The sequence below is a fragment of the Eumetopias jubatus genome, unplaced genomic scaffold (assembly GCF_037043125.1).
Source record: "Eumetopias jubatus isolate StellerSeaLion01/CBP00866 unplaced genomic scaffold, mEumJub1_p1.0 scaffold_12, whole genome shotgun sequence".
NCBI lineage: Eukaryota > Metazoa > Chordata > Mammalia > Carnivora > Otariidae > Eumetopias > Eumetopias jubatus.
Window position 1 is genome coordinate 18,199,651 of NW_028274818.1, and position 72,089 is coordinate 18,271,739.

Here is a 72,089-nt window from a genome sequence, read left to right on the forward strand (position 1 = left end):
TGAAAACAGCCTTGGAAGTCATTAGAAAAGGAACTCCAAATCTCCCTTATTTCATTACCCTTGTCAATATTTTCATTAAATATCATTACATACTTATTTTTCTAGATGAGTATGTTTCTCTGCATTTACTAGACAGAATTATTCATTTAGTTTTTAATTTTAAAAAGTTAATAAAAATAGATAATAGCTTCACAGAGTAACATCTGTATACATAGATATATTTGTGTGTGTGTGTATAAATATGTGTATGTATTGAATCTACTGTGAAAAATTCATTTCCTACCTCTTTTTTCACCTTTCTATTTCCTGTTCCCTCCCACATAGGTAACCACTGTTACTACCTTTTCTTTTCTGCATACCTTTCTCTCTAGAGTTTCTTCATACATGTAAAAGTAACTATAATACAATATAATATAATACATATGTGTACATGGTTCCCACACCCCCACAAACATCATCATTAAAAAGTAGCATATAATGTGGATTATTTTGTACTTTTACTGGTTAGCTTTATACCATAGAGATCTTCCCATTTCAGTGCCTGAGGTACTGTCCCATTCTCTTTTGGAGTTGGCTTGTATATACCAAGATTTATCTAACCTGTTTTCAACTGATGGCATTTAGGAGGATTCAAACATTTATAATCCAAACAATGTTTAATGGATAATGGAATATATCCAAATATTGTACACCCATATAATATAACTTCTCATAAGTGAATATGAGTATATAATAATCTATCTCTGTTAAATAGATTTCCAGAAGTGGAATTACTAACTGAAAGTATGTATGCTTACTCTTGGTAGACATTGCAAAATAAATTACACCACCAACATATCAAAGGTTCATTTCCCCAAAGTCTTTTTTTTTTTTTTCCCCCATTTCCCCACAGTCTTGACACAGGGTACGTGATTACATTTTTTGCTTTGTAATTCTGATTTAAAAAAAAATAATATTTATATAATTTACTTTGTATTTTAAAATATTACAGAAACGAAGAAACTTTGCACATATTTAAGAAAAGTGTTTATATTATTTGCTGCAAAGTATTTTTTGTATCACTTGCAAATAATTTCATTGATATTTTTATTTTATTTGTGTCTAATTTAGGTAATCTTTATACAAGGGGATTATCACTTTATGAGGTACAGATACTCTTCCTAGTTTATCACTTGTCTGTGGTTTTATATATGATTATTATTGCCTTGAAGAAGATTGCAGTTAAGTAGTTGAATTTTTTTAATTGTATGAACTCTAGGTTTTGAATCATAGTTAACAGGTAAACGGTAAAATTTCCTTTCCAATTTTCTGATTATTTGTACAATTTATTTTATATTTCTGAAGCACTTTTTCCCAGCTGATCCCAAAATGTGTTTCAATAAGCTGACATTTCCTCATGAATAGAACTGTTCTTGATTGTTTTGCTTAATTGTAAATGCTTTTTTTTAAATATACATTTTAGGAGATAGTTTGAAAAGGATCGACCTTCTCTGGCTTGCTGACAATGAAACCTAAAAATCAAATTGTTTTCCTAGTGTACACTTTATAACTTTTACTTATTAGCTTTGTATACAGAAAAACTTTTTGGTATACACAAGTGTAGCCATATAAGCAAATGTACTTTGACTTGATGCATATTCTGGATAATTACCTTTAAAATCTTTCAGAAAAAAATCTGTATACTTATAATACATTTTACTTGATTCATTCTTATTACTTTTTCAAAGTTCATTGTATCTATTAGAAATTTGATTCTTATCATAACATTAAGTAATAATGACAAGTATATTTAACATCCAATTGACAGATAAATAAACAGGTAAAAATATTTATATGACCTGCTTAAACTAACTTGGATTATTGTTAAATATTATTCAAGTGTTTCTTCCTCTAAGTTCCAAAGTCTCTTTAATAAATCATAGCATTAAGTCTATTGCATATAAACAAGTTGCATCTTTCTTTTTTTTATTATGTTTAATTAGCCAACATACAGTACATCATTAGTTTTTGATGTAGTGTTCAACGATTCATTAGTTGTGTATAACACCCAGTGCTCATCACAACACATGTCCTCCTTAATACCCATCACCCAGTTACCCCATTCCCCCACCCTCCTCCCTTCTGTAACCCTCAGTTTGTTTCCCAGAGTCCAGAGTCTCTCATGGTTTGTCTCACTCTCTGATTTCTTCCCATTTTGTTTTCCCTCACTTCCTCTATCGTCCTCTGCGCTCTTTCTTACATTCCATACATGAGTGAAACCATATGATAATTGTCTTTCTCTGTTTGACTTATTTCACTCAGCATAATCCCCTCTAGTTCCATCCATGTTGATGCAAACGGTAGGTATTCATCCTTTCTGTTGGCTGAGTAATATTCCATCATATATATGAGCCACATCTTCTTTCTTATTCCTTACCAAAGATCATAGTTATTTTCTTCTAAGTTTATTATTAAGCCAAAGAAATAGTCTCTTACTATACATGTATTCATACATGTGGCTTTTAGTTTTCTTCTTTCAGTACAAGGTCAAGAGCACTGGTATTTTCCTTGGTTTTCTTACAAAAAGCATGCCATGTTGTTTCCCTCATGGGAAAAGCTTGCATTTTCATATTTCTTTAACATGGCAAATGCTTTTTATTTTACTTTCTATTAAATATAATTGGAATTTCTGTACTTACTATATCACAGGACCTTCACTGGATCCTTATAGCTTTATACTGAATCTTATAATTTTTTATAATTTCAATGGACAGTTTAAAATTATAATTTTAGCTATTTTTAATAAAGAATAAGACATAAAGCACATAAGAAGTTTATAGTGTATATACTATAGTGTGTATATTATAGTGTGTATACATTTATTCCACAGCATGAACTCTTCTTTGAAATCTGATGGAACAAGGGTAGTCACCTCAAAGGTATTGATGCTCTTATGGAAAATCTAGAGAATCTCCTTGTTTATTTTATACGATCTGATTTTAAAAGGAATTCAAACTACATCTTGATGTTAAAAGTGAATGGGATTCTATTTTTAAATTGAGTTTACTTTTGTTCTGGTTTAGATCTTGAATAAAGTGATAAAGTAAATAATTGTATTATCTTTCATATCAGCAAATAATGTAAAAAGCCACTTTTATTGACTTCTTTTGATAGTGGTAAGCTTTTTTTAAGTGCTTTACATATTGAAATTTATTTATGCTTTATATTGACCCCTTAAATTAAATCCTATAATTATCAGTTTTCTTCAGAATACTGAAGCACTTACAAGTACTTGCTCAAAGCCAACAAATTCAGAGCTGAGATATAGGCCATTGCACTCTGTCCCACTGGAACTGGTGGATAGGAGGCATTCTATGACCCTACAAGTTAGAGTTGGTGGGCAGTTGATCACAAATTAACATCATCAGTGTCACAAACTCACCTTGCAGGGTGCTTTCAGCAATCTTTTCTCTGTTTGCAACATAGTTTACACTGTTAACTGGCTATTCTATTTATCTGATAAAATTGCAGTGACTGAAGGTAAAACATGTACTTCATGTGCTTTCCTAGGATTGGGAATTAATTTTTATTGATCTTACTTTTTAGGTGATTGATGTTTGGTGACAGATTCATAACTTTGGAATGGGACTTAATGTCATGTTTAGCATACCGTTGCTTGCCAAAAGTCAATCTGCCCTATGTACAAACTAATAAAAAAATTTTTTAAGCCTGATGTTTAAATATTGAATAGAAGGAAATGTATTAGGGTTGTTAAAAACAAGTTCTAATGATAGTTCTAATCTTTACAGATACAGTGTTGTAGGTTCCAAAGGGCAGTTTTGCTGAAACTGCTTCTGTCTGTCTTGATACAAAGTACTCAACATAATAAGTTTTACTCTACTACATGGAAAATGATAGGATGTAAATTTTACAGTTATTTTTTATTTGATGCTTACAGAACATTTTAGCATTGACAAGTTGAAGTTTATTTCAAATAAATTTGGAATTAGAGCTGATTTACTAGTGCTGTATATTGTGAATTACATAGGCAATATATTTCAAGATATAGATATATATTGCAATTGCAATATAAAAAGAGATTGCTTATTTTACTATGGCAGGATTATTTTGCTTTAGGGAAGGAATATTAAATTCCACAAGTATTTGTTGAGCCTATTTCTCTGCATTGAAGAAAGTGCTTCCCCCAAGTGTTTTAAACTGAAATGATATAAAATTTGGTACTTCCTTGTGTGAGGTGCCACCCCTACCTCAGAATCTCCTCTAACTTTGACTCACACTTCGGGCGGAATGATCTGCGAACTCTATCATGTGGCTCTATTCTGGGTTTTTACCTATGTATGTGGATTATATATGGAGGGACCAAGGGTTGTAGCATAAAAACAGATCATTCCTCAAAATAACACAGGGGTTCTTTCAAGTTGTCTCTGGGTGATATCAGGCATTTCTTGCTTTCGTGACTCCTGTAACTCACTAGAGGTACTTGACTACATTAATTCAAATTTAATTCTGTCAACAACCTAATGAGATAAATATTATTTATCTTCATGTTACAAATGAGGAAACGGGACAGTTTGAGGGTATGTAGAGTTAGTAAATGATTATAACCTCTACCTTCTTCATGTTTTCATGACAGTTTGCCTGAGAATAATTATAGCAAGGATTTGTTTTCATTCATTTTATTGAAATAAATAATGTAACAATAAAAAATGCAATTGGAAATTCTTACTCTTCTCAGAATTATTGGCTATAATCCACTACTTTTTTTGATAGTAACTGTTATAAGCAAAAATCAAAGCAGCTTTTTCAGAGCATATATATGTGTGTGTGTGTGTATATATATATATATGTATATATATATATATATATTTAAAGATTTATTTATTTGAGAGAGAGAGAGAGAGTATAAGTGATTGGGGTAAGGGGCACAGGGAAAGAATCCCAAGCAGACTACCACTGAGTGTGGAGCCTGGCTGGGAATCAGTCCCAGGATCCGAAGATCATTACCTGAGTTAAAACCAAGAGTTGGATGCTCAACTGCCTGAGCCACCCAGGCGCCCCTTATATGTATATTTTTAAAAATGGTGTAAGTAACTGGGGATGTATTAGAACCAGCTTATACTGGCTCATTAAAGTACACTGTTAAATTTTCGGAGATTTTACAAGTCTGTTTTAAAATGCAACCATTATTTAAAATTAAATTATATGAACACACAATATATAATTATAAGCAAAGATGATAAATACTCAAAACTCATTCACCAGTTTTGTGTAAGTTTACTACATTAACTATGATGTATGTTATTGAAGTTATTTATGTGTATTGTAGCTCTATGGTGAAATACTAAGCAATAGGATTGTGCAATGTTATTGAATATTTCTTTCCAACTTTATGTTAAGTGACATCATGTTAATTGATTGACATTGGCCATGATGGTAAAACTTATACCATGGAATTTGATGAACACTGGAAATAAGGACTTAAGTCACTGTTTTGTTGGTTGCCTAAAGAAAATGATGACAAAATGTTAATAATGAATATTAAACTTAAAACACTGTCTTGTCTGTAGTCATTACATGCTGACTGGTGTACACACACATGAGCACACACAGACAAAAATGAGAAAATATTCTTCTAGAAATCAAGCACTATCATCTTATTCAGCAAAGACAACATTCATATCTTTGACAAATGAGGGAATTACCAAAACATGTTTTTATTATTTTGCTTTCATCTTGCTTGCTAAGTAAGAAAAATTATTAACTAATATTATGTCAAAAATATACTCACTTATCAGTGATATGAGTGAAGTTCTTTGCATCATTTGTAGTCTATTTTTGTCAAATGATGGTTAAATTGCAAACATAAGTTTGTTACAGATACAAGAGGTCAGCAAAAGTCAATAAAAAGCATTCTGTGAAAATCAATTGGCTATATGGGATTACAATAGGGTATAGTATTTTTATTATTATTTGTAAATTGTGTCCTATATATCTTTTATATCAGTACAAAAATACAACAAACTCATACATTATTTTCGGTTTATTTTTAAACATTTAGCAGCACACTACTGCACATAACTCACTCAGTAAAGGCTGCAATGTTGAAAGAAATATAAAGTGTAGGAAATCTTAATAAAAAATACTGACAGGGCATAAATATAGAAACATTGAAAGCCATAATCATTAACCAGTAATAAGTTAATGAAAAAAAAAAAAGACTGACAAAATAAAGAAGTTTAAAATTTACCAGAACAGATTTTTTCTTTGCATTCAGTTTTGTGATAGGCAGCTTTCTAAGTTGGCTTCCAGTGAGTCTGGCTTCCTGATATTCAAGCCCTAGTGCAATCCCCTCTTACTGAATGTGGCCTGGACCTACAGACTTACTTCTAATTAATAGAATATTGCAGAAATGATGGCATGCCACCTCTGAGATTAGATTGTAAAAGGCTGACATCCATCTCGCTTGTACCCTGTATCTCTGGCTCTTCTTGTGTACTTGCCCTGTAGTGAGTAGCTCCACTTAGAAGCTATCTTGGCAAGGAACTGAGGGCAGGGATATTAGTTCAAATTCCATATCATTTTAAGGGAAAATAGCCAAAATAACATTTATCTCACTAGTTTGTTGATGCCTCCACAAGTCACCCATTTCTTTGTTAATTACAAATATCTCGGATGAACACATTAATCCTTATTATAAATATATTAATGATATGCTTTCTAAAAGAATATTTTTCTGAGTTAGAAGTTTGAGAGCATAAAATAACGAGAAACTGCAGTCATGGTTTTAACTGGACATATTTTTCATATTTTCCATTTTTTTCTTAAATTTGTATATGTACATGGTTTTAATTTGAAAGGCTGTTCCTAGTGATCAGAGTGGTGCATGTCAAAATCTACTCAGTACTCTCCCTCTACTGTGGTTATCCAGCCTCAAATATTATTTCTAATTTAAAAATAATTTCACTGCAAATATCTCAGAAGGGAAGCAAGGAACATATATGGTCCTTGATATACATTTGATAGCTCTGAAATTCAGTAAGAAATTTAAGAAAACTTTGAAGATTATAATCTGAGATGTGTTTTCTAAAACAATTTCTATACATATTTGGATACTTACTATACATATTTATTTAAAGCTATTTGTTTACTTTTTATTTCCTATAGATATTTGTAATTTATCTTCCAGGTTTTACCCATAATCTTTTCTATTGGCTTACTCTGGCATTGAATTTCTGTTTTTTTTTCTGCTTAATAATTATGTATGATGGTTTTCCACTTCCATTTTGGAAAGAATAATGTTCTAAAAACAAATCAAATGTAACTCTGCTGTGTTCATATTCTTACTTGCCATGATATAATATCTTACTATGTTAATAAATTTAATTGGATAGCAAGAGAGGTGGCTGTAATATAATTATTTATGAAGGATAGACATGTTACAATAAACATACAGTGTTTATTAACAAAATTGATGATCTAATGAACTCAATCAGCTTGATTAAGTAGGAAACAAGAAAACTTCTAATACAATTACTTTTCTGTATGTCAAGTATATATGTTTTCTTAGGATAGATCTTCTAATAAACCTTTAAGTCTTATTAGATGTCCACAGTAATAGCTAAATGCTTTTACAGCAATATTTAAATATCTCTAAATGATGTTTTCTAACCTATGAAATTCATTACTCTGAAAACAATGTGCTTGTTATAGTCATAAATATTTCTAGAAAGCCTTGTATTTGAAGAATAATGACTTTGCTAAATTGATTTCTAACACTCTCCATTATATCTCCACTGCAATGTTAATGAAAGCTAAAATGAGCTGATCTTTAACAAGCTTTCTATTCTAGAAACTTTTGTTATTTGCATTTATTCATATGACAGAGGCTGTTTTCAAAAAGAGTATTGATATATTATAATATAAAATATTTTTAAGAATATTTCGATCCACCAAAGACCACAAGCAGAATATAATAAACAGAAATAATTTTAAGTGTTCTAATGAAAAATAAAATTAAAACAATTAAATAGCATTTCAACACATGGAATTAAGAAAGTATATATTCAGGGGCACCTGGGTGGCTCTGTTGGTTAAGCATCTGACTCTTGATTTCAGCTCAGATCATGATCTCAGGGTCCTGAGATCAAGCCTTCCACCAGGCTTTGCCCTGGGCTTGGAGACTGCTTAAGATTCTCTCTCTCACTTGCCCTCTGCCCCTCCCCTGCCACCTCATGCAAGCATGATCTCTCTCTCTCTTAAAAAAAAAAAAAAAAGAATTTTCTGGCCAATAATAAAACAGAAGATTTGCATCCATAGAGAATAATTTGTTATAAGCATTGGGTTATAAACTGGATATAATGACATATCCATTCAAGGGCTGTTTAGCATAAGTTTTAATTTCAGATATCAAGCTATAATTATTCTGGCATTCTTCTTTTATATAACAATTAAAATAAACTATCTTATGAGGAACAATGATTTCTGTTGAAATATTTTCATGATAGAATGAGGACAAATGATAGATTTGTTAATTCTGAAAATTGCTCTGCTTGAAGTTCAATGTGTGTAGTGTTTCCATATGAATTTGCATTACCAATGGTGGTTTTGCTCCATTTAGTAGTAATAAGTAGAGACTGAATTCAATCAATATTAATCATAATCAATTGTCAATTATAGTTATATTAAGGTCAGTGATATTTTTTCTTAACCAACATTTGTTGACACTATTGTGAGTTTTGCATATAAGTAATGACATAAAGTACATTAAATATTTAAATATTTTATTATAAATGCATGGAGCATCTTTATTTTATGACTCACAAAAAAAGGCAAAATGCTGTTATTAACAATCATTGTTCTCTTAGGAAATGTTTACATCCCAGTGATTGTTTTTTATTCTCATATCTCAATATTTTGCAGAACTTTGTGGTTATAATATGAAAATCCATGGCATAAAGCAACTGGATTTTGTCTTTTGGATTATTTAGCTCAATGTTTTTATATTCATATATTTCTCCAAGTGTAATTTTTCTAACTAACTTAAAGTGTTTGAAACTCATAATTGAAGTTTGATTTCCTTAAACTAATTGATCCGCTTTCTATGCATTTATTCATATCAAAACACAATTATAATTATTATAGTAGTTAAACAATACATAGTTTGATAATAACTGCATACTGGTAGTAGGTTATAGATGTAAAAAAAGTTTGAATATCTTACTTTAAATTTGAAGAGCAAAATAAATAATAAAGGCTAATAATAGTATTTTTGAATGCTTATTTTTTCCATGTGTGTTTTTAAGTGCGTTAAGTGCTTTAACTCATTTAAATCAAAATGGCACTATGAAATGGTATTAAGAAGAAAGTGATGAATAGGGAAGCTATATACTTTGCCACAAAAGCAGCACATATTAACCATTAAAAGTAGGAATTGGATTCCAGGTCCAAAGCTAGACACTTGGTCACACTGTCTATGGGGAATATTGCAGATATAAAATATACTTATAAAAAAATAAGAATTTAATGTACTACTCTATTGAAATTCCCTAAAGATATATTCTTAAGAAACAAAATTTTGGCATATTAAAACTACTTGGGAAAATTAGATCCTTGTAATAATAATGATGCTAAATTCGATTCATGAAATTCTATGAAATATGGTTATATTCTCTTACCAGATACAGTGTAGCACATATTCTATAGGATAAGCTTGTCAGAGACATTAAATGCAGCAAAGGAAGAAATCAACTGAAAAAAAAGCCAAAAAAATCATTTTTTATGTCTTTCTAGTTTGTTTCCTGGTAGTTTTAAGGTTTTTCACTGTTTCCATGGCATGTTCTCACTCTCGAAATAACTAGGCCACTTAGAATATTCGTGCTTAAATTTTAGTTTCAATAAGTTGATTTTTTGTTTTAGTGTCCTTGTAAATTTACAAAGTACTTGCCTATTAGAGGGTTTTTAAAAATATTTTTAATTGCATGATAGCCATAAATATGGTTTAGCTTTATTTAATCTTTATATGAATTAATCTTATTAATTTTCAGATAATTATTCATCCTTTTAGAAACTATCACTGAGACTCTACTCTGTGAAAACCACCAGACTGGTTGATCAAGATGAATTAAATGATATACTAAATCCTTGTTTTCAAGTAACTCAGATGAATAAATAGAAATATATTAAAAATTAAATGATAATATACTAATATGAAAATAATAAAAATAATTTAAAACATTTATATGTATAAAATGTCTTGGCACTTTGGTTTATTAAGAATTTAGCTAAAGGAATGTACTTTGAATTCATATAGCTCTGGCCCCCAGTCCTAGCTCTCTAACTTTGACCAAAAAATTGTCTTTTCTTCTCTGATCCTGCATATCTTCATCTGTAAAATGGGGATAATAATGCTTGCCAATAGGTGTGTTGCTTATAAAAAGCTGAGTACACTACCTATCAGTTAAGAAGTACTTGCAGCTTTTAGTTCTCATAATTATTTCTATTTTAACTATAAGTAATTAATTGCTAGTAATAAAAACCAACTTGACATTTCTTATTGTTCTGGCAATAGCTGTTTAATATAAAGACTAATGCCATAAAAAATGCAATGTTATATTATCTCCTTATTACTCAATTCAGCCATTTACTGTGTTAGAAATTTTAGGGTCTGCTTGGGAAAGATAAATTTGGTCCTGAGGCAGGAAATAAATTGACAATGCATTGGGATTAAAGAACCTTGCAGTGTTTCAATTCTCCATATAAACCCTGATTATAATTTGACATTTTTAAGGCCTATTCATGCTGCACAAAATTTCACTGCATTAGTAAATCATATCATATTAATAAAAAGGAGAATTGTGCTCTAAATTCAAGTTTCAAGTTCACTAAAGGAAAAAAAAATGTGGTGGTTTTAGTACCACCCCATAAAATTGTAGTTCTGTGTAATAAGAAGAGAACCTTATTTTAAATTTAACATTATTAAATATGAGGAAAAAACAGAAAGTCTGTAGTCAATGAGATGAATCATTTTATTTATATACTATTTCTTCTAGTCTCTTGTTTATTACTTCCTTAGCAATGGTTCATGTCCATTTAAGACCATGAGCTAGAAAGGCAAAATTAATTTTATATTACATTAGCAACATACTTTCATCTCTATGACTGCTTCATTTTCTTCAAAATGTTCCCTCTAAATAAATAAATATCAACATATTCTTTATTTATGAAGGAAAATTTTTTGAAAATCATGAAGATATTAATTAAAATTTTACTAAGTTCGTGAAAACTGTCTTCACCCCCCCAAGGTCAGGGTATGTGTACGTGTGTTTGTGTGTGAGTTTTATTTTTGTCTTTTACATAATACTTTTTTTTTTCTATGCCTTGGCTCCTATTCATCAAATCATATTAAGTAAGAAATACTACATAGTAGTTGCTTTTATGAGTAAGTCTGTTTCTAGGCTAAGTCTTTTCTTGGGTGGGGATTCTGTGAAATGATATAGTCAGGACTTTGCTTTAGTTTGCGTGACTTAATCAGGCTATTTCCCTCGTATAATCTAAAGGAAAGAAATAAAGGGTATAGGTTGAGTTCTAACTTACACAAAATTTTTGTTCATTGACTTAGAAAAGAGTTCTTGGAAACAAGGCTACTAATGTCCATGGACCATGGCTGTTCTTCTATATAAAGGACTGAAAATTCACCAAAGGGAAAATGAAATCTAGTAAATAACACCATGGGTCAGACAGCAGAGTCCTTATCTGTAAAACAGAAACTAGAACACAACAAAACGATAGTCAACATTATAAGAAAGAAATACTGTAAAACTAGAATTCAGGATTCAGTAAATATGCCTATTGTTAAAATAATCAGCCCAAAATGGAGTTGCTTATGCTAAGCCCTATGTCAACAATGTGAGACTTAATTAGTTTTGACTCTTCCAGAAATAAGGAATTCAAATAGGGAATTGCCTGATCAGCACTATTTAGGTAATCTATCTGATAAACTCCTTTTATCCCCTAAAGAAAGGTATCCTTGCAATAACCAACCCACTTTTTTCCCTAATATAGCTTCCTTGTTCCTGCTTCCTTCTGCTTGTAAAAGGTCTTTCATTTTGTATAGCTCCTGGGAGCTCCTTTCTGTCTTCTAGATTGGACACTCAAGGCAAATTGACTTTTGCTCAAATAAACTTTTAAAAATATTCAATATGCTTCAGTTTATCTTGTAACACTATTAAGAATGGATCTCAAATAAAAATTTCAGATCTAAAATTGAAGAAGTTTATATCAAGATTAACTAATGAAATTCTAAAATACATAATTCAAAAATATAGTTTGATATGTGAAAAGAGATAATTTTAAAAATACAAATCTGGTAAACATATAACTTAACATGTGGGTTGAGTGAATAAAATGGCAACAGTAATAAGGTTTACTACATGGAATTTTAAAAATATGACATAAATTTAAAATATGGACAAAAATGACTATTAAGCCAAATGGAGAAGTGATTATAATCAGAAAGTTCTTACTCGTATTATTCGTGGTTTCCTTAGGAGGGTAAAATTATTAAATTTAATTTTTATTGTGTTAAATATACATGTAAAAAATTCAAAACACTTAAATAAAAATAAAGCATTAATTTCTTCAAAAACAATGCCGAAAATTTTAAAGATTAAAGATCAGTTCAAGACAAGACAATGAAATATTAAAAAAATAAATAGAAGCCAAAAAGAGCATAACAAATAGAAAGCATATTAACAGAAAACAAAGTAAATATAACACATTAAATATATTTAAAAGGCTTGCACTTACTATTTAAAAGATAGATGTATTTTAAGTAAATGTTATTAAAAGAAACATTTAAAATTTAATTCAGAGAAAGTCTATGGCTAAAAGGATGGGAGAAATTTACCAAGCAAATTCTGATAAAAAAAACAGATAGATAGGGGTGGAGCAAGATCGCGGAGGAGTAGGAGACCTGGATTTCATTTGGTCTCAGGAATTCAGCTGGATAGGGATCAAACCATTCTGAACACCTATGAACTCAACAGGAGATCAGAGAAAAGAATAGCAACAACTGTCTGAAGAGAAAAGCGACCACTTTCTGGAAGGTAGGACATGTGCAGAAGTGAATCCGAGGCGAGATTCGGGAGGATAGACAGTGGGGGAGGGGACCTCCGTCGGCCGCTTCTGGGAAGTGATAGAGCAGTGGAGCACAAAATCGGAAATTTTAGAAGTCAGCTCCGCTGAGGGACTCGCTCCAGTGGTTAAGCGGGGGGTGGAACCCTCGCAGGACAGTGTGGTCTCAGGGCCCTCAGGGTCACAGAAAGACCGGGGGTGCCTGAGTGCAGCCGATCTCCCGTGTATCGGAGAGGGGAAGCCAGCTGCAGAGACAGAGCTGAGGCGTGGGCTCTCAGTGCAGGGTTGCCATAAACTGTGATCCGTGGCCCAGTCGGGCGACTGCTCCTCCAGCAGGGACCCAACAAGCGGCAGAGCCGGGAAGACACCCCTTCTTCCACTGGGAGGCACGGCGCGGGAGCGCACTGCAGGGATCTGCTGGGTTTGGAGACTCCACACGGGGTCGGGTGCCGGAGATAGAAACGTTTGATCACAGGCCAAGTGAGCACAGAGTGAGTGTGGCCAGACACAGAGGAGACGGGAGTGACTGACTCCTTTTCTCTGGGGGTGCACTGAGGAGTGGGGGCCCAAGTTCTCGGCTCCTCTGGGCAGAGACTGGGAGGCCACCATTTTCACTCTCGTCCTCCAAAGCTGTGCCAAAAGCTTGCAGGGAACAAAAGCTCCCAAGAGCAAACCTGAGCAGATTGCTTAGCCCGGACGGCAAGGGCGGGGCAATTCCACCTCTGGCAAAGACATGTGGGAAACATGGCAACAGGCCCCTAGCCCAGAAGATCAAAAGAACAGCCAGCCAAGACCAAGTTTACTGATCAAGGAGAACGGAGAACTCCAGCGCTAGGGGAATATTGCACATAGAATTCATGCGTTTTTACCATGATTCATGAGTTTTTCAAAGTTAATTTTTTATTAACTATTTTTTTTGAATTTTTCTTTTTCCCTTTTTCAACCAACATCTTATCAATCCCTTTATTAAAAAAAATATTTTTCATTTTTAGAGTCATATTCTATCCCTTCATAGTAGTTACCCTTATTTTTGGCATATATATATAAGTTGTTCTCTCTTTAAAATTTTGAGATACAGATTCTCCTAACAGATCAAAATATACCCTAAATCACTAGTATATGGCTTTGTTCTAGTCTCATCCCTGATCACATTCTCTCCCTTTTTTTTTTAAACTTCTTCTTTCTTTTTTCAAACAACTTATCAATTCGTTTTATAAAATCTTTTATAATTTTCATCTTTACAGTTATATTCCATCCCTTCATTGTATCAACCCTTATCTTGTACATATATAAGTCTTTCTTTAAAATTTTGGGAGGCACTTTCTTCTAACAGACTAAAACACACACAAAATCTAGTGTGTGGCACTAATCTATGCACTAGCCTGATCATATTTGATCATATTTTGTTTTTTTTTGTTTTGTTCTGTTTTTGTTTGTTTTTATTTTTTGCCTTTTCTTTTTTCTCTTTCTTTTTTCTGTCTTTCCCTTTCTTTTCCCCTGGTTTCAGGACTTTCCTGATTTGTTTAGAGTATATATGCTGGGGACATTGTTAACCTGTTAGCATTTTGTTCTCTCATTCATCTATTCTCCTCTGGACAAAATGAGAAGACGAAAAAGACCACCTCAGCAAAAAGAACAAGAGGTAGTACCGTCTGCCACGGACCTACTCAATAGGACATTAGTATGATGTCAGACCTAGAGTTCAGAATCATGTTTTTAAAGATACTAGCTGGGTTTGAAAAAACATGGAAGTTATTAGAGACACCCTTCCTGGAGAAATAAAAGAAATAAAATCTAACCAAATCGAAATCAAAAAGGCTATTAATGAGATGCAATCAAAAAATGGGGGCACTAACTGCTAGGATAAATGAGGCAGAAGAGAGAATTAGCGATATAGAAGACCAAATGATGGAAAATAAAGAAGCTGAGAAAAAGAGAGATAAACAACTACTGGATCACGAGGGCAGAATTCGAGAGATAAGCGATACGATAAGACGAAACAACATTAGAATAATTGGGATCCGAGAAGAAGAAGAAAGAGAGAGAGGGGCAGAAGGTATATTGGAGCAAATTATAGCAGAGAACTTCCCTAATGTGGGGAAGGAAACAGGGATCAAAATCCAGGAGGCACAGAGAACCCCTCTCAAAATCAATAAAAATAGGCCAACAGCCCGACATCTAACAGTAAAACTTATAAGCAGCTCGGGAGAAGAGATGTGTAACTTATAATGGTAGAAACATTAGATTGGCAACATACCTATCCACAGAGACCTGGCAGGCCAGAAAGGACTAGCATGATATATTCAGAGCATTAAAAGAGAAAAATATGCAGCCAAGAATACTCTAACCAGCTAGGCTGTCATTGAAAATAAATGGAGAGATAAAAATCTTCCAGGACAAGGGCGCCTGGGTGGCTCAGTTGGTTAAGCGACTGCCTTCAGCTCTGGTCATGATCCCAGGGTCCTGGGATCGAGCCCCGCATCGGGCTCCCTGCTCGGCGGGAAGCCTGCTTCTCTCTCTCCCACTCCCCCTACTTGTGTTCCCTCTCTCTCTGTCTCTCTGTCTCTCTCTGTCAATTAAATAAATAAAATCTTTAAAAAAAAAAATCTTCCAGGACAAACAAAAACTAAAGGAATTTGCAAACATGAAACCAGCCCTCCAAGAAATACTGAAAGGAGTCCTATAAGCAAAGAGAGAGACTAAAAGCAGCATAAACCAGAAAGGAATACAGACAATATGTAGTAATAGTCACCTTACAGGCAATACAGTGGCACTAAATTCATTACTTTCAATAGTTATCCTGAATGTAAATGGGCTCAATGTCCTAATCAAAAGACACAGGCTATCAGATTGGATTAAAAAACAAGACCCATCAATATGCTGTCTGCAAGACACTAATTTTACACCCAAAGACACCCCCAGATTGAAAGTGAGGGGGTGGAAAACAATTAACCATGGTAATGGACACCAAAAGAAAGCTGGGGTGGCAATCCTTCTATCAGACAAGTTAGATTTTAAAACAAAGTCTGTAATAAGAGTTGAGGAAGGACACTATATCCTACTTAAAGGGTCTATCCAACAACATCTAACAATTGTAAATATCTATTCCCCTAACATGGGAGCAGCCAAATATATAAGACAATTAATAACAAAAGTGAAGAAACACATTGACAATAATACAATAATACTGGGGGACTTTAATAACCCCCTGACTGAAATGGACAGATTATCTAAGCAAAATGTCAACAAGGAAATAAAGACTTTAAATGACACACTGGACCAAATGGACTTCACAGACATATTCAGAACATTCCATCCCAAAGCAATGGAATACACATTCTTCTCTAGTGCCCATGGAACATTCTCTAGAATAGATCACATCCTAGGTCACAAATTAGATCTCAACCAGTACCAAAAGTTTGGAATTATTCCCTGCATATTTTCAGACCACAATGCTTTGAAACTAGAACTCAATCACAAGAGGAAAGTCGGAAAGAACTCAAATACATGGAGGCTAAAGAGCGTCTTACTAAAGAATGAATGGGTCAACCTGGAAATTAAAGAAGAAATAAAAAAAATTCATGGAAACCAATGAAAATGAAAACATAACTATTCAAAATTTTTGGGATATACCAAAGGCAGTCCTGAGAGGAAAGTATATAGCAATACAAGCCTTTCTCAAGAAACAAAAAGGTCTCAAATACACACCCTAACCCTACACCTAAAGGAGCTAGAGAAAAAACAGCAAACAAAGCCTAAACCCAGCAGGAGAAGAGAAATAATAAAGATCAGAGCAGAAATCAATGAAATACAAACCAAAAGAACAGTTAATTCTTTGAAAGAATTAACAAGATTGATAAATCCCTGTCCAGACTTATCAAAAAGAAAAGAGAAATGACCCAAATCAACATAATCATGAATGAAAGAGGAGAGATCACAACCAACACCAAAGAAATACAAACAATTATAAGAACATATTGTAAGCAACTCTATGCCAGCAAATTAGATAACCTGGAAGAAATGGGTGCATTCCTAGAGGTGTATCAACTACCAAAATTGAACCAGGAAGAAATAGCAAACCTGAGCAGACCTTTAACCCGTAAGGAAATTGAATCAGTCCTCAAAAATCTCCCAACAAACAAAAGCCCAGGGCCAGATGGCTTCCCAGGGAAATTTTAGCAAACATTTCAAGAAGAATTAATACCTATTCTCCTGAAACTGTTCCAAAAAATAGAAATAGAAGGAAAAGTTCCAAACTCATTTTATGAGGCCACCATTACCTTGATCTCCAAACCAGACAAAGACCCCATCCAAAAGGAGAACTACAGACCAATATCCTTGATGAACATGGATGCAAAAATTCTCACCAAAATACTGGCCAATAGGATCCAACAGTACATTAAAAGGATTATTCACCATGACAAAGTGGGATTTATCCTTGGGCTGCAAGGTTGGTTCAACATCGGCAAATCAATCAACGTGATACAATACATTAACAAAAGAAAGATCAAGAATCATATAATCCTCCAATAGATGCAGAAAAAGTATTTGACAAAGTCCAGCATCCTTTCTTGATCAAAACTCTTCAGAGTATAGGGATAAAGGGACCTAACTCAATATCATAAAAGCAATCTATGAAAACCTACAGCGAATATCATTCTCAGGGGGAAAAGCTGAGAGCTTTCCCTGTAAGGTCAGGAACGCGGCAGGGATGTCCACTATCACCACTGCTATTCAACATAGTATTAGAAGGACTAGCCACAGCAATCAGACAACAAAAAAAAAATCAAAGGCATCCAAATCAGCAAAGAGGAAGTCAAACGCTCACTCTTTGCAGATGATATGATACTTTATGTGGAAAACCCAAAGACTCCACCCCTAAAATGCTAGAACTCATACAGGAATACAGGAAAGTGGCAGGATATAAAATCAATGCACAGAAATCAGTGGCATTCCTATACACCAACAACAAGACAGAAGAGAGAGAAATTAAGGAGTTGATCCCATTTACAACTGCACCCAGAACCGTAAGATACCTAGGAATAAATTTAACCAAAGAGGCAAAGGATTTGTACTCAGAAAACTATAAAATACTCATGAAAGAAATTGAGGAAGACACAAAAAAATGGAAAAATATTCCATGCTCATGGATTGGAAGAACAAACATTGTGAAGATGTCAATACTACCTAGAGCAATCTATACATTCAAAGCAATCCCCATCAAAATACCATCCACTTTTTTCAAGGAAATGGGATAAATAATCCTAAAATGTGTATGGAACCAGAAGAGACCCTGAATAGCCAGAGAAATGTTGAAAAAGAAAAGCAAAGCTGGCGGCATCACAATTCCGGATTTCCAGCTCTATTACAAAGCTGTCATCATCAAGACAGTATGGTACTGGCACAAAAACAGACACATAGATCAAAGGAACAGAATAGAGAGCCCAGAAATGGACCCTCAACTCTATGATCAACTCATCTTTGACAAAGAAGGAAAGCATGTCCAATGGAAAAAAGACAGTCTCTTCAACAAATGGTGTTGGGAAAATTGGACAACCACGTGCAGAAGAATGAAACTAGTCCATTTCCTTACACCACACACAAAAATAGACTCCAAATGGTTGAAAGACCTAAACGTGAGACAGGAGTCCATCAAAGTTCTAAAGGACAACACAGACAGCAACCTCTTCGACCTCAGCCACAGCAACTTATTCCTAGAAACATTGTCAAAGGCAAGAGAATCAAGGGCAAATATGAATGATTGGGACTTCATCAAGATAAAAAGCTTTTGCCCAGCAAAAGAAACAGTCAACAAAACCAAAAGACAACCGACAGAATGGGAGAAGATATAATTTAAATGACATATCAGATAAAGGGCTAGTATCCAAAATCTATAAAGAACTTATCAAATTCAACACCCAAAGAACAAATAATCCAATCATGAAATGGGCAGAAGACATGAACAGATATTTTTCCAAAGAAGACATCCAAATGGCCAACAGACACATGAAAGGGTGCTGAACATTGCTCGGCATCAGGGTAATCCAAATCAAAACCTCAATGAGATACCACCTCACACCAGTCAGAATGGCTAAAATTAACAAGTCGGGAAATGACAGATGTTGGCAGGGATGCGGCGAAAGGAGAACCCTCCCACAGTGTTGGTGGGAATGCAAGCTGGTGCAACCACTCTGGAAAACAGTATGGAGGTTCCTCAAACAGTTGAAAATAGAGCTACCATACAATCCAGCAATTGCACTACTGGGTATTTACCCCAAAAATACAAATGTAGGGATCCAAAGGGTTACGTGCACGCCGATGTTTATAGCAGCAATGTCCACAATAGCCAAACTGTGGAAAGAGCGAAGATGTCCATCGACAGATGAATGGATAAAGAGGAGGTGGTATATATATACAATGGAATATTATGCAGCCATCAAAAGGAATGAGATCTTGCCATTTGCAACGTCGTGGTTGAAACTGGAGGGTGTTATGATGTGTGAAATAAGTCAATCAAAGAAAGACATGTGTCATATGACCTCAGTGATATGAGTAATTCTTTATCTCAGGAAACAAACTGAGGGTTGCTGGAGTGGTGGGGGGGTGGGAGGGATGGGGTGGCTGGGTGATAGACATTGGGGAGGGTATGTGTAATGGTGAGACGTGTGAATTTGCAAGACTGTTGAATCATAGATCTGTACCTCTGAAACAAATAATGCAATATATGTTAAGAAAAAAAAAAAAGGAGAAGAAGATAGCAGGAGGGGAAGATTGAAGGGGGGTAAATTGGAGGGGGAGACGAACCATGAGAGACGATGGACTCTGAAAAACAAACTGAGGGTTCTAGAGGGGAGAGGGGTCGGGTGATGTGTTAGCCTGGTGATGGGTATTAAAGAGGGCACTTTCTGCGTGGAGCACTGGGTGGTATGCAAAAACAATGAATCATGGAACACTACATCAAAAACTAATGATGTCATAATGGTGATTAACATAACAATAAAAATAAAAAAACAGATAGATAGCTGCATTAAATTCAGATAAATGTTCTTTAAAATAAAAGGTAACAAAAATCTTAAAGATAAAGAGTCATTATGTAATGATACGTATTTCTTTTTGTTAAAACATTGACGTTCTAAATTTCAATGCACTCAAATCACAGCTACACATATATCATATTTTTGCATGATTTTGCAGAATTTGAATCCAACATCATTGGTATATTCCAATATATCATCCTCAAGGTTTGATAAAACAGAAATATATATATATATATATATATATATAACACTTTAGTATATAAAAATACACTGAATTTAGATGATATCTGTTTATGTATCTATTACATCCAAAATTAGAGAATATAAATTCTTTATAATGTCCATAAAGTTGATGAATAATGAGAACTCCAAAGATCATAGAAAAATTCTCTAAAGTCAGAAATAATTATCTTACAAGGTACTTTCTATGTTTACAAGGCAACATAGCATAATGATAATAATATAAAACATATTCATGAAATTTTATAAAACATACTAGTAAATATTAGTCAAAGGAAAAATTTGAAAAAAATAAAATTTAAAATAAATTATAATGAGAATAAGAAAAGGAAAGCTTATAGTGTTCAGTCAAAATTGTACTTTAAGGGAAATTTAGTGTTTATATTTCTAATAGAAGAAAAGATTACTATATAACAAGTAAATTCAACAAAAGAAGGTAAAGCACAATACAACAAAGAAAAATTGAGGTATTAACTTTAAAATGTAGGTATTGGGGCGCCTGGGTGGCTCATTTGTTTAAGCGACTGCCTTAGGCTCAGGTCATGATCCTGGAGTCCTGGGATCGAGTCCCACATCGGGCTCCCTGCTCAGCAGGGAGTCTTCTTCTCCCTCTGACCCTCTTCCCTCTCGTGCTTTCTATCTCTCATTCTCTCTCTCAAATAAACAAATAAAATCTTTAAAAAAAATGCAGGTATTGCTTCAGTAGAAAAGAAACTTAAAGTTGAGAGGATCCAAAAAAACACAAAACATGACCTATTCTAGGAACTAATTTAAAAAGGGTTCAAAAACTAGAGTTCAAAGAAAAATAAGTGAAGGCAAAGTTAACAATGTTAGAAATCAAAAAGAGACTGTACCTATGGAATTTACAGAGAGTTTAAAGTTAATAGTGCTGACAGGACCAGCCTTAAACAATGGATTTTAAACAATTATATCATATGAATAAATTTCTTTAAAACTACAACTTATCAAAACTAATTCAAGAAAAATATTCAAAAAAGCATATCCTATTAACTTATATCAGTACATAAAAATATCCCTAGAGAACTTCTGGTTTCAGTCCAACTTAGAAAAAGTTTAGAAATTATCACTCCCATTTCCACAAGAACAAAAAAGCTAAACTCAGAGTGAAGAAGAGTGTCCTAGTCAAGGCACCTTCATGAGGAGGAGGCCTTGCCATAATTGACTGGGAAGTACTAGTAGAGGATCCAATAAGGAAACCTTCAGAAGGAGGCACCCCAGCTGAGAAAAATACAGATATTTAATATGCATATGAACAAGGGTTGGCCAGTATAGGGGAAGGGTTGAAATCAAGGCTAGGGGGTGGGGAGTTGAGTAACTACAGCTTCTTCTAGAAAACTATTCTCTCACTGGCTCTGAACAAGTTCAGTATGGGGAAGGCAGCTAGCCACCCCATGATACTTATCACAGAAACCTTTAATTGCTTATGGTCAGTCTTGAAAAAGTACACATCAGATTTTGGCTTGGAGCCAGACTCATTAATCATTACTTCTCCCATGACCTTTAAGGATAATAAAGGAATACTATGAACAACTCTGTGCCGACAAATTTGATGACACAGATGAAATTAAAAACCAATTCCTTAAAACACACAAATTACCAAAATCACATAATAAAGCCTTATTTCTATTTGAATTTGAAATTTACTTAATATTCATAACCTTTCCCTAAAAACATCAGCTCCAGATAGTATTTCTACTGGTGAATTCTATAAAACATTAAACAAATAATACCTATTCTCCATAAGCTCTTCTAAAAATTTGAAACAGAACACTTCTCAATTAATTTTATGAGGTCAGAATTACCCAAGTGCCAAAATCAGATATAGACATTGAGAAAGAAGAAATCCTCAGACTAGTAATTCTCATGAACACGGAAACACAAATCCAAAACAAAATACTAGCACATTGAATCCAATAATGAATTATCCAAAATGACCTAGTGGAATTTATTAAAGTATACAAGGTTGGATCCACACTCAAAAATTATCCAATGTAAGTCAGTACATCAACAACATATTAGAAATAGAGAGAACATTCTCAACTTTATCAAGAGCATCTACAAAAAACCTACAGCAAGGTGAAAAATATCATTTTCTTCCTAAAATCATGCATAAAGCAAAAGTATCTTCTCTCCCTATTCCCTTTCAATATTGTACTGCAAGACTGCCTGGGTGGCTCAGTCATTAAGCAACTGCCTTCCGTTCAGGTAATGGTCCCAGGGTCCTGTGATCGAGTCCCACATCGGGCTCCCTGCTCAGTGGGGAGCCTGCTTCTCCCTCTCCCACTCCCCCCTGCTTGTGTTCCCTTTTTCACTGTGTCTCTCTCTGTCAAATAAATAAATAAAATCTTTAAAAAATATATATATTGTACTGCAAGTCTGAGCTAGTAAATTAAGATGGGTAGAGGAAATTGATGTCTACAGGCTGAGAAGGAAGAAATAAAACTATCTTTGGTCAGGTCATATGTGACATGATTGCCTATGTAGAAAATTCCAAAGAATCATCAACAAAAACAGCAAAAAACTCCTAGAATTGATAAGCAAGTATAGCAAGGTTACAGCACACAAGCTTAATATTCAGAAGTCAATTGCCTTCCTTTATGTGGACAATATACAATTGGAATTTGAAATCAAAACATGTTTTAAGGGGTGCCTGGGTGGCTCAGTCAGTTAAACATCTGCCTTCTGCTTAGGTCATAATCCTGGAGTCCTGGAATCAAGCCCCAAGTCGCTTTCCCTGATCAGAGAGGTGTCTGCTTCTCCTTCTCCCTCTTTGTGCTCACTCCCTCTCACTCCCTCTCTCAAATGAATGAATAAATATATAAAAATAAATAAATCTTTTAAAAAAGATACTTTAAAATAGTAAGCAAAAAGTGAAATACATAGGTATAAGTCTAACAAAATATGTACAGAGTCCACATGCAGAGAACTATAAAGCTCTGATGAAAGGTATCAAAAGAAGGTCTAAATAAATGGTGTGATATTTCATGTTCATGGATTGGAAGATTCAATATTGTTCAGATGTGAATTTTTCCTAAATTTTCTATAGATTCAACCCCATTTCAATCAAAATATCAGCAAACTATTTTGTAGATATTGACAAACTGATTCTAAAGTTTATATAGAAAAGCAATTGATCTAGAATAGCCAACATGATCTTGTAGAAAAACACCAATCAAAACTAAACAGTGTATTGTTAAGGCATACAAATTTGGATAGATAGGTAGACAGATAGTGTTAAATACAAAACGACAGGTCTAAAATGGAGATGCTTATGCTAAGCCCCATATCATAAAATTGAGATGTAACTTAATTAGTTTGGCTCTCCCAAAAATGGAATCTTAAACTACCCAATCAGGAATCACCTGATTAGCATTAGGTGATCTGCCTAATAAATCCCTACCATGCCTCTAGGGAAAGTAACCTTGCAATAACCAAAACATTTTTTGGCCTAGTACAACTTCCTTGTTCCCACTTCCTTTCGTCAACAACTCTTTCATTTTGTACGGCTCTTTCGAGCTTTTTTCTAACTGCTATGTTGGATGCTGCCTGATTCATGAATCGCTGGATAAAGCCAATAGGTTCTTTAAATTTTACTCAGTTAAATCTTGCTTTAAAAAAAAAAAATCGATAAAAATCTTGAATTGGGCGGTGTATTGTTAATTTTATTATCATTTAAATGACTTTTTAAAAAATCCATATATATTGAGTAAGGGACAGGCGTGGCTAAGTAGGGAGAGATAGATAGGGGGTTATGTGATTAGACTCACAGAAATCCCAAAAATACGGAGGTGTGGGGAAACCAGAGATAAGGGAAGAAACCGAAACCGGACCACCCTGCCCTAGGCATGTGGGGTGGGTGTCTTTTTTATGATAATCACCTGTGACCAACAAGGAATAACCAGACCCTAAAAAGGAAATAAGCCATTGAAGGTGTTATCACCAGTCCTTGCTCAATGGTGATTTTCAGTAGAAATGTTAAAAGGATTTAAGTTCCCTGGTTAGCTTTCTATAAAAGACCAACCCTAAAGGCCCTCATTGCCAATCCTGTCGGGACCCTCTCACTCTTGAGAGATTTTTCTGTATCTTAATAACTTCAAATCTTTACTCACTCTCCTTTGTCCACGAGATTAATTCTTCTACTCCTTGAGTCAAGAACCTAGCTCTCCTGCTTCAATATGACCTAGAAAAAACATAGTTAAATATTCATCTAATATCTCTGTTTTAAAAGGTATTCTAAAAATAACTATAAAAATGAAATTAGAAACTATAATGGAAAATAAGTTTTCTGAATGGCAAAAAGTAAGTTGTGCACCAAAATTATAAACTGTGAAAATATTTGCAACATATAGACACAGAATTAATACCCTTAAATATAAATTATAATATAGAACATATATTTGTGAAAAAGCAAAATTGTACCAATAAAAATATTTGACAACTCTCATGAAATATTTTATGAAATAAATTTATAATCAGAACAGATATATAAAAATTATGTACAGTCCTTGCATCAAATAACTATAGGGCTATATGACAATTAATTGTATTATTTTAATTAAATTGAAATTGAGATTTCTAATTATAATACCTACAACTATATAAATAGTAGGAAATGGGTATTAATATACCCATTATCAGCAGTGAGATATATGAAATACATAACATTTCTCTAGAAGCTTATACCAACTAAAGTCTAAAAATTCTAAAAACTCTTTGACATAGTAGTTCCCTTTCTATACAGTTTCCTAAATTTTATGCATTTTACCAGAAGGTTATATTAATATATAAATTTTAGTTTCTGGCTGGTTGTTCCACATATTTCTAATATTACTTAAAAAGGGAAACCAACCCAAATGCCTGAATATGAGTTATTGAAGTATATTAGAACTCTTCCATATATTAGAATAAAAAAATACATCAAATAAATATAGTTTTAAATATATACATATTTAAACAACATACATATTATGTGAAGGTTATTGACAAAAATAGGTTATATACAGAGTGCTTTAAATATATTTAAATTTAAAAACTAGAACAAAGACAAGAATGAATCTTATCTAGAGAACAGTAAGATGAGATTTCAGATGATTTAAAAATATTCTAGTTTAGGGACGCCTGGGTGGCTCAGTTGGTTAAGCGACTGCCTTCGGCTCAGGTCATGATCCTGGAGTCCCAGGATCGAGTCCCGCATCGGGCTCCCTGCGCGGTGGGGAGTCTGCTTCTCCCTCCGACCCTCCCCCCTCTCATGTGCTCTCTCTCTCTCTCATTCTCTCCCTCAAAATAAATAAATAAAATCTTTAAAAATAAATAAATAAATAAAAATAAAAATATTCTAGTTTATACTTTTCTGTTCCTCCAGGCATCCATGGTTGATATATTACTGTTTATATTTGTAAAGTAATATCTTTTTGTGTTGTTACCTTGAACTAGCCACAATTTCTCCTCTATGACTCATGCACATACACAGTCAACATGAATGATTCAATCACATATGGTAGCATTCCGGGTACTGGGCCTCCTAAATGAGATGCATAGTACAAGGAAAGCAATGAAAATTTCTGGAGACCTCAAAGATTGGAGAAGAGTACTGAATCAAGAGAGGAAGGTCATGATCAAGGGGTCTGAGAAGAAGTCTGAGTTTGGGAATGGAGGACATATTGTAGATCTGATAACCAGAGCCAGGAGGGCTGAAGACATCACCCTAGTACAACCAACACCATGCAGTCTAACTACATAACGGGGCAAAAAAAGGCAAAGAAAGGGACAAAGGCTTTCCCATGTTAACATGATACATATGACCTTTGGGAAATCATATATCACTCTCAAATCAAAGGAAATAGAAAGGGAAAAGTGGGTATCTTGAATATATTGAATTGACCAAGAATAATAGCCAGTATGATAGAACTATCTAAATCTGACCATTTAAATTTTCAAAATAGAAAGTTGAATCTAATGTTCCAAGATCATTTAAAATGAAGCAAACACACTCATATTTATTCACTTAGGTGTTTTATTCTTTCCACACTCTTTCCTTTGCTTCTCAAATGCATATCTGTTCATGCTTACTTTTCGGTTTCTGTGCATCTAAAGTGTTCTCTTTGAATTAGGATTTGCCTTTTTTTACATTAGGAACTATATTGTTATTTGAGGAAAAGTTCTTAGCTTATGCAAGTCTTCCATACCCATCATAGTTATGTTTATTACTGTCTGAAGGTGAAAAGGACTATTTATTTCCAATACAATTTGAAAAATCATGGATGACCGCTTATTTGTTTTCCAAAGTTGTCTCTGCCTTGTTCAGGGTGCATGGCTGCTCTCTATTCTGGGTATTTTGGTATTTACGTAACAAGAGTTATGTTGTTTTACCTTTTTAAAATGTGGTGAAAAGAGAAATATTTCATTTTTAAAATTTATTTATTTTTTAAAGATTTTATTTATTTATTTGACAGAGAGAGAACTCACAAGCTGGGGGAGCAGCAGAGGGAGAGGAAGAAGCAAACTCCCCATGGAGCAGGGAGCCCAAAGCAGGGCTCATCCCAGGACCCTGGGCATGATCTGAGCCAAAGGCAGACAAGCAGACACTTAACTGCCTGAGCCACCCAGGCGCCCGAGAGAGAAATATTTTAAAAATAATTTTGGTGAGAAAAATAATTTCTTGGTTGAAATCCTCACCAAGGGGTGCCTGGGTGGCTCAGTTGGTTAAGTGACTGCCTTCGGCTCAGGTCATGATCCCGGAGTTCCGGAATCAAGTCCCAGATCAGGCTCCCTGCTCAGCAAGGAGCTTGCTTCTCCCTCTGACCCTCCCCCCTCTCATGTACTCTCTCTCATTCTCTCTCTCTCAAATAAATAAATAAATAAATCTTTAAAAAAAAAATGAAATCCTCACCAAGAAAAAAATTTTCCTTTGCATAGATAGACAGAAGATTGCAATGTCATATCCTTAAAAAGATACCACTACTTTTTAGAAGCTTAAAAAGTCATATTCATTTATAGACTACAAAGAAAGAATTAGTAAATCATTTATTCTTTATTCACAACTATTTTATTGCTGTCTCTGTAATTATCTAATCAATACTTTATGTGAATTAAAGCATAATTTTATATGCATTTAGAGATCAATATGTTGCAAGATATTGGGTATTATAATTTTGTTAACCAAATAATATTGGCTCTTAACAACAAGGATTAATAAGGGAATATAAATTATAAGAGCGTTTATTCTAATGTAGCAGGATTTCATGATTCAGTCCAAATTGAAATTGGATGTATGTCCTTGGTCACCATTTTCTATATCTTCAACACTGTTTTGCTTCATCTTATTTGCATGTAGTCTGAGAAAACTCGGAGAAATGACTAAAATTGTATCAGTGCAGTAAACCAAGAAGTAATTATTGCAAGATGAAAAGGACTAGTTTCACTTTAAAAGCAATTACCCTAGAAGAATATGGCATGATGACCTGGTCTCGGCCACAACATTTGGGGACAAGAGGGTAGTTGTGCTTTAAAATACATCGTGACTATTGTTGCTTAAACCAGTTCCAAACTTGTTATCTTCATATGTTGTGTCTCAGTTTAAGTTAAGAATGGGAAGTGTGTTGGGGAGGGTATGTGTTGTGGTGAGTACTATGTATTGTGTAAGACTGATGAATCACAGACCTGTACTCCTGAAACAAATAATACATTATATGTTAATAATAATAATAAAAAAGAATGGGAAGTATGGCTATCAGTGAGGGAAAGAGAGAGCCATGTACAAGGATATCTAAAATGCCTCTGACTCCCTGTTATGTGTCATTGCCAATGTTCACAAAGGAAGGAGGATCCATTTCTCTTCCTGTCTGATGTATGGGGTGTACCGCAGAAACCCTGAGTGGAACAATAGTGGCAGTGATGTTAAGAATGTGCCAACAGACACAGAGAAGCCCTAAGATTTGCCAGTCCATGTGCTATGTTAGGAGCAGCAATGCCACAGACCATTTTGGTGGAAGAATATGGGTTTTCTTAATGAATGGGGTAAAGACTTATCAGAATATAAAAAGCCCAGTTCAGCTGAGTAGCTAGAAGCTTCATGGTAATAATACACCCAGGACCAGGCGAGAGGAGATAAGAGAGGAGAGATAAGAGAGAAAGAGACAGAGAGGGAGACAGATGGAGAGATAGACAGAGACAGAGATATCCTTATTTGTGCAAAAGGCAGGAGAGATTATTTTATTAGTGCTATGTAATCCCTTGAGAAACTCCACATTTCAGGGGAATGGCAAATTTGAAAATTGTTGAGTTAAGGAATTGCAATTCTGCATTAAGGATCTATAAAGAAAAGTCTATCAGACATACATATTGATTTTTTCTATGTGTCCCCTATGGTATAGTGAAGTTGGCACTTGTTTAAACACAAGTATTAAGTAGTGGGTAAAATAATGTTATAAACAGTGTGCAAAGTGTGACCAGCAGTTCCTATGAAGCAAGAACAAGAATGTCTCAAGATAGGTAGCAAAGCAAAAAACAAGTGTATTAAATCAGTGAAGATTAAAGAGATTTTAGGAGGAAGCAATCTGTGTAGAGGCAGGTAGGGAGGGATCAGGGTTATTTTCCTGGAGTGCAGAGGTGACAATTAGACCTGACAAAGAGACACTAATTTAAAATTGAGATTGACCCATGGAAACAGTTTGTTTAGCAATAATCTTGATTTATTGAGCTTTACCAATATACATATTCACTCCTGTACAATGTACATATTTGTTCATATTTAGAAAGTTATATATTCAATTTATTATCATATAATGCCTTGCTAAAACTTATGGAGGAGATCTGCCCTGAGAAAATCATGTACTAAAGAGTAGCCATACACTGTATTGGGGAATTTTAATGCTACTAGTCATATCAATTTTCATAATTTGTGAAAAAGTAAGTCATTTTGAGAAAAAAATAAATGACACAATCCTCTGCTTAAAGACTTTATAATTTAAGTTAAATTGATTTCACTTAATTTTTAGAAAATCAAAATTCCATTACCTAAAATTGAATCACATTGTCTGTCTAAATGCCTTAATCACTACTCAATAGGTGGAAATGAGAAGAAATGATAATCTCTTTTAATAAGTATTTATAAAAGTATTTAAAAGGTATTAATCTAAACTAAGTTGGATAAAAACACAATTAAAGAAAATTGTATGTAGTATGTACCTTAAAAGTGCTTACATTTCAAGGTAAAATATTTGAATTATGTAGCAGGGCTTTAAAATAATAGCTGATCATTATTAATTTCCTCTGGTATTTATTGTCACAATATTAATCATGATGAACTCATTTGGTATTAATGTGAATGTCATAACTAGTTCTTTGGGATTTCAACAGTGATTTCAGCAGTGATTAATTGCACAATTATTTTAAAGGGTTACCAATTTTCTTAATGCCTCCTACCTGACAAGAGAGTTCGAGCTGCATTTTTGCAGGTATAGAGTATAACAGGTACATTTCTCTTCTATCCATGGAGCCAAAATTAATACCTGTGTTTAAATCTCATATGGCTACTCGAGCTCATTTCTTTCTATTTTCATTCATAATCTCAATGTGCCAACCTGATTAAAATACCATCTTTTAAAGATTAATCATCTAATACAGGCGACTGTATTTTAAATATGAATGGGAGTTGGGACGTGAGGAAATAGATCATTTAAAAAAAAAGGCAACAAAAAATAAAATTAGGTTCTCAACTAAAAAGTGAGAGCAAGCTGGGAAACTGTAAGAATGGTGGCTGAACAAAAAAACAGAAGGAAAAACTGTTACCAGTTGGAAACAAATCCTCTCAGAATTCAAAAAGCCTTAATAAGGTCTTTTGACTCTCAGAGGGCATGAGATGGATGCCATGAGACATTCATCTCTAGATTACTAGGACATAAGAGAATATGAATGAGAAGCTTATTTATGGAACTTCAGACCACAGAAATGTAAAATATTTAAATTACATGGGAAACTTAAGTAGATCCACATTGTTACTTTAAAGTAACATAAACTTATTTTCTTACATATTATGTTGTTATGCTTTTTCTGTTTATTTTTTCTCTAAAAAATGTAAAACTGTTTCAGCAAGTTCTAATTCCAAAGGAAAATAAGTGAAAATAGGGTATATGTAAATCACTCCATATCTCTTCCTTATGCTTTTATCTTTCTTTTCCCACTGACCCTAACCCAAGCAATTACACACATGAAGAAACAACCTATTACACACATGAGGACACTGTTTCTCCCTATTTAAGTATCTTTCCTCAACTCTTGGTTATCTAAGTTCCAAACTAAGCTTTACGATATATTCCGATTCTTCCAGGGTGACAGCTCCTGTATTTATAAATTATGAATTTTTATTTTCTTTACATTCTAATAAATGATATTTTAATCTACCATCATATGTTAGGCAATGTTAGATGATTTGGGGGTCAATGGATAGCCACTATTATATCAGTAGATCATTTCAGCAGAACATATAGTGGCAGTATACAAATAGCTTTTTTAGTTAATATTTCCATGTTTTATTTATTTTCAAAACTAACTTTCAAAAATGTAATTAAATTTTCAGCATTTAAAATAAATACTCTGTAAATTAATTACACTTAAAATTAAAGATGTGAGAGTCAATGTAGTAGAAAAATCATGGGAGAGAGAAAGAGAGAGACTTGGCAAAATTATGACAGAATAATATAGGATGGGCCCTCTTCCCTTCTAATCACATAAAAATAGAAAAAAAGAAACATAAATAGCAGCCACCACATCAAAACACATTATCTTAGAAAACATATTAGCTTTAAAGAAAAATTAAATTATTAAATAAAGAAAAAATAAAGCACTGGAAATATTGAGAAATCTCTATGAAGTGTCAGTTATTAGAATAATTAGCAATTCTAGCTAAAGTAGTAGAAAATCTGAAAGATATGAAAAATTATTTCTTAAATAATCAAATAAAGTAAGAATAGACTAAAAAATAACAGTAAATAACAGGATAATATGGAAACAGTTTAGCAAAACTTGTCAAAGAATTATTAGAGCTATGAAACCAATGATAGGTGATGAAATTAAAAAATAACATGATATAAATCTGAAGATAGAATAAATGAAGTGGAAGAAAAAGTCATATAACTTGCTCCATAATGGGCACGTAAAAACAGGAAAATAATATTAAAGTAAAAGTAAGGGCGGCTTGGTGGCTCAGTTGGTTAGGCAACCAACTCTTGATTTCGGCTCAGGTCATGATCTCAGGGTGGTGAGATCAAGCCCCACATCAGGCTCCATGCTGGGTGTGGAACCTGCTTAAGATTCTCTCTCTCCCTCCGCAGCCCCTCTTAAAAAAATAATAAAGGAAAAAAACAGAATTAAAAAGTTTCAATAATCATCCGATTTATCAATAATAAAGCATTACTGAAAGAAACACTAAAGGAGAAATTTTAATAGGATAATATTAGTTCCAGAAGGAACGTCTGGAAACCAAGATATAATGATTAGCAAATATCAGCAAATAGGTTGGTATATCACATAGTATATTGGGTTTTAAATAGTTTAAAACAAATTGGACCTAAAGTCCTAAATAAGAACAACAAGGCAGACTCAAAGAAATCTTTGGTTTTACCACATATGAGAGAAATATATTTATTAACTTCAGACTTTGTAAAGCATTTATGCATGCCAAAATTTTAAGAGCAGTTCCTACAATGAACAAAGAAAATATGTAAACTATCATAAAAATGAAGGAAATAGAATTCAAAAAAAAGGGAGCAAAGAGAAATCACAGTAAATAAAACTAGAAGTTATGAAATAAATATTTTAGTAACCATAATAGTTACAAGTAGCCAACACAAACCAATTATTGGTAGATTCCCAGATTGGTTAAAAAACTAATATCTGGCTGCATCTGTTTATGAGCCCCAAAAAGTAAAAAAAAAAAAAATAGGAGAATTATACCTTTTCACTTTTGAATAAAATGGAGTAACAGTAACCAAGTTTACTTCATACCTTAAAAACTAGAAAATTGTATGAAAATAGTTATTACAGACGTTGTAGAGAGGACTGTGTAGAACTGTAATCTAGGAGATAAGGAAAATGAGAAAGGCGAGTGTAATAAAACTACTGATTTACTCCCTGGAAACAGTTTCCAGGCTGTGGAACAGGGCATGGCAATTCAAACAGTCCAAAGCAGCACAGACCAGCCGTGGGCTTGGAAAGCCCGTGATGAGGAAAGACAAGGAAGCTGGAATAAGAGGAAAGGTACTACAGAGGAGGAACCTGCAGTAAAGGGAAAACAATTTAATATTCCAGTAACAATGAATACTACTTCCAGTTAAAGTTAGGAGTTATAAAAGCATTCCTTGGTTAACCTCATCAAAGAATGTCTTTATACCCAGAGCATTCCTGGATTTACAAAACTCATAAGCAAGTTGTTTCTATGCACTCAGTTTCAGTGTTAGTTTTGTCTGAATACACACACATACACATGTATTTTAAAAAGAGATGTAATTTCAAAGTACACATATGTGTAGGTATTGAATTTAAAAAATTACCTCTGGATTTTTTTATGCATTACCAATTATTTTCAGAGGTTCATCCATACGTCTCTTGCAGGTGAAACTTTCTACTAAGCCCCTCTCTATACCCTAATCTAAACTTTTTTTAAAATTATTCTTGGATAAGTAAAGAGTAATATAATCTTAGACTTCCTTTTTTAAGGTTGCTTTAAAAAAGTGGAATAGTTTCAAGTTCCAATGGCAAAATTGTTAGCTCAAATCTGCTTTACATTTTCATTCCTTTAAAACCATAGATTAGATTACTCAGGGGGGCCCAGGTGGTCCAGTCACATAAGTGTCTGCCTTTGGCTCAGGTCATGATCCAGGGTTCTGGGAGCAAGCCCCATTCTGGCTCCCTGCTCAGCAGGGGAGCCTGCTTTTCCCTCTCCTTCTGCCCCAGCTCCTGTGCTCTTTCTTGTGCACTCTGTCTCTCAAATAAATAAATAAAATCTTAAAAAAAAGACATAGATTTTAAAAATAAATCACACCCTCGATTACTCTCCAAAGAGAGCTTGAAGATACACATTTCTGTGTATCATTAATATTTATATTGCCAGCTAATCCCCATAGATACAAACAACATACCTCCCTATATTTGAGCTCTGAAATGCATTTATCCCTAGAACAAATTTTCAGAGTTAGAATCTGCAGAGATCTAAGATCAGATATAAAAATAATAAATATTTTATTTTAAGAGTATGTCAGAATAGTTTTGGTGAAAAGACTATAATTCGGGTAATTTGGTAAATTGGTTGCAAAATGTTTATTAACAAAATAATCACAGTGATTAAAGTTTTATTACAGGTCTGACAATACTTTCAGTGTGTTACATGTATTGGCTCATTTTAAACTCACAAGAAGCCATAAGATGTTAATATTCTTCCCATTTTTGAGTTAAACACATGGACACAGGAAGATTAGAGAATCTGCCCAAACTCACACGATGAGTTGGAATTTGGGAAGAAACTCAGTTAGTGACACTCCAGAGGCCATGATAACAAATATGACTTACAAACAGAAGGACTGAATAGCCTGATACCTGTTTCTACCAACGGTGATCGTTTAAATTGTTAGTAACACTTTTGGAATCTCTGTCACTATGAGAATAATCAGGCTTATGTCTATAATGTATTTTAAAGGTGAATGTTTTGTTTAGAGTGGTTATTAATGAAGTTGAGAAATGGACATTAAGCATAGGATTGGCAGAAAACAAAATGAACTATCTTATCTAGAGATGCATTGATGCATTGAAATGTAATCTGCACAAGGAAAAATATTTCAATTTGAGTAGACAAGCTTATCTGTGTTCTTAGGGTAAAGCCAATTGAAACTTGGCAGGGTTTCTGCCTTCCTTTGTTTTGTGTTATTTTTAAATGAATGGAAAACTGCCAATGTTACTCACTTGGCTAAAATTATTAGAGGAAGAGTGTTGCTTTTGAATTTTAAAGCAAAATTTATTCTTTATTTATCGGATTGAGGTAGTTAAAATAATACCAAATTTCTATAACTTCAAATACATTCTTTTATATTTAATTATTCTCTATGAAAAATGCTTATCCCCAAAGCATTATTCATTCAATATACATGTTTTAATTTCATTTCCTAAATATTTTTCTGGTGATAATGGCAAAATTTATAAGATATGAAATTAAAATCATACCTAGCATCTAATATTATTTGATATGTATGCATTTTAGATAAATAGAAATATAGTAGGAAAAAATGTAAGATATACTAAGCTTTAAAAAAATCTTTTGGGGTGCCTGGGTGGCTCAGTTGTTAAACGTCTGCCTTTGGCTCAGGTCATGATCCCACATCGGGCTCCCTGTTCAGCAAGGAGCCTGCTTCTCCCTCTCCCACTCCCCCTGCTTGTGTCCAATCTCTCACTGTGTCTCTCTCTGTCAAATAAATAAATAAAATCTAAAAAAAAAAATCTTCTGAAAGTATTATTTATTTTACTTATGTCTTTACTTTGTAACAAAGAGTATGCCTTATATAAAGCATAGTATTTTGGGGGCTCCTGGGTGGCTCAGTTAGTTAGGCATCCGACTTTTGATTTTGGCTCAGGTGATGATCTCGGGGTCTTGAGATAGAGCCCCACATTGGGCTGGACACTCAGCAGAAAGTCTCCTTGTGATTCTCCCCCTTTCTCTTAGCCCCTCTCCCCTGTAGGGTCTTTCTCTCTCCCACATAAATAAAATACATCTTTGAAAAAAAAAATAAAAGATACTATTTTTATTTTCATTCCATCTGCATGTGATGAAAACTTCACAAGCTTTATGTCAACTTGGCTGGACTACAATGTCCAGATATTTGGCCAGGCATCCCGGATGTTTTAGTGAAGCTGTTATTTAGATGAGATTTACATTTAAATTGGCAAACTTTAAGTGAAGCAGATTACTCTCCATAACATGGGTGGGCCTCCTTAGCAGAACAAAGACTGATCTTTCCCAAGCAAGAAGGAATTCTGACAGCAGGCTGCCTCTGGGTTCAAACTGCAACTCAAGCCATTCGGTTCCTCTGGGGAACTCTAATAAATGTCCTTGGAGGTAATTCTGTATCAAGTATCTATTTTTGCCAGACAAATCTGGTTGCACTAATACTTGCATTACTTTTCTTGAAATTATGTTCATTTTTCCTTGAAAATTATATCCATGACTTATCTGTCTAGTGGCAATGTGTTATTTGTGAAGATGAAATATATATATATATATATATATATATATATATACACTAATAAACATTAAGACACGAGTAATGATCTAAATGTAGGTGGGTGTGAAAAAGAAAAGTTGTGTGCTGCTATCTCATTAGTTTATGATGGCACTGTTTTCCTTTTACCTTAACATTTAGAAGCTTTTTTCCAGTCTGTAATTACTTATCCAATAAACTTTATTGCAACTTAGATTCCATAACTTATCTCAGAAATCTTCTAGCAAGGACTAGATTTCCAAAGAATAAGTTTCCTTGTTCAAACAATCAAATGTTTCTGTGAAAGCACATAAGGACCCCCCCTTCACTTTACTTAGTTAATCTGAATTGCAAATTGAACAGAATTTTCCTTATCTGATGTTCTTATTAGCCTTTTTCCCTGTGTACTAGAAACATTTAACATGGTCTTATGTGAAAATAGTTGCATGAAAGAAATAGATCAATTGTATCAGACTCTGAATTCTATTTTACTTTCTATTTTCCAAATAAGCATGCACAGGTGTGCTATTAATTTTATTTTTGAAACATGACTTTCCTAAATCTATTTTAAGCTACTGTAATCTCTCATTATTATATCAGCATTACTATCATTACTATACTGCTTTATTTTTAAGTAATTCTGGGTCATTACACACTTCAAAGAGTGATATATCAGATTAAAATAGAGAGGGTATTACAAAAAATAAAAAAAAATTCAAATTCCACTCATAATTAAGTGTGCAACATAGGAAAACTTAATTTAGAAATAGATGAGCACACTACCTTAGGGAAATTTGGAAAAGGTCATACAAAAACTGATTATTAAAAAAACACTCTTCCCCAATTCCTATGTTGTTTGACCATGATTTTTCAGTGATCAAAGGTTTAGGAGGAACTAAGAGAAAATAGTATATATAAGATTTTTTCTCATAATAACTAACTGCTTATCTGTGATATTGTTTTTAATTTTTACTTTTTTGCTTGGAACAGTATATTGAAAACAGAGTCAGTAAATTTAAATGTCTATATGATATCTTGATATTATAAGCATGAGAACTATGACAGTCACAAATGCTAGATTAAAGAATAATAGTCACACTCAAGATAAAACAAAGTGTAGCACAATTTCCTAATAAGCAGGTGGGTAGAATATACAATAGTGAATGTTTATTGAAGTTTATTTTGAAATTATCTATTATTTCTTTTGAAATTGTCTATTATTAAATTCATCATCTCATGCATTCAGTTAATTTAATGAGTTACTAAACCAAACCCTTGGAACTTGACGTTCTATTCCCACAATACTGTTTAAGAGCCAATTGATCCTTCCATTAGATGTCAGGTGTTCTAGGCTTTGCGGAGAGGAGACTGTTCTATTTACTCGGTGGGCCTTGAAGATCCTGAGGAGATTTTACATACATACACACACACACACACACACACACACACACACACACACATTTTTCTGAGCAATTTTCTTTTTTTTATCAGAATACAACCAAAATTATATAATATGTGTTTTAAACCTCTAATTCGAATCCACATCCTAATTAAAACCCATATGTCAGATTTCTTGTTTTCTGGCTTGAATTAAAATCATCAAAATCAGATTCATTTTTTTTTAAAGATTTTATTTATTCATTTGAGACAGAGAGAGGAGAGCATGAGCAGGGGGAGAGCGAGAGGGAGAGGGAGAAGCAGACTCCCCGCCAAGCTGGAGCCTGATGCGGGACTCGATCCCAGGACCCTGAGATCATGACCCAAACCGAAGGCAGGGGCTTAACCATCTGAGCCACCCAGGCACCCAATGAGATTCATTCTTATCTTCATTGCAGTAACAGCTAGTACCACCACCAATAAATAACACGTGTAGGATGCTCATTACATTCCCAGCACTGTACAAATAGTTCCCATGCATCATTTTATCATTTCACTGAATCCTGGTATCTCACTTACAAAGCACCCACTCGGGCAAACAGGGATTTGGTAGATCACCCACAGGTTTGTATTTAAAATGTGTTGGAGCAAGGATTTGCTCCCCGTCTCTAATTTCAGAGTCTGCACTGTTTATCACTGTATGTCTTATACACAGGCTAAGTATGAAAACAAAACTCCTGGTCTGCTATATGAAATTTGCCATCCTAGTTTCCCTGTCTTACCAAACAGCAATGCCAGAGTCTTCTCAGCCCATGTTCTCATTTCTCACCTAGATGACTACAGTCACCTTTGGACTGCTATTTCTCTTTAATCTATCCCCCACATGCTGGTAGATTTCATGTTCTAAAATGCAAACATAAACTTGCCCTTTTACTGCTTGAAAACTATCAACACTTCAGAAATTCATTTAAAGTCTTTAGCATGATATCCAAATACTTTCACTGTGTGTCCAATACTAACTGTTCAGTGTCATCTTTCATATCTTTGCTGGCAATCATAAATATTATGTTCACAGCACATTGGACTACTTGTCTACTGAATATGCTGGGGAAATGAAATGGCACAAAAGAGACAAAACAAAAAAACAAACCACCACCAATAACAAAATTGTGCTGCTAGATGTCATGAAATCCATGACTGCAAGAATTGAAGAAAGGCCAGTTCCAATGATCTCAGCTACCTCTCTGTTCTTTCCTCAGAGAATTTGCAGAACTTGCATATATTTACTCACAAATGTACCTGCTGGTGTAAAAGAGAAATAATGACTGATAGCTTCTTTTTGTCTGTTTTTCAAATCTTGTATGAATGTAAGTATTGGCAAAATCTTGTAAACTGCCATGTAACTGATAGTGGACTCCTGATGATGCATTTAACTTATTTTCAGGCTCACTCCAGAGTAGGGAACTTATCAGGCTAGAGATGGTACTAAGTGTCAACAGATTCTATGTTCATAATATATACAGGATTTAACATTTCTCACCCTTCCTTGATCCTTCCTTGGTCCAAACTAGCATGATCTTTATAGCAACTGCCTCTGACTGACCCTCATATATCTGTTTTTGCCTCCTCCCAATGCCTATCCTTAGTCCAGCAGCCAGAATGTTTCTTCAAAGATGTAACCAAATCATATCACCCCCTAGGGATTAAAGAGTATACTTACTATGATGAGCACTGAGTAATGTATAAAATTGTAGATTCACTATATTGTGCACCTGAAACTAATAGAACACTATATATTAACTATCCTAGAATTAAAATAAAAACCTTAATAAAAAAATCATCACTTCTTTGATCAAAGCCTTGCAATAGCTCTTCATCTTATTCAAAATAAAAGTCAGTCCTTAAAATGGCCTATGAAGACCACTACGACTCAGTCTACACTTGCCTTTCTGACTTTTTGGTCTTACTCCTTTTCCTTCTTGTTCACTCTTCTCAAGTAATACTGGCCTCCTTGAGATTTCTTTAACAGCCTAGCCATTTTTCAACTATAGGAATTTTTGTACTCAATTCTCTTTCACCAATAACAGTCTCTCCGAAGCATTCTTATTCATTTCCTCATATCATTTACATCTTCTTTTCCCCAAATGTTAACTTCACAGCAAAGTCTTCACTCAATATTCTATTTAAAATTGCCACCAAGTTCCCTTTAGCTAAAGCTACAACTTTGTCTCCCTTCTTGATTTGTTTTCCTCCATAGCATTCATTACTTTCTAATAAATTAAATAACTGTATTCACTTTCCCCTTATGTCTCCTTTTATTGTCTTTTTTTTTTCCCTTTGGTGTCTTGTTGTATTTTGTCTTTTCCACCAACCAAATTCCTCAAGAGTCAATATTTGAGCTCCACCATTTCATTAACAAAAAACAGAGCTTCATTCAGAGAAGGAACACAGTAAATATAACTAAGTTGAATAGAAGGGATTGAGTGAGGGGGGAAGTATTTTAAATTAAAGATCACAGAATATTTTCAGGTCAGTGAAAATATTATGGATGATATAATATTGATGGATACATGTCATTATATATTTGTCCAAACCCATAGGACATACAAGAGTGAACTCTACTATAACCTGTCAACTTTCTGATTGTAATGTGTCAGTGTAGGTTTATCGATTCTAATACATGTACCACTCCAGTGGGAAATGTAGACAATGAGGGAAGCCATGTCTGTGTGGATGTAGAAACCATGTGGGACATCTCTGTTACTGTTCTCTCCATTTTGCTGTGAACCTAAAACTGCTCTAAAAAAATTTAACTCTTTAAACAAAACAGCAGTCTCTTTTCTTTTTGTCTAGATATGAATCCTTTTTTCCATTTCTGAAATGGTATTTATCTTGTAAGAAAACAGTAACTTCCTGTATTTCTTTAATCCAGTGTTTACGGATTTATGACTACCTCCTTCAGACTTTCATTCTTGATATTTAAGTCAAGGTTTCTAGAGTACAAAAACCTCTTTTCTCTAAATGTTTTTGCTCTTGAAAGTGAAAGCCAAGGCTTTCAAATTTCTATCAGTCTCTGAAAGTTTTAAAAGGATAAAAAACAACATTTGTGTGTGTGTGGAGGGGGTATGTGTTTGTGGGTGAGGACTGATGAAAGTGAACAATTAGTGTTCATTTTTACCTTATGATGCACAGGTATACATAACTAAAAAACAACATTAGGAGAAAAACAAGATAGACTAAATTTAAGTTTCAAAATACATTTTGTCTATCTGAGGGAAGGGTATTAAAAATAAAACTATTTTTCAGGTGCCTGGGTGGCTCAGTTGGTTAAGCAACTGCCTTCAGCTCAGGTCATGATCCTGGAGTCCCAGGATTGAGTCCCGCGTCTGGCTCCGTGCTCAGCAGGGAGTCTGCTTCTCCCTCTGACCTTCCTCCCTCTCATGCTCTCTCTCTACCATTCTTTCTCTCTCTCAATAAATAAATAAAAATCTTTAAAAAAACTATTTTTCTATAAGTCTTTAACTGAAATTTAACATGCACTAAATACTGACTGAAATGACCTTGCATTTTATATTTTCATCATAATACAACCAAATCATTAAAACTTCTTTTCCTTTTTAAGTAGAAGACCTGGATTTTGGTGCTATGCAGAGAGAATCTGCACAGTGCATTCTTCAGGCTTAATACACAAAAATGATGGGGTTTAATCTGGCCTTGTTCCACTAGCAGAAAATAATTAGATATCAACAGAGAAGTAGTGAAGTGTAGCTATGTTTTTTAACTAAAGTTTCACTAATTCCCTTTTCTTCTTATATCTAATGTGATTTCAAATTCAAAATAATTATATTTGGACAAGGCTCTTTGGTTAAAAGTGAAGTTGATTATAGGAAACTTAGACTCTAAGGTACTTAAAAACGGTAAACAATTATAGCCCATCACTTTATGTAGCCTTTTCCATAGAAAGTCACAAAGACCTACATTTAATTATACATATTTTACTACATTAATAAGAGATTTATAATCTATTGTCCTCAAGATCTTAGAGGGTTATTTTACAAGATATAAAAAATAATAATTTTCATCTAATTTATATTCCAATTAATAATGCTTTTTACACAATAAGGAATCTCATTTTTGTTATGAAATATAAAACACATTCTCTTTTCGAAATATGGAAATGTAAGTTATTTTATAAGAGGAAGCATGTAGAATGTAAATAAATGAATAAATAGATTGCTTATTTTGTATGTTAATGGGCTTGTGACTGAGCCAAGATATAGAGCTAGTATGTGAGAGATACTGGCTTATTCTCATGAAGAGTACTTATATGTTTGCTAGTTGCTAGCTAAAATGGGTTGAAATCAAGTTGGAATAAATTGATGTTGATTCCCAATCCATCATCAGAGGTAAGCATTTAAGAACATGGAGCAGACAAAATCAAGGACTTGGTCAGAGGTTTTCCACTGGCTGGATAAGCTAGATGTCTGCCAGTCAGCTTACTATAACTTTTCGGATAATGTGCTCTGCTTATCTTTCTGAATAAATGAAATCATGGAGCTCTGTACAGGTAAAATCAACAAAGGCTTAGACTACTTTAAAATAGTGCACTTTATTCCAGTAGGTAAAACAAGAGTCAACATTTTGTCCTATGCATGACAATCACCAGTATCAATGAGACTCAGAAAACTTGAGACCTTCAACATGTACACTTACAGTATGGAAGCTAAGTAGCCCTGAATTGTAAATTTAAATAACAAACATTAATAGACACTAAGCTCTGAGGTGAAAGCAAAGCTGAGACATGAATTTAGAAAGGTCACTGGATGCAATATACAACATACAAAATTATTTGTTTGTGTGCATGCAAAATTCAATTAGTTTTCTATGTGACAACATCAAATGTAAGTATGATTTCAGAGATAATTTTATTTACAAAAGCATAAAAAAAACCATTTAGGAATAAATCTAAGAAGAAATAGGAAACTTCTGCATTGAAAACAATAGAACAGTATAAATGGAATAAACCCATATAAATGGAGAAATACATCATAAAATATAGACTAAAACATTCAGTATTATAAAAATGTTAATAATCTCCTAAGGTTCATTTTCCAGAAGTTGTCAAGCTGAGTCTAGAATAAATATGAAAATATAAAGGACCAAGAATAGTCAAAACAATTTGGAGAAGAACAAAGAAGAATAATTTGGAGAACCTACACTACCAAATATCAAAATTATTATTATTCTATAGTAAGTAAAGCAGTGTGTTATAAGCATGGGATAGACAAACTGATTAATGGAGCAAAATGGAGAGTCCAGGAAAAGATTCAAACACAGAAAAAACCTGATTTATGACAAATGTTATACTGCAGTTCAATTGAGAACACTTGACCTTTTATTTATTTATTTATTTATTTATTTATTTATTTATAGATATTTTATTTATTTATTTGATAGAGAGAGACACAGCAAGAGAGGGAATACAAACAGAGGGAGTGGGAGAGGGAGAAGCAGGCTCCCACTGAGCAGGGAGCCCGATGCGGGGCTTGATCCCAGGTCCCTGGGATCATGACCTGAGCCGAAGGCAGACTTAATGACTTAGTCACCCAGGCGACCCAGAGAACACTTGACCTTTTAAATAAATTTTGCTAAGTCACTAACAATTTGGAAAAATGGTGGCATGACCCCTAAGTTAAACTACAATTAAAAATCTCTTCCAGATGGATAGTAAATCTTAATGTGAATAGCAAAATAATAATAAAAAAAAACTTTTGGAAGAAATAGCAGATCTTATCAGCAACTTTAAGAGGTGGCACAAATTTTTTAAAAAGAACACAAAATGCATTGTTCAAAAAAAAACAAAAACAACTGGACTATGTTAAAACTAAGTATTTTATTCATTAAAAGATACTACCAGGAGAGTGATAAGGTGACATAGAAAGTACTAGAAAAGATTTACCAGGCATGTATACAATTTAGGACTAATATCCAGAATATATATAAAACATACATAAAGAACCAAGTGTGTGTATGTATTTTTGTATGTATGTATGTATGTACATAAAATTAGTACACTAATGGGGCACCTGGGTGGCTCAGTTGGTTAAGTGTCTGCCTTCAGCTCAGGTCATGATCTCAGGGTCCTGGAATCGAGCCTTCCCCCCCTCCCACCTCCAGGCGAGCTTCCTTCTTAGCAGAGAGTCTGCTTCTTCCTCTCCCTCTGCAGCTCCCCCTACTTGTGCTCTCTCTCTCAAATAAATCAATAAAAACTTAAAAAAAAAGAATTACTACATTAATAAGAATGTCAGAAAATCCAACACAAAATCAAAAAAAAGGCTTGAAAAGATATTTTACCCAATAATATACACATTTGGCCAATAACCTATGAAAAGTAGCTCAACTTCATTATTAAGAAAATTTAAATTAAGGCCATTTCTACTAAATAAACACTATAATGATTATAATATAGACAAAAATGCATAATTAATTTTCATATTCTGATGATGAGAGTCAAAACTGGCAGAAGATCTTAGGTATAGTGTTTGACAATATCTAATAAAACTGAAAATGTACTCAGAACCAGTAAATCCATTCCTAGGTTTATACCCAACAGAATTTAGCACATATTTTTACCAAAAGATCTTCACTGGAGTATTTATAGAAGCAGTCATTGTGATAACGTTGACAGAAAGTTACAAATATTCATCAACATTATATAAACTTATTGTGGTAGAGTCACATAATGACATTTCCACAAAATCATGGACAACCTCACAAACATATTGTTGAACCAAATTATCCAAACACCAAAGAATATATCTGGTTGTATATCATTAATTTACAAAGAAAAACTGGTAAAAAAAAAAAAAAAGTCAGTGTTGTTAGAATTTAGAACAGTGGTAAAAATTCCTGAAGTAAACAATCATTTATCATTATTGCCAGATGCAGTACTATTTCCAGAACAAAAGAAAAAGAGAGAAATGACACATTATGTGTAATTTTAACAGCTAGTTATTGATACAATTTCCTATTTCCTTGTTATTATTGGTACAGCCTGGCTTTCAAAGAGGAATCATTTTGTTTTGAATCTTCTCTACAGAAAATTCTCATAACTAAAAGTGCTTTCGTAAAGATATTCACAATTAAATATATTCCTCATAGCAAAACTTGAAAGCAACTCAAAGGTCTCACAGCTGTGGTATGGAAGAACCCACTCATACTGCTTGGGAGACTTGATTCTGAGGCTCTCTTCCCAAGTTCCCACTCAGTGACATCACATTCTCAGCTCTCTTCTTTGAAGTGCTGGTTTAATATTGACCGGCACATCATTGGGTGAGAACAAATTTATTTTTTGATCTAGCACATATTTGCCTTATTAAACAGCAGTTAAAATTAAGTCTTTGCACTATTTTGCTGGAAAAATGCTTCAGTACATTTATTTTTTAATATTGTTACTTAGTTGTACATATAGATGATATAGTTAATTACTATGACACACGAAGTAAAAAGAAATAAAGGGAAACGCCACATGTTAATCTCAGAGAATATGATTTTATTATTCTTATGTTTCCTATCTTTTTAATTAAAAATAATTTATTATAAAATCCAAAAATACAATAAAATGCATTTGCTTTTTTATTTTATTCATAATGGTTACAAAAAATGAATATGCAAATTCTTATTTATTATGAAAAGTACAAGACCTAAAACCTCTAAAGTTTATATCAGCTAATTCTTGTTGCTTAATTTAAAAAACCATGTCAATATCAATCTTTGTTTCAAATGTCTTATTGTACTGCATTATTTGCAATAATGTAAGATGCATGTTTCATTTGGGACACTCACACAGTTTATCTTAAAAGAGAGACAATTAATAAAGGATTAACATCTTGCTATGTTGTTGTAAAATTCAAGAGATATGTGTAAAACAGTAAACTCTATTAAAGAGGATTAAATCCATTAATTACAAAAGTCTGTGAATATTTCTGCAGAGACCCAGTATGATTTATTTTTCAAATGTAAATTAAAAACCATCAAACCAAACAGAATTATAAGCTCAGAAATCTATGAGAGCCACAACACAAAAGCCAAGCAAGCAATCCAGTATTAGACTGTCTCATAATTTGTAGCCAAGAATGTATTCATTGTGATTCCACTTGTTTTATATTTCCAGTATGCTAGACAATATGTATTGTAACATTAAGGTAAACACAAAATTAATTAAATAAAATATGATACTGTGTTTTATCTTCCTCTTAAAACATAGCCTTACAGCTTATTTTATGAGTCATACTATTTAAATTTAGTTTTCATATACTATGTAATAAATTTTAGTAGGTCTCCATTTTGAAAGTGGAAGAGAATTTATAGGGGAGTTTACCAGTTGATGATTTTCCATGAAAATGAAGTTATGTTAATATATTCCTTCTCAAAGCAATGTGGAGAATTGTGAACTAATGATGTTTCTATGAGGGAAAATGATGCAATATATTGTAAAAGTGACAGGGATGGGACAGTACACAATCCAAGTCTACTGCCTTGTAATTCACTTAAACCTTCAACATGGGTCAGACTTTTCACAAAGACATCATCTGACAATATATTGCCAAAGAAGGCACTTCTAAGAATAGGTTTGCTTCATTATTGCCTTAGTGCCCCTCTGAATCTGCTTTCTGCCCCTCTAGCTCCTTTCAGTGTACTTCACTGGATCAATTGAAACTAAGTCATGCTCTCCAACCTCCCAGTTATATGCAAGAAAATAAAAGATTTTCCACTGGCTAAAATGGAGAATGGAGGCTAAAATGCTCCAAGGTATGGTTTCCAGCGGGATCCACTAGAATTAAGTGAGCAGTTTCCTTACAGGGTACATTTACCTTCAAATCAGAGCTAATAAAAAGTTGTAGTGGGGTTTTCATTTCTGTAGTTTTACTCTAACTTTCTGGAAAAAAATTAGATTTTCTTATTCGACATTATAAGAAATATGTATATATATTTTTAACCTGGTGATACAAAATACATAGAGATTTTGGTTCAAACAAAAACTGTTTTTTGGGGGTGCTTGGGTGGCTCAGTCATTAAGCGTCTGCCTTTGGCTCAGGTCATGATCCCAGGGTCCTGGGTTCGAGCCCCGCATCGGGCTCCCTGCACGGCGGGAAGCCTGCTTCTCCCTCTCCCACTCCCCCTGCTTGTGTTCCCTCTCTCGCTGTGTCTCTCTCTGTCAAATAAATAAATAAATAATCTTAAAAAAAACCCAAAACTGTCTTTGCTTGTTTTGTTTGTTTGTTTTGCATAAATAGCTGCGCTCAGCAGATAGCAGAAATCACCAGGGCCAAAACAGAAAGAAAAACAAACCAAAGCAATAAGCAGGCAACAGAAGTATTTACACATCTTAGCAATGAGGTGTGATCTTTATTTATTGATTTATTTTTTAAGTAGGCTCCCAACTCAGGGCTTGAACTCAGGACCTTCAGATCAAGACCTGAGCCAAGATCAAGTGTCACTTAACCAACTGAGCCACCGGGCGCCCCAGAACCTGTAGTTTTTAAAACAGCACAGGGAAGAATAGAAAAATCTTATAGCCCTAACTCAAGGTTGATTCAAGGTACTGAGACCCACCCTGCAATGCCTGGAGACTTACAAGGAACTTAATGATCCCACCCTGGGTTTGTGAAATAAGGAAAACAAATCCTTGAAGAAGTTGTATCCACAAGCTCATTTTCACATTGAATTTCTGCTACTTGCCTGATGTCTGAAAAGCTAAACAAAAAATGTAAGTGGTCTGGATTTATATCAAAGTATGAGTATCACACAAATTTTTTTTGCCACTAACAAAAATGAATGAGAATTCAACCATCAAAAGATAATGAGGAAAAACGAAATATAAACTACCTTTGGGATGTAAACAACACACTGAAAAACAACTTGCTGATAAATGATGAAATTGACTAAAAAAAATGAAATTATTGCACACATGCAACAACTTGACATTTGCACTTAACATTTTCGTTTTAAATACATGTAATAGAGAAGAAAAATTACAAATTAACCATTTGACAAATTGGAAATTGAAAAATAGAGTAAATCAAAAAGAAACTAAAGGGAGGGCAATATTAAAAAGCCAGAACATAATGAAATGGAAAACAGAGTACAACTGAAGTATCCAAAAACCTAACAGTTTTATATAAAGAATAACAAGAAAACTTCTGGCAAGAGAGAGCAAGATTTGTGAACGAGGTCCAGATAAAAATTATTACTCCATAAGAATAGACATTAATTCAAAACTTTTAAATGAAACAATTATGAATGCACTTATGAATAATTTCTTTGAAAAATATACATTCCCAAAACTGACACAAAAATAAATACTGTAATGAATAAACTTTTAAAACCATTTTGGACATTAAATAAGTGGTTAAAAATCAAGACATACATACAAACACATAATTATGGAATAATTTTATATATGAATTATAAGAGCAACTCATAATAATTTAATGTTTGGAGCAAATCAGAGAATAGCAAAAGAACAATATTCCTGAATTTATTGTGTGGAGCTAGTATTTAATAGATAATTATATCAAGCAAGAAGAATCTAAGAAAAAGAAATCATAACTGAAAGCTGTTTATTTTGCCATGATAGTGGTTTTGCTTTTCCAATGTATTTTCTAGGAATTTACCACACATTCCATTTTGTTTGCATTTGTATTTGTTTGTATTAGTGTGTTCCATTAGTTTGTATTATCTTTTTTCCATATCTATGTTTATATTTATATCCATGCATGCATCCATTCATCCATCCATCCATCTTCTTTCTATTTTTTTCTCCATCCATCCTTTTTCTTAACTCCTTCTGTATTATTTCCCAGTGTAAAATGCTGTGCAGGCAGTTTAGGGGTCTTTGATTCTCCTTACTGCTCCTATCTATGTACGTTTTCTTATAATTATTATCTACTCTTTTAGGCCATTTTTGTAAGTAGGTCCTTGTTTTAAATAATTATCTTCCCACTGACACATTTTCTCATTAGACTTTGAATTTGGTCTTCTCAGATATTTAGAGAGAAGAAAATAGAGAAGACAAAAAATTAACTAAAAATTTTTAAAGAAATGCAGGATACCTGCATTTGGCATAGAGAAATTTTGTATTTTATGCTCTGTAACTCTATTGCACTGATATAATTTACCTTCAAAAATCCTCCTATAACATCTTCCTATTCCCCTGGATCTGGTGGCCATGCTCTGCATACTCTTCCCTGTATATGAATGTATTGCCCAAAGTCTTAGCTAAGCTCCTGTATACCACTGGATTCCATCCTCTCTTATCTACTGAAGAACATTACTCCAGCTGTTTTCTTCTTTTCCTCCTGCACAAATATTTTTCCTTCTAGTCCTTATCACACTAATGTGACATATGGCATTATTTATATCAATTTAGGAAAAAAAAAAAACCTTGACTGTGTTTTTGTCCTTTTCTCTCTTCATACCAAAATTCTTTGAAATAATTTGCCTTCATGTGGTATTATTTTTATTTCTCAAATTTCATTTCCTGTTAAACCCATTCCAGTCAGGTATTTACCCCTACCACGCCCCCAACACTGACCAGCATCACTGTCACCTGTGATAACCACACCACTGAATCGGATGGTAACTCACTCAGTTAATCTAACATCTGCATTACACAGAGGTGATTGCTTTTTCTTCAGACTTCACTGGGCTTCCAGGACACACCATTCTCTCACTTTTCTTCCTATCTGTCTGGGACCTACTCCTTAGCCTTTTTTGCTGATTCCTTCTCCTCCCCTTAATCTCTAAATGTTGGAGGGCGATTAGATTCAGGAATTCTTCCCTTTTCTAGTCACTTTCATTCTCTTAGTGACCTCATCCAGTCTCATGATTTCCTATGCTGACAACTTCTGATTTTATAATATCCAGCCTGGATTCCTACACTGAGTGCATAGTTTATTTGTTTTGTTTTGTATTATATTTTTCTGAACATCCAAGGAAGATCTAGCCTATGATTAAAAAGTACATATTTTTATGTTAAAAAAATCACTTTATGTCAGTGCTACCCTTTTCAGTGTCCTGATCATCAGGCTTTTTTGTTTGTTAGTATATTTGTGTGGGACAGCATACATATGTGTGTTTATTCATTTTCCAAGAGAATAATCTTTCCAGGTTCTAAGTTTATGAACATAAAATTGTGTGTATTAAATTTGATCCCAATCACTGTCAACCTGGGTACTGTGAAAATTCCCTTTTTAAGTATTAAAATAATAGATTGGTGTACATATTACATCTTTAGCCAAATTCTCCATGCCAACCAGATGCTTATCTAGTATAATTTTTCTAGATTACAGTAATATGCTCCTAATTTCATTGTTAAACCTTATGGCTATGAGGCGAAACTTTATTTCTAGATTACTGGGAACAACCTTTAGTTTTTTGTTTTTTTCCTAAATCTTTGATTAAAAAATCCCTGTTCTCCAAGGTGTACTGCTATTAGGTCTCTTCCTTTGAGACAACATTCAGGAAATTTATAATATCAAATGAAAATAGTCCCTCTTTGTTTTATTCTTTCCTCAGCAGTTAAACATATAAATGGATGTAAAAACTGAGGCATGGATTTCAGAGAACAAAGGGAATGTTTCTGATGTTTCAGAAAATAATTTTCTTCAACACATATGATGTGGATTACACAATCAAGTGCACAGGTTGGGCCTAAAAGGGAGAGATATAGTAAGAGTAGGTTTATAAGTTTGTTTCCTTGCTCTCTCCTGTCAATGATCAAACATGTGTCAACCATTGACCATTTAAATCTGTCAACTTGATTGTCAAATTGAGACTGTAAACTTGACCCTAAGGGGAACTCTCTTACATTGTACCAAATCATCAGTCATCATTCTATTATTTTTTTTTCCTTTCATAAATATTCATGGCAATTTGAAGTACAACCATATGAATAAACCATATAGGTAATACTAACATAAAAATAGTGTAAAAGCATATTACAGTATATGTTAATGATACAAAAATGTGTAGAAAATTTAGATTAGTTTGTGCTGCCATGGAAAATTAAAAAAATAAAATAAAATCAGCACCAGTATTGCTAATAGGGTTTTATGTTTCAAATGTTTTCACACTGTTATTTACACTGTTAAAAAAAGTAGGTCTATATTGTTTCAAACAACAACCTTTTTTTTTTGCAAATTTCCTTCAAGGTGCACATATTTAGTAAATCTACTAGTTTGTGGAAATATTTATAAAATGTTTTTATGGATACAATATTAATTTCTATTTGCATTTTTTGAAAAATTTCAAGGTGAAAATCACTGAAGGCTTAACTATGCACTGTGGTAAATCTTCCAAAATATTTTATCCAGATACAGATAAAGGGAGAGTAGACTGATTATTACAGTTGTGTCTTAGAGGATGGTAAAATTTGCTCTCACAACTTCTAAGTTTATTTGTAGTTTCTGCTCTAGTCATAAAATTCATGGTAGCTTTATATTTTATTTATGATAAAGTCTTATTTTAAAAACCTATTAAGTTATTAATGTAAGTTATCTATATTTATTTTATTTCCCAGGCAATAGGTCTTGTCTGTTTCAATGCTTAACACAGGACCCGGTATCTAATATGATGTATGCACAAATATCAGTTATTCTTCAAATATATAAATGAAACCTGACTGCATTTTATGCTAATGGAAATGATCCCTTTCAGAACTTCTTGCATGTTAATAGTAAGATACATAGTAAAATAACAATTAAAATCCAAAGAAAATACCATCCAATACAATACAATGTCCTTAAAAAACAGATAATTTTTATAATAAACCTAAGCAGTACAATGTTAGTGAAGACTAGCACAGATGATAGAGCCAGGTTGCAGGTATTTAAATTCTACTATATACCTATGCGGTCTGGAAATCACAAAACCCCCTAAGCACAATTTCTTCAACTTTAAAAATGTCTCTTTCTTCTTTGGGTAATTGCAGGAATTAAATGAGTTACTATATGTAAAGATCTTAGGGTAGTGTTTGTCACCTGGTAAGCCACATGTCACATCATTGTCATTGTTATCTATATCAACTTTTGACGATCAGTAACTTATGAATAAGTATATATTATATTGTATTCATGAAACGTACCCAAATGTAAATTGTGCCACATGATGCACAAGAAAGAGAAAAAAAAGCACACGTAAAAGTAATCATATGATCAAACAAGATGGAGAAAAAATTATTATTCAAAGATAAACTTTTTTGCAAAGGACAAGCTCATAATCTTTAATATGCTAAAATTAAAATTAATTCCAAGACTTTGGATCAAAAGTCTAACCTGCCTCAACCAAAGCACTATCCTTTGAGACCAGTGTTTTTATGTCCATCCATTTTAGAAAGACTATGACAGAACATGTCTAGAATTTAAATAGTACCACTGTTGGTTTTGAATATTAATCTTTATTAATTTAATCTTAAATGAGCACAAGAGGTGTTCTAGGTCAGAAACATATGTCTTATTAAATTCCTCACAGGAAATAATAAAGTGTCAGCCCCTTCTTGTCCTAGACCTTATCCCTGGGGCAATGGGATGCAAGATGATGGTATTTTTTCCTATATAATTAACCAGACTCTCTATAGATGAAGGGCAAGGAAAAATGATTTTTCTCTGCTTATAAGAAAGAATGAAGCACTTGCCCTCACTCTTCTCCTGAAAGGTTATTTTAGGAAAAATAATGACCCCTCCTCTTAATTATAAACCTTTTGGTAATGTCAATATAATTTCTCCAGGAGTGACATCGTCCTCTGCATCTCAGCCTTTAAAACTTGGAGCTGTCTCCCAAGTTCTGAGGCTTCATTGCTTTTGACATGTAAATACTTAGGAAGATAACTACCCATTCTTTCCAGTACCCAGAGATTTAATTTAGGAATATACCCCAGGCTCTAAGAGTTGACCTTGTACTTGAGAAAAAAAAAGCAAGTTTTATCATTCTTTGAATCAGAGCAATTAACCAGACAAAAGGATAGAGATCTAAATCTCCAGGTATGTGAAGAGTATCAGGAAGTTAGTGATTTTTGCAAGAACCCTGAGGAACCCAGACAGGTTTTATTTCCCCACTAATTAATTAAGCATATTTTTGAAAAATTAAATAATTAGCAATATTAAGACCATACCATATGGACACAGAAACAAATTTTTGTTTTATTTTGTTTTGACTAGTTCTAATGGGAATTATTCTATTGGTTGGACAAAAATAATAATTTAAATCTGCTTCTAGCAAACAACATCATAGTTGTGGGGAAAAAATTTTACAAATATTTCAGGCATCCATTTTGCCTCTAGAGAACTATGTGATTTTGTACATATTACTTAAAATTACCTCTAAATTTAGGCACTTCCAGCAATAAACATTTATTATCACACTTTCTTGTGGTCAGGAATCTGGAGCTTTGGTGGCTGATTCTAGTCCGAAATTTTTCATGTTGCTGTTAAGCTGTTTTGTGAAGGCGGCACTGTGGTGGGGGATCGGGTCGTGTTTCTAAGTTCCCTCGTAGTTCCTAATCAGGTGGCCTTTCCACAGGACTGACTCATGACAGATGTGACATCTGTTCTTTCTAAGTGAGCAGAGATCTTAGAGGCTTGGTAGTATTTAGACTTGGTAAATGTGGCTGGATTTTAGTCAGAAGGCAGACGCTTAATGACGATGTTCTCCTGGATAGGATTTGATGATAGCTGAGGCACCTATGTGAAAATGGTTTGCAATGTCGTAACTGTTGTTAATGCAGTTTATAATTCCCTAAAATTGCATAATACATGAATATAAAAAATTTGAAATTGAGGGCTATGTTTATACAGAGAATATCTCCCAAAATACATGCATTGTAAGTAGTCAGTCACTCTAAACTTTTAAATCTAGCAAATGATCTTTTTAATGAATAACTTTGTTTTAAAATCATATAATAGTAGACCAGAGACTATGACAGCCTAATCTCTAGTTAATATATCTTTATGATCTTCTGAAAAGACTTTACAAGCAGTAAATTTATGATTGGCATATAGAATATTTTAACTTAGAATTTAAATAGATTTCTAGGGATGTCTGGGTGGCTCAGTAGGTTAAGCGTCTGCCTTCTGCTCACATCATGATCCCAGGGTCCTGGGATCAAGCCCCACAAGCCCCATATCAGGCTCCCTGCTCAGCGGGAAGCCTGCTTCTCACCCTCCCACTGCCCCTGCTTGTGTTCCCTCTCTCGTTGACTTTCTCTCTCTCTCTGTCAAAAAATGAATGGAATCTTTAAAAAATATAAATAAATAAATAAATAAATAAATAAATAAATAGGTTTCTACATCTTCCATGAGTTAAACACAAAAGTTTTGGTCATTTATGTTCACTTTCTTATTCTTATGCCAGCTTAGTTTTGATTGGTACTGATTTGCTGAGGTTCAAATTTTGAATTCTAGTATTGCTTAAACAGGACTGAAATTGATGAAAATATTTTCAACTTTGGTGTGCTATACCAGTCAAAAGTTCGTATTAATATTACGGAGAATAATAATTTTTGAAAAGTTAATGTCAGGTTTTCCAGAAAATGCTTTAATCCCTCCATTTCTTATTGATGAAGGGGTTGATAAAGAAGATGGAAACAGAGAAATTATAAAGCTAAGGTAAACTCCAGAAAATTTTTATAAATGAATATGATGTAAAACTCAACAAAAGTTAAATAAATATAAACATTTATCAAGGGGTACCATGTGACTAGAACTCTGCTGTAAGTAAAATAATCTCACAGGATTTTTACAATAAGGACAGTGCCAGAGGTGGTGCTTAGGGTTAACAAATAACATTTGAAATTATGCCTATTATGTTAGGACTTCCACAATCAAAGTACAGTTCCCAGGAGTTCCAACTTCATTTATCAATATTCTCCATTAACCAATCTACTCTAAGACAAACAAACAAACAAACAAACTTTTCTCTATTTCCTACAACTGCCTAGATTTCCAATATCCTTCTCTTTACAGTATTAGGCTTCCCAGAAATTTCATCTCTTTCCTCTCTCCACATTTATAAATCTAATTTCTCTTTCAAGAACCAAGATTCTGTCTGTCTAGATTTTTCTCAAAACTTAGGAATGGACTTTTTCTCAACTCTAATTTCTTGGCAGTCCATTTGGTTACCAATTATCTTCCAACTTGCATTTTAGTTATATAGGTCATTGTCCTGTTTCCATCTTCTGATTGAAAGCTTCATGAAGTCAGAACCCACATCTGGTCTATCTCTGTGTTTTCATAATCACTAGAAAAATGTTTTGCAAATCCTATGCAATTGATACACTTGCATTGCCATAAGTGAGCATAGAAGTCATCACCTGCTTGCTATGGACGATTTTACAAATCGAACATAGTTGTTTAGACCAATAAGAACTTAAGATATAGATTCTACACTGTTCAACTAAAGGAAGTAACACATATAATTAAGGTTCTTCAGTGTCCGTATAATGCCAAAAAGTATATCATTATTTGATTCCATAAAACAAAATATATAAAGCAAGCAATACCATAGAAAGAATTACTTTACAAATTCATGAGAATAATTTAAAAAGTGGGTTATTTAGACACCAGAGAAAGACCTATAAAAGAATATTTAGCCCATTTTTGTGAGTGCATAAGAAATGTCTTAATCCTAAGCAAATTTCATCAGTAATATTTATACCAAAACATTTAAGTAGTTAACTTACATTCTAAAAATAAGATTCTTAGATAAACAAAATGTGTAATCATGACAGATCTATTGTCTAGATTGACTAAAATAAAGGACTGAAAAATTGAAATGGAAAAAAAATATCATATATGATGGAGGGTCATTATATTTTTAAAATGCCAACTTCAGAGAGGTTATCACTAAATACCATCAAATTATCATTGTAAAACCAAAGGGATGAGCAGATACAAAGGGATACTCATATTTGTATGCTTTCACTGGTCTGCAGATTATTATTTTCAATTACTGCTACCTACTGTATACGCACTGGGATAGAATAGGCAATAGGATATATTAGTCCCACTTTTTTTAAAGGAATGGCAACATATACTCTCTCCCAATGGCAATTCCAATTGACTTTATTTAAAAATACATGAATGAAGGCCACAGGCATTGAACTACTGGAATTCTTATCACTTGGTTGAGCTCTGGCACCTGGAACATTCAGGTGTTTCTCATCCCTGGACTCCCCTGCTGGGCCTTGTAGAACTCCCTAAATGCCAGGAGATCAGGCTTCCTCTGGGAAGAGTGTTCAAGGTTGCAGCACCTGGAAGTTGAGTCCACCATACTCCAAGCAGTCCTGATGCTCAGAGCATCCCCACCCTTCTTCCAGGATTTGCATACACTCTTGCCACGGACTCCAAGCCACATAGCACCCCCTATGAACTCCAAACTCACCCTATTTGCCCTCCTGGGAAATCCTACATTTCATTCACCTCAATAAAGCCTCAGCCCAGGTCCAAGGCATCCTGCTGTCCAGCCCCCCAAAATATGAAATGTCTGTGTATGCAAGAATATGTAAGAGTCTTATATGTAAAAATTATGTTGTTGGTCCATCCTGGCTGATACTCAAGGATCAAAGAGAAGGGTAAAATCATCGCAATTTCAACTTCATTTTTAAATGTCATGTCACTTATACCAAGTATAGGACTTTACTTAAAACACAGACAAGAGATTGAATCAAGTGACCATAGAAGCCTCAGTGGGAGGTAGGGAATGTTAGTATAATGGAGACACTGTGGGTTATGTGAATGAATTGCAAAAATAAGACTGGTGATATAAACCCATTTCTTTTTTTTTTTAAGATTTTATTTATTTGACAGAGAGAGACACAGAGAGAGAGGGAACACAAGCAGGGGGAAGGGGAGAGGGAGAAGCCGACTTCCCATCAAGCAGAGAGCCCGATGTGGGGACCGATTCCAGGATCCTGGGACCATGACCTGAGCTGAAGGCAGATGCTTAACGACTGAGCCACTCAGGTGCCCCAAAGCTATTTCTCTACTCAAAAACTCCGGTACTCATTTTATACAAGTTAACAATTAAGTTTACAGAGTTGTAGAGATAAGAAAATGTCCATGAAAAAACTGATACCTTTCAGTGCTTAATAAGCCTTGCTGTTACGTTTGCATACTAGCCTACAAAAAAACGAAAATAGGTAGTATTATCATTATCATTATCTCTGTGTTCATTATCATGAGAATTTTGAATGTGGGGTAGCCTAATACTAAGTTTTTACATTTTATTTTACTTTTTAAAGATTTATTTATGTATTTGAGAGCGAGAGAGAGCAGGGAGAGGGGCTGAGGGAGAGGGAGAGAGAGAATCTCAAGCCAACTCCCCACTGAGCTCAGAACCTGACACAGGGCTCAATCTCAGAACCCTGAGATCATGACCTGAGCTGAAATCAAGAGTCAGTTGAGTAACCAACTGAGCCTCCTAAGCATTCCTTAAGTTTTCACATTTAAAAATTTTTCCATTTGTTTTAATACATCAGTTTTCCTAATCAACTTTTTAAAATACATTAATGTGAATGAGATGCATGTTAATATGTTTGCAAGTAAAGAATCTATAAAATTATTACATAATATGTATTCAACTTTGAAAAGTATTTTTACATATAAAAGTTTTATTATAGTGGTTAACTTATTTTAATAATGCTGAAATTCTGATTCCCTATGCAGTCTGTCATTCAGTCAGTTTGGTAGCTGTTCAGTAATTTTCTATAAGTATTACGAGGTTGGGGGAATTTCTAGTTTAAAGAACAATGTGGCATTTGGTGCTATAAAAAAAAAAACTTACTTTGAGGTAAGTTATTAGCAACAACATTTAAAAACAAATTGTATAAAGTAAAATAAATAAAAATAAAAACAAATTCCCATTTAATGTTTTAGAAGACATCTCAAATAGAATGATAGATATTTTAAAGAGGGTGTTTAAGGTCTGATTTTATTCTTACGTGAACTGCAAATGTAATGAATTTTTTATGTGACAGTTGTTATTTTCTTTTGAAGTTTATACTCTATTCGAAGGAAACATAGGTTGCCTCCTTTAGGCAAGGTATTTCTTTGTACACAATCTCATATATATAAAGTTTTAAAAAAAAGAAAACGAAAATGAAAGGAAAGGAAGAAAAAGAGAGTAGTGGGGATGGGAGGGAATGGGTTAGGCTTTAATGAACATTCCAAATTTTTATAGTAAATTTTTAGACAAGCAAAGAGAAGTAATTTAACCAGCCACATTTAATAAAATTTCAATTGATCAATTTAATTACACAGAAATAATCACATTCCACAAGTATTTAATATACATCTTCTTTATGGAGCCATATAATAAAATCAAATTTTGATTTATTGATACAAATAAGTAACATGTTCGTGAGAAATAAAAAGAAATATCTTGCCATGTGTAAGCGACCACAGATCACTTCAGTGCACTCTAAATTTAAAAATGTTATCTGTGAACTCAGAAAAAAATGTAAAACTAGAAGAAGGTGTATGTCTGATCAAGGTCAACATTTTGTCACTATGGAAATTCAAGTAGAAAAGGGTACATCTGGGGCCCCTGAATGGTTCAGTTGGTTGAGTGTCTGATTCTGAATTCTGCTTAGGTCATGATCTCAGGATCTTGAATTCAAGCCCTGGGTCAGTCTCCACAGTCAGTGGGGAATCTGCCTAAAATTCTCTCCCTCTCCCCCTGCCCCTCTCCATGCACTCTCTCTCTTTCATTTCAAAATAAATTAAAGGGTGCATTATCCAATATCTAGCAAAAGTTTAATGGCTGAATTTTCTTATTCTCAGTTAAATGTTATATATACATTAATTAATTTGAAGACTTCTCCTGACTTATATCTTCTAAAAAACTAACTTAAAATATTTGTAGAATCAAATTGGTGACCAAAGGGTACAAACTTGGTCAAAAGGTACAAACTTCCAGTTATGAAATAAATTAGTTCTAAGGATGTAATGTACAACATAGTGAGTATAGGTAATGATAGTACTGTTTGTATATTTGAAAGTCGCTAAGAGAGTAGATCTTAAAAGTTTTCATCACAAGAAAAGAAATGTAACAATGTGTGGTGATTTAATTTAATTTAATATAAATATTTTAAGCTTGTGTGTTGTTCTCATTTTCACAAAGTGGATTAGTTTTTAATATTATTTCATATTATAATTAAAATCATTAACTTGTAAAAGGGTTTAAAATATTGAGAAATTATTAGGGAAATCCATTTATTAAATAACTATAGGATGGAATGTGATCAGTTTGTTTTCTCGATAGATATTTAGCCAGAACTTTTAAAATTAGTAAAATATCAAATTTTTGTTTCAGCATTATGCCAAATAATGAATGAAGTCAAGGCAGAAAAATAATTATGATTGAATACTACCCTGGAGATAAAGTATGAATGTTTCTTTTTTGGTTTATTTCCTAAGAGATTCTGTTGCAATCTCTGACTAATATAATTTTACATTCTTTTGGATCATGCTGACAATTTATATTTTATTACTAGATGCTTATTTGAACTTTTAAAATGACATATTGAACTGAATAACTCACATTTTGCCAACTTGACTTTTTGAAACATGCATTTGCATTGTTTTGAAAGATTTAATAGTATTTGTGAAAAAATCAAGTATTGACAAAATATTATGAATTTTTTGTGATTTACTTTCTTCTATATTAGAATCAAATAATCTGATTCTTTTGGCTGTTTTTAAGAAAACAATATTGTACCTTTTTTTTAATTAGGTGATAATAAATGAAAATTGACTATCATTCATTTTAAAAGTAAGCATGCTTCTCTGACTACTGGTGTTCACTTATAATGGAATTCAGCATATTTTTATAATATTCAAAATATTGCAGAAATAAGGGAATTATGATATCAAATCACCCAGCGAAAGAATGGAACTGACCTTTATATTTATATTTCTATACGTTACATGAAACAGGAAGAAAACAAATATGTTGTATGTTTATTTTACTTTTCTTTGTCTTAAAAACTATGTCTTTCAAGATTATTCTCTATTTTTCTACACAGACTTTAATTTTTAGAATTTTTTGGTTCTGAGTTACCTACATAAAACCTTTTGAAAAATGCATACAAGACATTAAATTTGATATGTAAATATGGTAATTAATCAATTAATTAGTATCAGGTATAATAATATAATCAAAATATGCATTTTATGTATCATTGCTCACAGGAATCTTTTTTGAAAATAACTTCTTCTATTTACTAAGAAAATCATTGCCTCAGGGGGAAAGAATATTATGTAGCATTTTTATATGTGAATCTTTCAACTGTAATTATTTGAAGGGATAACTAAACATGAATTCTGCCTTAGGGGTAACACATATCCAATTTGTTTCACAGATCATCTAATTATAAGCAGATTGTCCACCCACCTCAGCTCTAATCTCTTTGCATTTTAAAATAATTTCAGTACTAGAGAAATATGTGATACTTTTATTAGGTCATTGTGAGAGTACACATATTATAATTACCTGTTTTTTAATTCCCATGTCATTAGAGTATTAATAATAAATGTGTTATTAGCACATTATAGACATATGTAAGATTATAAGTAGAACATTTTAACAAATAAATACACTGAACAGTCAACTTTGATTTCTTTCTATAAAGGAACCTGAATGATAGACACCTATTCCTATAGACATTATCATGCAGTTTTTTTTTAAAGACAGAGACATAATTGAAAATTTATTTCTGAGAGACATATACCTGCTGAAGAAAATCAAACCCTGAAGGACACACAGTTCTCTTCAAGTATACAAAATAATACTCTATCAGAAAGTGGTAAGAAAAAGCACATGAAACAGTCATCAAGAGAATTCTATAGAATATTTTCTTCATTTATTTATTTTTTCCAAGACTTCCAGTTATGAAATAAATTAGTTTATTTTAAATTATTATTATTATATTATTATTTTAAATTATTATTATTTAAATTCCAGTTAGTTAATATATAGTATAAGATTAGTCTCAGGAGTAGAATATAGTGATTCATCACTTACATACAATACCCAGTGATCATCATCCTCATTTAGTTTTATGTCACAATTTTATATAACTTCAGTATCTTTTAGAAAAAGTGACTCAAATAGTAGTGTAAGAGTTCAGATCCTCTTAGATGCAAATTTAAAGTTCAATTCATTATAAGGATATTACCATATGAAGTCCAAGAATAGAAATTCATTGGAACAAGGCTCTTTGTCTTTTACTTTTCTTCTCTCTCTCTCTCTCTCCCTGTGGGTATGTTTTATTCTTTGTATCTTGCTTTAAAAATTTGTCTTGATTTAGGGGCACCTGGATGGCTCAGTTGGTTAAGCATGCGACTGTTGATTTTGGCTCAGGTCATGATTTCAGGATCATGAGATCGAGCCCCAAGTGGGGCTCCACACTCAACATGGAGTCTGCTTGAGATTCTCTCTACCCCCTCTCTCTGCTCCTCCCCCAGCTCATACACTCTCTATATCTCTCTAAAATAAATAAATAAAATCTTTAAAAAAATTTATCTTGATCTGGAGCACATGGGAAGAAAAATACCCATTGGCAACTCAAACATTTTCATCTTATGCCTCAAGTCATTAAAAACAATTTGATTGGGCCAGGGCTCAAAATCTAGGGAAATAAACTGATTTACCTAAATTAGATTAAGTGCTGCCTCTGGACCTTTCAAATAAGACCAAGAGATGAAGTCACATTGTGTGAAGTTGATAACTTCTGCTTGAACCATGGGCATGGAGAGTACTTATCAGAATGTGGGAGGAGGGAGGATGCTGGTATATTTTCTTGCATTCTTATTCCCTGACTTCATTTCCAACGACTTCCTGTTAACTAACTTTGCTACTCACTCTCTTGCTCATACTCTAAAACTTTGAAAATACATTGCTTCAGCAATTACCAAATCAAATATCCCTTTGTATAGTGAGTCTGAAGTCTTAATATATTCTCTTCTTGTTTTACTTCCCACCTTACTCAGTTTAGATTCCATGGGCTAATACTATAAACACTCCATTCCAAACACTTTCAACACTTAGATATCTCATCACACTCACCTGACAAACTGTGAGCTATGGAAAAATACAACCAATAATTTTTTTCACCTATTACCCTACCAACTAAATATTACTGTATACAGATTACATAATCTGATTGATTGGCCATGCCTATACATTCACAGTAAATGAATTTACCATATTTCATTACCCCATAATCCACTGTACTATTATCAGAGCACTTATGACAGTTTGTAGTTGCATATTTAATAGCCCACTCTGCAATAAAATATACTTGTTACTAAAATTTAGCAGTGGGTAAAAGTTCAATCTTATCAATATGTTAGAATCATGTTTTTATGTTTTTTTTCTGTAAATGAGATATTCTATTTTTTAAGTTTTCAAGTTTTTATTTAAATTCTAGTTAGTTACATATAATGTAATATTAGTTTCAGGAGTAAAATTCAGTAATTCATCACTTACATATAACAGTGCTCTGTAGATGAGATATTCTTAACTGCTGGATTATATATGAATCAACTGGGCTGCTTTTAAACTATATCATTTTCAGGATTTATTTTGAGATAAGAACCAAAAAATGTAAATTTCATGCATTTTTTACAAGCCCTTATGGTAATTCTGATGAAAGTTCTTCTATGGTTACATTAAAACAAAAACACACATAAAACCTGCTCTAAAAGTATATATATATATTAATACCTTTAAAATCCAGACGAAAAGTACTCTTTACACTTTACTATAAGATATCAATTCAAATTAGCTACATTTTATATGCAATTGCAATATTTGGTGTAATAATTTCAGTTTTCGGGTATATGCAACTAGAGGAATAACATAATACATGATTCAGATTGAATCATTTTGCCCTTTTTTTAATTGGGACAATTTTTATATTTTTAAGTGAAGTTGTTTCTTGAAGAACTCTAATGAATAAAATAAAAGAAAAGTCATTTTTTCTACCAAAGTGTTTCTTCACCTTGGCACTGTTGACAATTTGATCTGGAGATTTATTTTTGTGGGGGGCTGTGCTGTGCACTGTAGGATTTAGCAGCATCCCTGGCTTTTATCCATTAAAATCTTCCATCTGGAACAGTCAAAAATATCTGCAGATAGGGCGCCTGGGTGGCTCAGTTGGTTAAGCGACTGCCTTCGGCTCAGGTCATGATCCTGGAGTCCTGGGATCGAGTCCCACATCGGACTCCCTGCTCAGCAGGGAGTCTGCTTCTCCCTCTGACCCTCTCCCCTCTCATGTACTCTCTCTCCCTCATTCTCGCTCTCTCAAATAAATAAATCTTTAAAAAAAAATCTTATTTGGGGCACCTGGGTGGCTCAGTTGGTTAAGTGACTGCCTTCAGCTCAGGTCATGATCCTGGAGTCCCAGGATCGAGTCCCGCATCGGGCTCCCTGCTGAGCAGGGAGTCTGCTTCTCCCTCTACCCTCCCCCCTCTCATGTGCTCTCTCTCTCTCTCAAAGAAATAAATAAAATCTTTAAAAAAAAAATCTCAAGATATTGTCAAAATCTCCTAAAGGGAAAAATCACCCCCTTTTGACAGCTATTGCTCTATTGAGAAATCATCCCCCAAAGTGAAAACTATTGCTCTAAGGGAAAGATGACTTCTTTAGTGATACTGGATTTCCAATCCTCACCATCCCATCAATTAGCTCTATGACCTTGAGCAAGTCATGTTTCTGGGCTTCAGTTCATTCCATTTCAGTATATGTACTGTCAAAGCAAACACATGAGCTTCAATTAATTCATATGTAATGTGAGAATGCTGGAATAGATAGATCATTTTTAAGTGTCCTTTAAGTTTTTATTATCCTTTCATCATGCAGATAAGCTGAAATGTAGTTGAATAGGAGAAGACAATTAGTATTATATGTTGAATCTTTGTATACACATACACACACATAAATACAAAAAAAACAGTGCTTTGAATTAGTTAAAATGATTCAGAGGAGAATGGTAATTGGTATGTTTGATGCTTAAGAAGCCCTATTATACATTAACATATAAATTAGTGCTAAATGCCCTTGCTTAGAATATATGGGAAATATTATATAATTTCTACATTAATGTTAAAGATTTCTCTGAAAACTAGAAATAAACTTAAAGTATGTTGATATTTTCCCAGTGTTTTAATTTTATAATTAGCGTGTGTGTGTGTGTGTGTGTGTGTGTGCATATGTGTGTGTGCATATGTGTATGATAAAGAAGTTGAGTGTGGGGAGAATCTTAGGTATTTTGCTAATGTCAAATTCTCTTAATAGTTTTCTTTTGTAAGGAGTTGACCTCTCTTTCTTCCCATTCTCCATGGTGTCACCAGGAAAAATCCTTTTTATACAGTGTGACCCTTTACAGCCCTGTATGCAGTTTATTGGTGTTGAGGGAATCCCTGAGCATTTCCAGTTCTTGTCTTGCTGTTCTCTTCAGAAAGGTTTTGTAAATTTGGGTATTGGGAATGATCATGTCCTGCTGTGTGCTCTGTACACCAAGAAGAGTCTTTAGTAAACAAAAGGGATGGAACTGGACAGTTTCTGAAAGTGGACAGGGATGTCGTCAAAGGTTTTTTCTGATCCCCTGTGTTGTCCCTACCTTTAATTCCTACCTTGAAAAGGTAATATGTTGGATAAAGAAATGAAACAGTCATTCTTCTTGTGTCTCTGGGAGTCCCCAAAACAGATCTTAATCCAAATCCTGGCTCTGGTTCCCATTATCTGAGTAACTTTGAAAAACATACATAAGACATAAGACCTTTCCAGGCCCTAGTTCCCTAATCTGCAAAATGAGACTAAAAAACAAGTATTTACATCATGTGGTTACTCTAAGGATTTAAAAGATTATATATATTAGAGTTTAGTTTGATCCTTGTCATTAAACAAGTGCTCAATACAATTTAATTATGAGTTAATAATATAAGAGTGAGAACAGGTGTATATGCTGTTTGTATAAGCCTGGTTTCTCTGTGATCTGTTGGGTTAACTTTGAGGTCATTCATCTCTGTGAGCTTGTATGTTCCCTTCTACAGACTGGGATTAATAGCAAAATCCTCCCTGTAGCATTCCTATTAAAACTAAAATACCTAACTTGGTGCTGGGCATAAAATTATCTAAAAAGTGAATATTAGCTATTTTTGCCATAATTAGAACTTCTGACTCTAACTCTGCCAAATCTTCGCCCCAGTGGTGGAGGAGCCTGCGTTCTAGCCACTTGTGTCTCTGCTTGCCTGAGGCCATACATTTCCCACTCTCTCCCTGTCTGGAGTTTTCATTCCCAGGTCTCAGCAGTTTCACTGGGCGAAGATTCCTTTGATTGTGCCGGAAAGCATGGGATCCCTATGCTGAGAACCTATCTTGAACTCAAGATACTCAACTCCTTCACAACAGTCATTACCGTATGTAGTTATTATATTTATGTTTTTACTTATTTCTATTTTTCTCCTCCACTGAATTACAAGCTGCATGGGAGAGAAAGTGTATCCATTTTGTTCACTTAGAACAAGGGTTGATCTATATCAGCACTCAAAATTGTCTGCTGAATGAATAGATTTGTTTTTTTCTAAGTCAGTGACAGTTAAGTAAGCTTGTCTGCCCAGATGACCCAGATAGTCTTTCAAATGGGTGACTGAAACTGAAGATTATTTATCTAAGTCTTTGCTCACATTTAACCAAGATACTGTTATATCAACAAATAAGCCATTACAATATCATACAATACAGATTCACAGTCTCAGTAAAAATAAGACATATAATTTCCAACAAAGGTATTTTTGATTATATATCTAACCCTACTAAATTATTCAATGGGACTAATCATATGAAATGTCTATCTATCTGTCTGTCTACCATCTATCATCTATCTGTCTATCATCTATCTATCATCTATCATCATCTTCTTTCTTCTTCATACATTATTTGACAGCTTTATTGGTTGCTGTTGGATTTTTTTTTTTATGGTTGCAGTATACCATAACAAGTGAGGAATAAAAGTAAATTACACTTTTTTTTTTTTCCTTTCCTGGACAGTCAGAAAAAGGGTATAACCAAAGCCAAAGTGAAATTGTGGTTTATTGCAGGGTAAAAAATCAAAAGTTTAGGAAAGAGAGTTTATGAGAAGCTTCAGGATCTCAGAATTCATGGCAGGTGGTTGTAGATGGCGGTAATTTTAGGTACTGCTGCCACCACTTGGCCCCAGACAATCACAAGAACACAGGAGACAGCCTTGGATAAAATTCATTGAATTTGGGGAGTTTATTCCAGAATCTTTTCATTATCCTTAATGTCTGTTGTGTTTGGCAAATGCAGAATAATTAGTAGTCAAATTCATTAGCATAAAGCTCCATCCTGTTTCTGTTTATTTTATTTTCTTTCATGGTCAAAAAGCTATCTCTGTAATTGTGTAGCCTAAGGACTGGCAAACTCTCTGTTTTACCCCTATTTTGATATATATCAAAGATACATTTTACTACTACTAAAATTTTAACACTCTCTGAACATTGTGTGTTGCTTGCAATCTTGAGAGTCTCTAGAACCTTTGCTTCCATAGTCTAGAGTGAATATTAGGTTTGTCAATTTACTGAGATTTGCAACTTCAGATTTTGTTTTTTACTTGACCCTAAAGATGAGGGAGCAAAAGACAAAGCATAAGCTGACACCCTGCAATCTCTTTCCACCCCCTACCCCTACTCCTGGGTAGGACTTATGTGACATTTTTCCAGGAATCTCCCAACTATCTTAATGTTAATTACTAGAGGGGAAAACAATCTTAACTTGACTGTGGCAAGCCCTCCAGTATCCTGAGGGTCTTCTTTAACATATGAAAACCCTTTTGAAACCTCCCTTTTTCTTACTTGCCCGAACTCTCCAGTATACAATCAGCCACCCCTCAACCCCAGGACAGCAGCTCTTTCTGCCCACGGGTCCTGTCCCCGGTGCTTTAATAAGCCACCATTTTGCACCAAAGACGTCTCAAGAATTCTTTCTTGGTCATGGCCTCCTGACCTCACTCCACTGAACCTCACCTATATCACCTATATTCTAAAACTATATCACTAATGTGTCAAGTACAAAAAACAGATTTATTTCCATTTCCACATAAATACTATGCTTGGAATGGAATTCTTTTTGATTTTTTTTAAAGATTTTATTTATTTTTTTGACAGAAAGAGACACAGCGAGAGAGGGAACACAAGCAGTGGGCGTGGGAGAGGCAGAGAGAGAAGCAGGCTTCCCTCTGAGCAGGGAACGAATATGGGGCTTAATCCCAGGACACCAGGATCATGACCTGAGCCGAAGGCAGACGCTTAACAACTGAGCCACCCAGGCGTCCCTTTTTTTGATTTTTTGAATTAAGTTATGCCTTGTAAACACTCTATATCATCATGATGTTATTTCACATCTCACTATGTTCAGTGTGCTCTGATAGGTCAAGTCTTACTCGATAGGATCTTGTTTTATAAAATTAAAACAAAAATATTTTGAAGGACAGGTTGAAATAAATGTTTTCAAATATACTCCATAAAATGTTTTCTGCTTATTTATAAAATATTTGATCTTGAAATTATATTTGAATTTTTGTATTAATAAATGTCATTAGTTCTGAACTTTATTATTTCAGGTAACAAAAATGAAATTCCATTCTTCAGCTTTATTAAAATATGTAACAAAAAGAATAGCTTAATTGTTACACATTGATGAAAAAGAGGTTTTGAGGAGAGTGAGGAAATTTCTTCGAGTGTCCTACAGAAAAGAGCTATTTAGCCATTATCCAATCTTAACTATCCAGTATTCTGGGAACATGCTCCACCTTACTCAGGTAAAGTGGACCATCCCTTCATTATTACAGTTGTCAATGAATATCCATTTCTTTGTTAACTTTTTTTTTAAAGATTTCATTTTTCATTTATTTGAGAGAGAGCAATCACGAGAGGGGGGAGGGACTGAGGAGGAGGGGGTTGAGAGGAGAAGGGGCAGAGGGACAAACAGATTTCTTACTGAGCAGGGAGCCCACCTCAGGCTAGATCATAAGACCCTGGGATAATGACCTGAGCCCCAGGCAGCTGCTTAACTGACTGAGCCACACAGGTGCCCCAGAGACCGTTAACTCTTTGAGTGGAGTTCTTAGGTATTATTCCTCAATTCCTTCTATCTTATATAATACCTGGGATATAAGAAGCACACAGATATACTGGATTGAATTGAAATCTCCCAATGTCTGGTACAGTAACTTGCATACAGTTGACTTAAAATATTTGTTAACTTTGTGAAAATAAAGTCATATCTTATCATTGTACTCTCTTCATTTTTAATTCTTGTAGAAAATTACCTTCTCTAGTAATAATCTCACACAGCATACTTCTAGGATAAAAATTATATATGTATCTGTGTGTGTGTTTGTAGAAAGAAACTTTTTCTTTTTTTTTTAGTGTTCAATAATTTATCAGTTTTGTATAACACCCAGTGCTCATCACATCACATGCCTTCCTTAATGTCCATCACCCAGTTACCCCATCTCCCCACCTGCCTCCCCTCCAGCAACCCTGTTTGTTTCTTAGAGTTAAGAATCTCTCATGGTTTTTCTCCCTCCCACATGACTTCCCCTTCAGTTTTCCCTTCCTTACCTGATGATCCGTTGCTCTGTTTCTTATATTCCACATATGAGTGAAACCATATGGTAATTGTCTTTCTCTGTTTAACTTGAATAAATTATATTTTAAAATTTAAATAAAATCTTTACTCCAAAATAAAATTTAAAAATATATAAGTTCAAATACAAGTATTTTAAAAACATATTTCAATGTGTTTTCTCCACACTTCATTTATTTGGGTGCTGCTAAACAACATATTCTTCATGCATAAAATAATAAGCTTATACTAAATATGTGTCTATACAAAAGGTGAAAAACTAGTCAATCATTTTTTACTGCACTTAAAAAACAAAGTATTTGAAATATACCTTGAGATGTTTTATTTTCTCAACTCATAGGATTGAATCATAGGGTTGGAAGGAGTTACAAAGGAAGCTTAAATATTCACCTCCCTTAATGTCACATATTTAATGACTATAAGTGGTATTGTAATAAAAATGTGATGGTAGAATCAAGTATATCACCTTTTGTCTGATACCCAGATATGATATAATTATTCTTTTATTGTGGAATAATTGAAAACAGATCAGAGAGTGTTTTACGTGCTAGGATATAATAAGAATTCAAAAGGTAAAAGAAAGTAAGGAGATTTTAAAAAGCATCTTCATATAAATCTTAATAATTCTCGCAATTATGTTTGCTGCATTTTGAATGATTCTAGAACAGCCAAGTGGAATACCAAATGTGATAGATGGTATTTATGACTGTGAATATGCTGAATTATGTAGGCTGGTGATCATTAAAGTGTGATGCTTCTCTTACATAATAAAAATAAAAACATAATAAACTGTGAGCTAAATGGGATGCATTGTGGGGTGGCTCATCTGTCTTTCACATGTTCCAGGTATATATGAACTGGTTTCTTAACTGTGACTTACCTGTCATAGGTAAATTGAAACTCTCTAAAATGCCCTTGAAACACCTCAAACTTTACCTCTATGGGATCCTGACAGAGGATATGGTTCAATTCTTAATAATTGCAGTATTGCTCCCTATCTTTCAGCAATGCTGGCTTCAATAGTTAAGCAAGGAGAGCTATTCCCGGGTGAAATTTTTCTTACTAAAATCTGTGTCAGCATCAGTGTGCTCTTGAATATTGCTGTCTCAGTTAAATAGACCACAGTATTTGTGGGATATGATGCAGTTATCTCAGTCATATATTTCTTAGCAATGGTGAGGAGATGAAAAGTGATGACAGTAGGAAGAAGGCTAATAGGTGTAAGTAATGGAGGAGATTTAGATGCAACATACACTGTAAATCAAATATTAATCACAAGCTGCCAGTGATAAATATTCTTTATTTGTTATTATCTTTTTTTCTAAATGAAGCTACTTGTATTCAAGAGTATTGTTCACATTTTACTTCTTTGATCACACACTCATGTCTGAGGAATCAAATTAGGAAGGTGCTGATGCTTTGCTTCCAGTTGGTCTGAATCATTTTCTATCACTAGAAAGCTTGTTGACATCATTCCACAAGGGACTTGTCTTATCTTAAATTGTAGACAACTTATTATTGCATTTTAAAATATTATTTATAAAAATAAGTTACTCACATGGCTTCCCATTGGCATCTATTCTATTTGCAATGGTAACAAAGACAATTTAATAAATCAAATTATCTAATTTCTATCACAACCATACTCCAGATTAATTAAAGCCAGATTAGTTTTAAAATATGACCTGTCTTAATTGTCCTAAAAAATTGGTACCTGAGTAATTATTTGCAGATTTTTCCTTTGTCACTTTTCTTAGATCTCATGTGACATGAAAAAATAACTTATTTTTCCATGTTTTTTTATAGCCCCATATGGGCAATGAACTACAATTACCAAAATTACCACTGTATATATCAGTATTCTTATTCAAGAGCTTAGCAGTGATCCATGGTAATAGTAAGGCCTTTCCAGTCCAGGAGGATAAAGATAAAATAATCAAAGTCAAGTAGTGATCTCAAAATACTTTAATTTGCCTTTGGTTTAAGCCTGACCAAGTATAGTCCATGAAACTTTGCCCAGGCATCCCCAGAGTGACTGGTCCAGAGTAGGACCATGACAGGTAATTTAGCTGATTAGCTTCTTCCTTACAGGTTTTTTTCCAAGGCTTAGGGCTGGGTTCTTTTCTTTGCCATGTAGTCTTAGTACCAACCCTTATACTGCCTCGTGTAGGATTTCTTATCAGTATAGCTTCTTTTAAATTGCTTGGGATCAATTAGGCATTTTTTTAAAAAGATTTTATTTATTTATTTGTTTATTTGAGATGAGAGAGAGAGAGAGCTCGATCACAGGAGCGGGAGGGAGGGGCAGAGGGAGAGAGAGAAGTAAGCTCTCCACTGAGCAGGGAGCCTGATGTGGGGCTCTAACCGAGGACCCTGGGATCAAGACCTGAGCTGGAGGCAGATGCTTAATCCACTGAGCAACCCAGGCACCCTTCAAACAAGCATTATTGTATTTCTCCATCATTGGCTTTGGAAACGCTCTTGAGTGGAAATCACTATTGTCTCTCTGCTCATAATGTTTTTGTCAGCTTTTGCCTAGTTCTTGATCACCTACATGAACATAGTAGTTGATTAATTGACATTCACTGATGTGATAAGATCCTGGTCATTTATCAGTTATTTTATTGTAAGTTTTCCCCAGATGCTGTCTTTGCAAAAATCTTAATCCCTATTTGTATATTTAAGGTTAAAAATTCTTATGTAAAACTTAAATATTCAAAATACTCTACAGCTGGGAAGGCTTCCCCGAAGTCTCACTGGTGGCAGGTTAAGCAGACAAAGCTAGCTTTTGATGCAATTCCCTGAATATGATCTTATGATACAGTGTCACTCTTTATAAATATCACCTTTACCTCCTGAGCCCTGCACTTCCATTAGAGAGATTCCCTGACAATGTGAGGCAGAACGGCACAAATCTCTGGCATCAACTTTGTAGAAAAGGTCAGGCAAAACACCCAAAAGAACTTAAAATAGAAGGGTCCTGACAAGTTTGACTTGGAGGATTATCTCTAAGCACAAAAATAGGGAAAGGAACAGCATGTTCTGGATGAATTGTTATCTCTGGGGCAAGACGCCATCTTAAAACTCATGGTCACTGAAAGATCAGGGAATTTTACTCCAGCATCTAAATTCCAAACAACACCACAAGAGCTTCTGCTGTAGAGGAGGAAGTTCTTCTCTGCTACAAATAGGACACCAGAATAGGATGGAACTTGTCTCTTCCACAACAGTAAAGATACTTTTCAGTACTTGGAGGCCCCTAGCATAAAGAGTAAGAAGTTGGAGACATAGTAGTATGTATATCGGAATTTGGGACTGTTTATACTTAACATAGGTGGAGATTTAACCATTACATTCTGGAAACTGTCAGGAATATTTCATTTTTACTCCCAAACTATTAACATAGAATATACCAATTAAATTAATATTGTGAGCACTACATAGTTTGTTTTTTGCTTTAGGTTTGTGTTTGTTTGCTTTGTTTTTATCTGAATGATATTTTACCAGGCACTTTTAGTAGTAAGAAACAGAATTCATTAGAGGTCAAAAATACTAAAATAATCATAGCTACAATACTTTCTTAATAGTATACAATATAAATAGATGTAAATTTTGACATTAATAACATGTAAAGTGGGTGGGAGAGAGGAATAAGTGTAGAGATTTTGTACGCAAGTGTAGTTAAGTTGTTATTACCAGCTTAAAATAGACTATTATAAGATATTTTATATAAGCACACTCAAAAAGTATCTATCAAAGTTATACAAAAGAAAAAAAAGAAAAGAATCAAAGTCTATCAGTACAAAACAAGATATAATAAAACACAAACTAAGACAGCAAGAGAGAAAAAGAGGGACAAGAGGTATAAGACAAACAGAAAACAGGTAACAATATGACAGTAATAATCCTTTCTTATCAAGAATTATTTTATATGTAAATAAATTAAACTCCCTAATTAAAAGACATAAAGTGGCTGAATAAATTTTAAAAAAGAAGACCCAAATATATGCTGTCTATAAGAGCTCACTTTTTTAATTTAAGATTTTATTTATTTATTTCAGAGAGGGAGACAGAGAGCAAGCATCAGTTGGGGGAGGGGCAGAGGGAGAAGCAGGCTCCCCACTGATCAGGGAGCCTGACGTGGGGCTCGATCCCAGGATCCTGAGATCATGACCTGAGCCGAAGGCAGTCGCTCAACCATCTGAGCTGCCCAGGCACCTTATAAGAGCTCACTTTAGATTAAAAGATAAATTTAGGCTGAAAATAAAGAAATTAACAAGGATATTCCATGCAAATGGCTATCAAAACAAAG